General features: G+C 43.0%; 1 protein-coding gene across 1 annotated transcript; it reads left to right on the top strand.

Annotated features, from left to right (window-relative positions):
- Positions 1–37,822: 37,822 nt before the first annotated feature.
- BARX2 (BARX homeobox 2) lies at positions 37,823–71,139 on the top strand. Its single transcript, XM_041480578.1, has 4 exons — positions 37,823–38,262; positions 66,334–66,631; positions 69,015–69,099; positions 69,856–71,139. Exons 1-4 carry the CDS (start codon positions 38,052–38,054, stop codon positions 70,108–70,110), a joined length of 849 nt encoding a protein of 282 aa, XP_041336512.1. The 5' UTR covers positions 37,823–38,051; the 3' UTR covers positions 70,111–71,139.
- Positions 71,140–71,698: the final 559 nt, after the last annotated feature.

The raw sequence follows: 71,698 nt of genomic DNA, 5'->3' as shown, positions 1-71,698 counted from the left end.
TGTATTCTGGTTTTCATTCCATCTGTGCAACACTGTAAAGGAAGTATATAATCTACATTAGGGCTGTGGTGATACCAGCTACCCAGAGTGTTTGGATAAATGATACCACTGTTTGCTAATGTACTGGGTGACCAAGAAAGGCAAGCCTAGGCATGCAGAAATTCCAAATTGTGAGTTTTAATTTAAAGGATTTGAAGAATTTCTAGTTGTTGTGATGAAACTTTTCAGAGCCTATTGTGAATAACTCATGGTAACTGTAAATGTGCAGAGTCTGGAACAATAGCTGTGAGACGTCAGCATATGCTGTGCCAGATGCCTACAAACAAAACTGGAGTTAAGAACATTGGTGGGGCTGGGGCTCCACGGATAAGGAGACAGCAAATGATGAAGATGTTGCACATTAGTCCCTAAAACAGCAAAGAGCATAATTATGTGGGCTAATAAACAAAAAAGGTGGCAGAAAATGTACAAATTACAGTGATGACAAGGCAAAATGATGTGATGTATTGTGCTGTCTGCAACTCCAGTCCTGTCAAACCTGACAAGTGAATTAGGATGAGGCAGGATAGTCCCTGCATGGCCCACTGCTGATAAACCCCAGGGTGCCAGAAGCGATTTGTTGGCTCTGTATTTAGGAGAGTGAAGATTCAGTAACATGCAAGGAGGTGATCCCTATCTCTCCATCCCTGATATGGGTGACTTTGAAATTCCTGGAGGAAAGATACCCGGAGCATCCCCAAGAAACTGTGCCTTTCTCACTGTAATAGATGCCATCATATCTCACTTTTGTGTTTTTGCCTCTTGATGATTTTGACTGGCTGTTGCTGCATGATGTTTGCAAGGCCTGTTTGTTGCTCTTCCCGAGCAGAGCATTTTTCATTATTCCTCCCTAACTGAAAACAAATGGTGGGCTGCATGTGGGAATGTGGCTTGGGAAAACTGGAGATCAAAGAAAGGTCTTGACTCAGTGCTGAGGATCGTGCATGAATTTCCCTTTAACTGCCTTCCATCAAGCTGTGCCTTGTGATTTGAATCTCACTGCCTTCAGATCTGTGTCTGAACATTTTGCTTAAAAAGATAAATAAATAAGGGGAGAATGTTTACCTCTCCCCTTCTCAAACTTTCTGTTTCTTGTCTCCGTGTTGCTAATTTTCTGGAAAACTGTAATGGCTCTTGGGGATGCCAGGAAATGCTTCACCAGCACAGAGCCCTGATATCCAGCTCTGCCAAACAGGAAAGGACTGTGCTGAACTGCTTCAGCCCTTGCCAGTTATAGGTTGCTGCTGTGCGTCCACAGGGCCTGTCTGCCCTTTCCATGGATCTGAAAGTCACTTGGTCCTCTTCACCTCATCTGCAAGTTAGCCAGGGCATCCAGGGAAAAAAACTTCCCCAGGAGATGAGAGGAAGGGTCAGCTGGCAGTTCCTCCAGGTCTGATTTCTTGGTTTCAGCTTTTAAAAACTAGTCCATATCTATTTGTTGGCAAGGGTACCAATTTTTTTTTTTTATCATGAGTGAGGATTTTTGATCCACATGGTTTTCTTTTTTGTGCTATAGTATTTTTTTTGTTTGTTTTTTGTTGGTGGTTTTTTGTTTGTTTGTTTGTTTTGGTTTGGTTTTTTTTTTTTTTTTTTTCCACTGAGTAAGAAGATGAGAGAAACTGAAAGGGATTTTGCCTACCTTGGAATTGTTGGGTTTTTGCAAGTGGCTTTTTCGCCTGGGAATGTCAATGGCAAGATGCCTTAGCTGAGAGAAGCCCTAGAGAGCAGCTCTGTGCTAGCTGGTACAGAATTTGGTTCTGTTTTCCATCAGCTGGCCTGGCTGTGCTTTGAGATGTTGATGTGAGATAACTGTAACTTTCCTTCCTTCACTTCATGTTTTTCTTCTTTTAAATATTTTTTTGAGTGAAATGATAAATATTTAAGAAATCAGTTGCATTTGGAGACTTCTTCTGAGCTTTGTATGTTTGTTCTGAGAAGATGCTGATGCCAAACAGTACTAGACTCTGTTTACAAAATAAACTGGGACCACAAGGAAGACATGTGAAAGATGTGTTTCTATTCCTGAAAGCTGCTTTGCATTTCTGTAGCACCTTTCCTCCCAGTGTTTCAGGGCACAGCACGAGCATTAGTCATGGCTCATGCCAGAATTGGGAGATGAGTGAGGCAATTCCTGTCACCCTTCAGAGGATGAGTCTTGGGGATATGAATAACCCAGGGAGAAAGGCAAGTCCTTTCTGGAGCAGAGTTGTGGCAGCTTGTGCTAGGGCTGGTGAATTTGGGCTGGGGCTCCAAGATGATCTCTGCAGAGACATGGGCTGGGGCTCCAAGATAATCTCTGCAGAGACATGGGCTGGGGCTCCAAGATGATCTCTGCAGAGACATGAGCTGGCTTATCAGAATCCTTACAGTGGTTTTGCCATCAAGAAAAAAGCATGAGCATAAAAATATGACTATTTTCATTAACTTCCGTTTTGAGCTAATCTTCATTCCTGCTGGAAAAGCAAGTAATTCAGTTAGGATTGGGATATTAAGTGTGAAACCTTGCCTCTCTTGAAGCCACCAGGCACATTGCTGTTGACAACTGAAGTCAGATTCTTTCCCAAAAGTTGATATTAATGATAAGACCAAGAGATTTCATCCAAGTAACTTCAGTAGCAAATTTGGCATGTTTGAGAGGACTCTGCGGGATGAGAGATAAAGGCTCTACTCATTTACCAATATTCCAACTCATGTTTTCAGATAATAAATATATCTTTTCCTGGCAATGGGTGTATTGACTCTGGCTCATTGCTCAGCTGGTCACTCTGTTGTGACAGGTTGTGCTCCATTCCCCAGTGCTTTGTTTTCAGACATCTCAACTCACAGTCATCAGATACAGTAGATTCTTTTTCCCTGCCGTATTTTATCGTTAGAATATTAGTTTTTAAAGATGAAAATCCCCCTGACTCCTGCAGCATATCTATATAGTTAAAGCTGCTCATCCTTTGGAAAGGAAAGGGTGTGGTGTTCACAAAATGAGAGCTATCAGTCTGTGACTGGTTTTTGTACCTTCTACACCCAGGGACTGAGCCATGAGTACTTGTCACTGGTAATGCCACAGCTTGTTGCTGTTGCATGACGTTTTCTAAAAGCAGTGATAAACAGGAAGATAGCTAAACAATGGGCATGTCAGCTGTGATGGTGTGTGCCTTGTGCATGGTTAGAAACAGAGTTCAGTAACTCCAACATGATGTTCAGGATTAAAAACTCCTGGTGGGGAAGACTACCCAAGGTAAAAGACCTGCCAAATTTGAAAGCATCAAGACCCATTAGCTGGGAACATTTCTGTACACACAGAGTGCTCTGTGAATTCAAGTGACTTCTGTACTCACAAAGATAAGCATTCAGAATAACTGAGATCAGATTTTTAATGAACCATTCATTTAGACTATTTAGCAAAAAAAATTACCCTCCTCTGAGTTGGTTTGGCTGAAATAGTCACTGAATACTCAAAATGCTTGCAAACAACAGTCTAAATTTGCAATATTCTGTAGCCTTTACGCCAAGAATTTTTTCACCCTTTAAAAATTATTACTATTCTGTCAGCCCTGTGGAGAACATTGTGTTTGGTCATATGAAGCAATGAGAAAGATTAGAAATGTAACTGAATAAATTGATTTTTAAAGCCTTGAACCTCAATGTTTACAAAATACTCTTAGTATACACTCAGTCTCTGTGCATATGTAAAGTTCAGCTGTGTATAAATACAAGCAGAGCAGAATATTACTTTCTTTTCCAGCCTGTCTCTTTGATGGTCAAATCCACCCAGACGAGTGCCCAGGCTGCCGAATGGAATTCTTCCAGTTATTGGGCTTCTCCTTGCATGCAAATATGATGCTGTGTTTGGGACAGAGTAAAACTGTTCTTTTGACTGCTTGCTTTTTAATCCTTCCTTCATAGTCTCAGAAATGCTCCTGGAGCTACTCTGCCATGCACCATCCGTGAAATGAAGTGACTCGCTGGGTCAGTCACAGGCTGTTTCTCCCAGAGCAAACTTCAGGCAAGCACATTCCAGCTGGTGACCTTGGTGCACAGGGAAGTGGGGATGTGTTACAACTTGTTCACACAATCTCTCTCTTTAAGCCACTTGTGCCAAATTCGCTTGGAGGTTGGAGACTTGCAGTTCCATTGGTATAACCTGGGACAGACCCCCTCCGCCCCACTGCGGGATGGGTTTGCAGCACCAGTTTTCCAGGCAGTTGCAGGCGCTGGCGTGGGTGGAGAACTGGCACAGCTTGCTCTGGTAATGAGAACAGAAATTGAGAGGAGTTAGGGAAGCAGGGTCCTGCAAGGCTTAGCATTTATGTACCTCTGTGACTTGCTAAACAAGTGCTCAAAACCTCTGTTTAGTAACTTGAGGCTTGCTAAACAAGTGCCCAAAACCTCTGTTTAGTAACTTGAGGCTTGCTAAACAAGTGCCCAAAACCTCTGTTTAGTAACTTGACGCTTGGGTATTTTTTCTGCTGAGAGCTGACACAGGGTTTGGGAAGTAGGTGTGAATTAGGACACACTGGTGCTACACCCGGTGAAGAAAGCACTGAGAAAGAACATGAATGTAAAGCATCGTGTGATGAGTAAAGATACTGGCTGGAGGGAAATCCAGCAGAGCCCTGGAATGCATTTGGAAAAGGATATCCAAGGTACTGTGGGATGGAGATCAGATGTGCAGTGTAGACCAGCCCCTGCCTTGTTTTTACAGAGACTGATTCAGTACTGCTGCTCCCCACCATATTTTATGCAAATTCTGTTGTGTAATAATTTGTACATTTATGACTGTGTGTGGCCAGAGCTGTCTATTCCTATTCTTGTCTCTCCTGGAATTGCCTGGAGTGAGTGAATGTGGCAGATGAGCAGGCCTGAGGTTTAGCTACACAAGCTGGACAAGTATCCTGTAAGAAGTGCACTGAATCTTGCATTTTTAACCTTAGATTTTCTTCATCTCTAATAGAGAGTGGTTTAACCCCGGATGCAGGAGCTGTAACATCCAGTTGTTGAAATGATGATAATTGTGGCATTCCCTTATAACTGAATGTTGGACATGGCTTGGCTTTGAGTTGGACTGCTGTAACTCTGAGCAAGTGGGATGAAGTCTAGAGGCTCTTTAGTCTGGAAAAATTATAAGAAGTTGCAGGATGATTTAGATGGGAGCCTGAAAACATCATGGGAAGGAATCTGAGAGTGAACTGCTGAGATGGGGAGAGCTTAAAACAAAGTGATGGCTGTCAGGGTTGGAACTGGGATGAGATCTGAACTCTGCCTTCCCAGTCACACACACTAAGTTACATTCCTGCAAGAAGGGCAAGTGAAAGGAGGGGAAGTGAGGGGCTGCACAAAGCAGGTGCCAGAAATGGCCTCTGGTTCCTGCTGGCAGAAGCAGAGCTGCTCTCTGGAGCTGGGACAGACGTATGGCATTTGAGGAGCCTCCAGGAGAGCCTGACAGAGCTGTCAAGTGGGAACATGTCCCACACAGTGCAGATGCTTGGCAGGCTCTGGCTTATGGAAATTTGTGGATGGTTTTCCCCACACATGCACTTTAGACGTAGCCAGATCCAAGAGAGCTTTTTGGGGGGAGGAACTAGTGAAATGCATAACAAAGGAAAAAGCTGTTCTGTCAAGAGGGCTCACATGCAAGCAGAACAGAGCCAGACCTCATTATTTTGCTGTGTCCCAAATTTGTCTTCCATTTATTCCTTTCCTGAACTGCAACACTTCATCTGGTCATCGTGTAAGCCTGATGTGACGAGCTCACCCCTGCACTGTGGAGTTTGGGTTGGTTAATCAGCATGGGGAAATCAGTGAAACTTTTGGTGAAATCTTCAGTGAAATCTTCATCTACCTTAGAACTCAAGTGCTGAGGCAGCTCTTCTGCTGTTCTGTTGTTGTTTCAGGGAACTGATCCCACTTGTAAAGAAAGAGGGGTGATTATTTCTCAAGCTTTTGTTAATTTTTTCTTTCTTGTTAATAAATGTACTGTGAAGTTCAGGGATGGGTAGAACTTCCCAGCAGTCACAGTGAGAAAAGCCACAACTGAACCAAGTTCTTTTATTTGGCTGTGAACTTTCCAAAAGCTCAGAGTGGTTTCTTACATCAAATGCACAAACTGAGAACTCCTGTTTTTATAGACTTACAACTAAGAGCAGGATTTTTATTTTCCTACACTCAGCTCGGAGCTGGGGGAAGCCCAAGTTGATCCTGACTTCTAACAGCTGTATAATTACAATCAGCAGCAGTTGCTGCCATAAGATACTGGTGCTAAACAGGAATTAGTGTTGCATATTTATCCAGAGGATGAAAATATCTACAAATACCTATAAATATACTCAGTTATTATTAGAAGAAGTATTTAAATCTTCTAGTGCTTGGGTGTCCCAGATATCAACTGATGGAAGGGAAACCTCCTCTTGCAAATGAGTTGCTGGGTAATTTTTCACCACAAGTTTTGCTGCTTCAGGGCAGTTTTCATGGGCAGGGCACTCATTTCAGCTAAACTATTCATCTCATCTTTCACAAAACTTATTTCACAAGTGTAAATATTTGTGGCAACTTGCCCGTGTTATGTGACCTTTGCACAATGACAGGAATGCTCTGGAAGGCTGCTGATGTTTTAGGGCACATTCTTTAACAAAACTAATTAATCTAGCACTCTATCAATGGTTATTTACATATTTTATTATTTTTTTAGGAAAACTACATTTGTTAACCCAAAATACTGGGTGGTGATTTGTTTAAGCAAATAAATGGTACTGTAGGAATTTAATAATCCTTCAATAAAATGTAAGAGTCTTTTGAAGTGAGTATCACCTACTCTCAGCCCTCATAGGCTCCCTGGACCTGGCTTTGGGTCTCACAAAAGTTAACACAGAGCTATAAGCTGAAGCCTTTAGAACAGCTCAAAACTCAGTGCTTACCTTCACAACATTTATAGCAAAAACCTACTGAATTACTTAGTAATGATCTAAAACTTCACCCTGCCTTTTGCTGAGAGTCAATTTGTAATATTGCTGCCATAAAAACCAGAAATCACACTTATTTTTAAGGGCAGGCTGGACCTCAACACATAATTCTTTTAGACTTGTATAGACATTATTTCACTTACAGTACTGCATAAAAACCTTAATCTGTAGATTAAAAAAAGGTTAAGGCTGCAAAGTTTAACCTGAATGAATGGACTAGAAGAGAGTAGATAGAAAGCTCAGGATATGAACGCTGAATTTAACAGCTCTGCAGTTTCAGGTTGATACTGAGCTGGAGAGCTTGGCTGGTACCAGGACTACAATGCTGGGAAAATTTCTGGTGTTCTGGATATTGGTATTAGCCACCCTGAAAGTCTGGAATGGGAGAGGGAAAAGTCCTGAGCACCAATCTGGACTAAATTGTGAGTTAGTAGAAAAGGTGATAAGAGGTGAGCACAAGAGATGTGGCAAAAGCAACAGAAGAGATGACACATTCCAGTTTTCTGTCCCTACAGGGCACCACAATTCCAGGGTGAGTAAAGTTCCCCTGGAGAAGACTTCTGCAGGAATTGAGCTGGAACCAGCAGATTGAGTGTTCCAGACTTGTGTGAGCCAACAGGGGCTCCTTTGTCCCTTGGGCACTGGTCGAGAATCCCAGATGAGGGGAGGAAACATCACAGAGAGCCAGAGAACTTCAGGGGCCAGAAGGGACAAGCTGAGGGAAAAAACACTGGAAGGAAGGGATAATCTGAGAGTGGCTTTGGGCAATGGGTAGGACAGAGGAAGTATGAGAAATAAGCAGGGAATTTTGCTAAAAGGTTCCTTGGCTGATTGGTTGAACTTATGCTGGAGAGAAACTGGCCTTAGGTCAAGTCTGCAGTGCTTTTATGTGATTGCTCTCCCTCTGAGCATCCCAGAATGACTGCTGGGCCAGGCATTTCGGCCTGTGGGCAGCAAACAAGAAAGGCATAAGAAATGTCCCTTCCAAGGACAGTTTCCCAATATGTCCTTTACATGCCTGTTCAGGAGTTGTGAGTCTTTTTTCCCCCTTGGCTCCTCTCTTAGGAGGTGAATAGGAAGTGCACCCACCTCCCTGTATCTGCAATTTTGTTAAAAAATGCTGCATCATCCGTTGTGGAACTTTTTTGGAACTCATTTATGATACGGAAACTCTCTGGCTGTCCTTGGAGCAGAGCCATGTGCTACCAGCCCCTTGAAAATACATGTTGAATAAATATGTAGGTCAGAAAACAGAAAGCACGTCCCAATTTATTTAGTAGATGGGAGTTTTGTTGCCTAGTGCTCTATCACTGGAGCTGCTGATCAGTTTTTGAAAGTAATACGGTAATAGCTTTGTTCTTAGCTCAGAGATTAAGGAATGTCGCCCTTTGCTTCCCAAAGGGCAGGTGCAGGTTGTATAGGGATAGAACTCAGGGGAGTGGCCTTAAGGTGGAGGAAGGCAGGCTTAGATAAGGAATTAAGAAGAAATTCTTCCCTATGAGGGTACTGAGGCCCTGGCATAGGGTGCCCAGAGAAGCTGTGGCTGCCCTATCCCTGAAAGAGACCAAGGCCAGGTTGGGCAGGGCTTGGAGCACCCTGGTATAGTGGGAGGTATCCCTGTCTGTGGCAGGGGGGGGAATGAAATAGATTTTAAGGTCCTTTCCCATCCAAACCATTCTGGGATTCTACAATTTACTGGCATTAATAAATAAAAATATCTACCAGGAGATAAGGATGAGGAGTGCCCTGAGAGAAGATTTGCTAACAAGCAGCAAAACTCTCCCTATTGTATAAATTGGCCAAACATAGACCAAAGAGCTTCTCCACAGTTAAATCAAAAAATAAGCCTGAAATCCTACTAGCAATTGTTGCCCCCAAGCCTTCATTATGGCCCTATTTTCTTCTTCATCTTCCAGCCCTGAAGGAATTGGCCAGGGAGCTCCTCCTGGCTGGCTGGTTTGTGCTGACTGTCTTCCCCAGTTGTGCTCTCTGTAGCAGCCTCACACAACACTGAGTGAAATTAAAAACATGTCTGGGGCTGACTGAATCATTCCTCATTAGCTCAGTGGGCAGCAGATTTAGGAGCTAGATTTGCAATGAACACTTATTAGATTGTGTGTCTTCTGGGGATAGCTAATTTTTTTTTAATAATCAGATTCCATGACTTAGCAGCATAATTAGCTATTAGACATATATACTCCATTCAAGAGCTGCTTTTTAATTTTTTTTAATCCTGCTTAATCTAGGAGACTTTTTTTTCTCATTTATAGGGGAGTTTTGCACAGTTCTTCTGACAAGTGGAAGATAGCCAGTGGGAATGAGACCTGTAATTAATGCATTGAATGCTCAGTGCGAGCAGAAGGCTCTCGATGAAGAAGCTCTTCTGGCTCTGTCAGGTGTCTGACAAGAGGACAAACACTGTTAGTCAGAATGGTGGTGTCTGTGATATGGTGGGGTTTACACCCTGCAAATTCATTTAATGTAAAGTATTGAGGACAGGAGGGAAAATTATGTCTTTCTCTATTCCCCTGAATTTTAAGCAGTCACATGTGCTTGATTCTGCACTTTCTCAAGGAGAGCTGATTCACTGGCTTTCTAGTAACAAAAATAAATTGAGCCCAGTGTCCTACCCCTTTTTGTAGGTGTGCATGTGTTGAGGGGGTGATGTGTTAAAATGGAGTCCAGCTGTGAGAGCCTGAACTGTGGGAGGTCCAGATTCAGCTGGGGGGTGCCAGAGACAAATTGTATGAGTGTGGTCATGTATCCTCACTGTGCTTTGGCTTGGCATCCATGAAAAGAACTTCACAGATTCTGTGGCAAAATGAGAGCCCCCTGGATGCTGTAGTATTAGGGTGTCTTGTTGGTTTGTCACAAAATGTTAAGGGTGGCGGAAGCCTGGAGTGGGGATGGGTGTCCCTTTCAATTAAGTCCTTTTATGTAATGCAACTTGGTTTATTGCTCAGGAAATATCCTTGTTTCTCAGCTCTCTGGCTACAATAGTACCTGCCATTTCTTGCCATTTACTTCAGAGGCGGTCTTCCAACTGCCTCGTGTTCTTGGATCAGATACAATCCCCTTTTATTCCTGTTGTCCTTTTGTCTTTGCTCACTTGGCTCTAAGCAATTTGTTCCCTGAACACAGGCCCAGGTTCTCCACTCTCCCATGCTGCAGCAAACCAAACACTGCTTCTGAAGCAATTAGTTAGGAAGCATTGACACAAACAAGGGGAATTAGGACTCTTGACTATTAATTTTTTCCCAAGTTTTGTCAAGGATTCTGTACTGCTTTTCCCAAATCTTCCAGTGTTAGTTCCAGGACTGAGTGTCTGCACTTTGAGTGGCGATAGCACACATTATATTTCCAGTTACCTGACCATCCTTCACTGCCTTGTAGTAACAGCACAAGCCACAACACCAGTGGAGCTGTCTGGGTCCTGCTGAACTCAGCTGGATGGCTGTCCCAAAAGACAGGTATGTCCAGATAGCCATGTTCTCAGGGCAGATAGAAACCTCACTTACTTGGTCACAAGACACTCAAAACATGGAGTGAAGACTGGGGCATTACTGATACAGAAGGGTGCAGAGTCTGCAGCAGGGCCGGCTCTTGAATCTGGAGGTGAGACCTCTGCACATGGTTTCCTAGTGGAGTTTGCCAGAAAGAAGGAAAGAAGTTACTTTTTTGATATAAAAGCTGCTTTTCTATTACCTCTTCTGATCTACAGGGAAGAGGCAAGAAATGGAAATTAATTAAGGCCTGAACAAAAATAATAACTGTCCTGAAGTCTTTGGTGTTATTTTGTTTTTATTCAGACTGAGTCCCACTCCTATTTTGTTGCTATATTCTGTGTCAAAAAGGGAAAACCTCACAAATATATTTGGGCTAAAATGCTGTTTTCACCTGCACTGTGGGACTTTAATCCTCATTAGCACTTACTTGTCCTGCAAGAGGTTTGCATTCACCCAGCAGCTCTTTCCTTGGCTTTATGGAAGATGTTGCACCACTACCTGAGTCTCAGACAAAAAAAAACAAACAAACAAAAAAAAACAACAAAAAACACCCACCAAAAAACACCACCACCAACAAAAGACCCCACAACCAACCACAAACAAAAACACACACACAAAGAGAAGTAACTCTCAAGGCCAGGTTGGATGGGGCTTGGAACAACCTAGCCTAGTGGAAGGTGTCCCTGCCCATGGCGGGGGGGGGGAACTGAGTGAGCTTTAATGTCCTTTCCAACCCAAACCATTCTGGTATCCAGTAGAAACTAATCTGATTGCTGAGATGGAGCTGTGCACAGGCTTTGCTCTTCTCTCTTGGATTATGCCAGAATTTTCACATGAGTAGAAGTGCTTCCTTGCTCAGGTCAGGGTCTCTTTATGTCTGTGCAAAACTACAGCAGATCCCATCCAATAATTATTTACTCTAAGTTGTATTTAGCCTTAACAGCCTGAAAATATTTGGCATTTCTGGTCTCTTAATATTGCTGAGAGAGGAGGAAAATTGCTAACTCTGTTTTGCAAATGGCCAAAGCTGCAGAGGTTGGCTGGAGTGGAGCAGGGACTGTAATCCCTAATTCTAAATTCTCTATTAAAACCCTAATCCCTGGGCTATCCTTCTGCTTCAGGCATTTGGGATGGATGGTGTATAATTTATCTGAAGTGATGCACCTGCCACTGTTTAAAGCCAGTTATTTTCCTTCTGTCCCTGTGTCAAAGTTGCTTCTTTAATTGCCAAATTCATCTTTTGCTGAAGTGATTAAGAATTGCATCTGCTTGCATTTTGTAGGTCTCTGTCAGAGTCCTGCTCAAACAGTTCAACAAATTCCATGTAGACTCACAGTATCTTGGGACTGAAAAAGGTTGATGTCTGGACTGGTTAAAGGGGAAAAATCTGAGCATGTGATTTCCAGCATTCACTGGCTGGTGAGAATCAAAACCTCTCCTCATTTGCCCAAGGATCCTAATTTTTTTTAATAATTTTTTTTTTTTTTTTTTAAGAAAAGGCAGAAAAACACGGATACTTCACAGCGAATATAGATAGAAAGGAACAGCAGGATGGGGGGGATGTGGAAGTAGGTCAGATACATTGCAGACAAAAAAAATCATTATGATTAGGAGAGATTAGGGAAGGCAAGAGCAAACAGCATCAAAGGAATCCAATTTATCAAGCCATTTAAACAAGACCATTCCTTGCAAAGCAAGTTCTCTATACTGTGCACAGACTTGGAGCAAAATGAGAGGAGGGTGTCCCACATTGTGTGTTTAATTTAATATCTGGTCTTCTCTACAGCCAGCCATGGAGGACTGAAGAAACATTTTGTCATGAGAACAAACACTGCAGAACAGTTACCCACATTCATTGCTTGAGTTCTTCTAGATTTTTTCATTTTTTAAGCTGTAATTCCTGGTTAGGTGTGTAGGTGAAGGATGCAGCCAAGGTAATGGCAGTGCTTGCTGACAGCTCTCAGTCACTGCTGCAGCATCAGGTACTTTACATGAAATAAGGAGATTCTCACCTCAACGTTTTCATATAAAAGGCAATTTGTAAGGGTGAAGTTATTCCATCTGAGGATATTAGAAACTTGGCAATAACAAGTAGATTCTGTTGCTTAATTCTTTGGCAACTAGGAGCCTGGGAGATGTGACCAACATGCTGTGACTCCGTCTCCTTTTCTCCCTTTTTTTCCCTAGTTTTGATGAGCTTATCTGTCCTATGTATCATAACAGCAAGGAAATGGATTTTGATTTGTATGGGATTTGCTTGCCTTATTTGTATGAAGGCAGAAATGAATACTGAAAGCTTTAGCTCTGTAAAACAGAGCATTCTGCTCCTCCAGTATGATGGGGTTTTTATGTATCAAACAGGTCTTAATGTCAAACATGGGCAGTGCCTCTTAATTTGCAAGAGACCCACAACCTTTTGTAAGACAGGCTCTTTGTGATAGGAATTCTGTTGGAACCTGGGAATCTGGGGCCTGTTTCTGCACAGCACTACTTTTGTTGATGTAGAATAACTACCTTTTCTTTGATTTCACCAAGCTGGAGTGCTGCTTGCATGTTTTTAACACTGGCTTGGTCCTCTAGACAAAAGCAACAACCTCAGAGCTCTGTCATGTCAAATGTTTCTTAGCAGGAGCGAGCAGTCTGAGATATTTAAACAAGATGTGGACTTCTCTTAACAGCGGGTTAAATACTGGCTGAACATTTTCCCAAATATCTGACTGCTGCTGCCAGGGGCCGTGGGCTGGTGTGCAGCCTGAACCAAATCCTCCAGAACTGCTGACTTGAGCCTGAGCATGGAGAAGGTCTGGCATCTTAGAAGCTCTTAATTAACAGCACCTTTTATGCCACTCGTTAGTTTCTTATTCAGGAGGAATTGGGGTATGAAACAAGCTGAAAGTTCCAAGGGGTGGTTGCCTCTACAGCTGAAGTTACAGCTGGGGCATCCCTAGCCTCCTGAGCTGACAAGGAAATTCTTTCCTGGGGCTTTTGCAGCAATTTGGGGCAATACAAGCCCAGACTTTGGTTAACACTTTTATTGCTGACTGGCTGCCACATTGTCACTCTGACAGTGTTGTCTTTCAGGTCAAAGCACTGGCAGAACTCTGCTCTTTGTATAGCAGAAGACTGACCTTTGATGGAAATAACCTGATTCTCCTTTGTTTAAGAAATAAAGTGACTGTGTGGGGAAAAAATCTCACCCCAGTTCTGTTTTGGGTCTCTTCCAAAATTTGGCATAAATGTTGAAGCAAGATATTTCTCATTTCATCATGATGAAACTCCAGATCTTGATGGTTTTCTACATGCTGAAGGTTTCCTTCCAGTCTTGCTACCATAGCTTTGACTGGTTTAAGTTGGTCTGGAGTTTCTGCCTTCAATAAAATGCTGGTAAATTACACCTGGTGAGATTTTAGTCCCTTATTGCTGTGTGATTTTTGCCTGACAATAGCAGGTAACTCAATCTCAGCAGTCTGTGGTCTAGCAACCTGTGAAACCTTGGATATGACATTGCAAGGTGTAGCATTTAAAGCACTGCTTTGGAGTGCAGTGTGGGGGATTGATCCAGTCTGATGGTCTGTGGGCTTGGAAGGAAAAGGAGAGCAGCAAGGCATGAAGTACACCTGCTTCTTATAAATCAGCACACTAGAAACACAGTTTAATGGTATAGTCGAGAGGAATAAAGAGAAATTAGGCCTTGCCACCATTGTCTGGATATTTGGACTCTGTTCCTAAATGTGTTACTAACTCCTGTGAAACCCAAAAGTGCTTTCAAACACTGTGTGCTTGAGATTTCCCATTTACAGAAAGACTGGCAAGGGTGTAAGACTTAATTAATGATGAAGAACACTGCATTGCTTTGAGAGCTGCTGCAAAAAAAGGGCAGGTCTTGCCATTATAATTATTAGTATTGTTCCATCTTTAATCTGTAAGATTATATAAATCTAGGCAGATGCCTTAAAGCATTGTGTGCAGAGGAAAGCCCTCTAAAGGAACAAATTCCATTTTTCTTTGTCTTGGACTAAAATATCATAATTTTGCATGAAGATAGGACAGCTATTTCTGAAAAGGAGGTACAAAAGGGTAGGAAAGAAGCTAGTGCAGCACTAGAAAGAGATGGGTGACAGCTTCATCCAAACTGATAGTGAAACAGAAATTATTCCCAAACTGGCCTTTTGAAAGTATGCCATAAACATTTAGACATTAAGGGGCTGTGACAATGGCTGTTGTTCCCTGAATGCAAATGTAATACCCTGAAGTCTGAGATATTAGCACTTACTGCTCTTCCTTTTTTAGCCTGTAAGTCTCAAAGGTGTTTTAAGCATCAGCTGGACACACAAACTCATTTGCCTTTTTCAGGCAATATTAACCAACTGATCCGTAAACTATGTTGCAGAGGCTGGAAGTCTTGACTTGACTGTTTCTGTGGGAATTGGAGATTAGGGCTCCTGTGGGGATTCTACAGGATACTTTTAACCTAATGTGGACATGATGAACAGAATTATACCAGTGATTAATGGAACTATAAAAGAGAAGTATTAAACCGTGTTGCCCCATAATATTATGAGTTACCTATATACATTCTCCTTTCCTTAATCACTCTCCAGGGCCTCGTACAGAACTTTTTAGGCTCTTTCTTGGGCTGCCACCATTTGTTGCATTGCACTACAACAGCTGTGACATATCTGCTGCATTTTGATGAAATTACTGGAACCGGAATCACCAGTGGTGCAATTATTCCTTATACAGATGATTTAATTACAGTAGTGTGATGTTACAGGGTTAATTAATTGTTGCTTATTAAGTGCTTTGAGACCTTTGAATGAGAGATGCTACGTTTGTGCAAAGGATGATTATTAGTTATTAACAGCAATGCTCCCAGCTATTTGGAGGGTAAAAATAATTTAGTTTCATTGTTAAATATTAAATTTGCAGTCTAGTCAGATGCATGGCACATTTCAGGTTGCAAGTGAAAAGCCAAGTATATACTTAGGTAGTGATGCACTGTGCCAAATTTGGCTTGTGGGAGTGGTTCCCATCAGTTCCTGTTGGAACAGAAAAGAGGTGGAAATGCAGCAGGTTGCAGAAACTGGAGGAGGGGATGGTGTGGGAGAGGTTTCTAAGACTTCAGTAAAATCAGTAGGTAATGGAAGAATTTGCATGAGTATTGAGGTACAGGCTCTAATTTAATGATTTAGCCACAGTTATTGAACATCGTACATTGCCTTCAGAGCCACCTTCTCCTTTTGAGGCTTTTTCCTAAAAATTTTCTCCACCAGCAGCAGCTGTAGGCTTGTCTGAGCCCATGGACAGTGTATCTGTGTGGAAAATCAGGCTGCCTAAGCTCTGGTATTTATCCTGGCAGTTAGGCTGCAGTGCTATGTCTAGAGAGATATTTCATCGGTTCTCAAAATTTAATAACTCAGCATGTCAAAATATGAGCTGTTCAATTACTGGAATTATTTTACTCATTTCAGAGAGATCTCTCTTCCCTTTGCTCCTTCTTGTTACACTTATTTTTTCTTATATTGGGGAACAAATTTATTTACTGATGAGAGAGGTATTGGGGAACAAATTTATTTACTGATGAGAGAGGAGGAAGAGACAAACTTTTGTCCTCATGTTGCTCCCCATGAAGGAGCACAAAGTGCCTTTTAAGGCTTGTTTCCATACCTGGAAGTTCAGTACTTGTCTCCAGCCCAGAGATGAGCCCACTGACCGGAGGCGTTTGTGTGAAGGTTCTGCAGTGCCTCAGAGAGGAAGGAGGAAAACACAAAATAAGTTCTGTGAATCCTGTGCCAAGCAAAAACGACTGACACCATTAAAATTGAAGTCTGTCTCTAGGAAATTATCATGGACATGGATAAGTAGCAGCTCTTCAGGGTGCTGACCCATCACACAGGGGAGAATTGGGGAAGGTGTGAATACGGGTGCCTTAAAACATCCCCTGAGCTGGGGAATGTGGGCAGTGGGGCTGGCAAGGGTGTGAAATACGTACGCCCACAGCTCCTGCTGGATTGCACTGGAGGGGCTGCTCAAACATGGATCTAGGTAGGAGAGAACCAAAGGAATTGCCAGAGGGTAGAATGCAGGGAATCCCTGCAGCATGTTTCTAAACTCTTGAACTGTCTGAACCAACCTCTAGATAGAGCTGGAGCCCTACAATAGAGTGTCTCCAACTCCTGCACACCTTAGGTCTTTGATTTGTGATTTTCAGTCTTTTTCCAAGTCCCTGTGACAAGAACAGTGTTTGTCTTGCCAACAAGATGCAGAGCTGCCACTTTTCTGCTCAGGTATTCTGTGCAGCACATTCTGAGCACCATGAGTCACTCTGCATGGATGGGCTGTGAGCTGCATGCTTAATGCCTCCCGAGTTCCTGCAAGCCTTAGTCTTGCTCTGCTGGTGCTGTAGGAATGAGCTTCACATACCCAATGGATATGTTCAGGAGTTCTGGATGCAGAACTGCCTGATCAGAGCTGCTGCAGAATACCCAGAAACCCAGAAAAGTGTGTGTGGTCTTTAGTTCTGCTTGGATAAAATCTCCTGAAAGGAAAAACAACAGCAACAACAACAAAATATTCCCAGGTATCTGAGAGCCCTAGATGAAAGCACAACTTTGGGGGATTTATTTGGGGTTTTTTGAGTTTTTTGGTTGGTTGTTTGTTTTTTTTTTTGTTTTTCATCACTGTGCTGTGCAGTGTCCAGTTTAGGTCTGAATTGTGTCATCTAAGTGAGACAATTTTTAAGAAGTGTGCAAGACTGTCTAAAAGGTTCCTCCCAATTAACTGGCATTATCCTCTAGGAGGTTTTCAGCAGTTTTAATGGACCTAGACCTCTTCCCGTTCTCAATGAGCAAATACCTGGGTCTGTTTTCCAGCTTGATGGCTTCGGGGAGCTTAATTTTTAAGCTTTATTATATTGGTTTTATTTATTATTTTATTATTTATTTTTATGCAATGGCTTTACTTCCAGAGAGTGGAGATGTCTGTGAGTGTAAATCCCTTTCCACTTGTAGGAGCTAGCTGTGTATATGTGTATGGGACACAAGGAGGATTCAGCAAGTCTGATCACAGAAACTTCCTGGTGTGAAGCCTTTTGCTGTTTTTCTGTACAACAGCTGGTTCTGCTGGGTATGACTAGGATTTGAGATACTCCTGCAATGCTCATGATGATAATAAAAATAACCCACACATCATTAAGTGAATCGAGGAAAAATCCACCAAAGTTACAGTTAAATCTTTATCTATTCTAATGGTGCAGGTAGGGATTTCTAGCTTCAAAAGCAGGAGTAGGGAGGAAAGGCAATTAGGGCAAATTCCATTGAATTCCTGCTTATCTTGGGCTGTTCTGTAGTATGAGATATTGCAAATGCTGTAGCAAGGAGAGATGTGCCTTTGTCTCAGTTACTGCAACAGCTCAGAAATGCAAATGCTTTCTATGCTGCAATTGCATTGACTCTGGAGATTTGTTCTCTTCCCTGTGTTCTGCCTCTTTTGGACTCTGATTGCCTGTCAGCCAAGGAATACTTCTAGGCAGAGACAAAGGGGAATGGCTTGGTGCCCATCTTTGTGGCTGAAAGATATTTTATTAAATCTTTCTGGACAGTGCATTTCAATTTCTGTTGCTCCAGGGCTCTGGAATCTGAGCCACTCAGAGAAAAAGGCCTCCTGCTCCTCGAGGTGCCAGGACTGATCTGAGGGGAAATGAGAGTGGTGGCCAAGGCTTGTGTCCCAGGATTCAGCCATTGATTTTCCCACTGTGGGGGTGATCAGAGACACAGAAATCCCTGTGGGGAGATGCTGAGTGGGTCACATGAGTCACCAGAGACACACAGCCTCAAAAAACGAGGAAAAGCAAATTTGTTTTCTACGGATGAGTTACCACAGTGACTTACTAAAGATAATCTATAAAATTTGCAGGATCTGGTTTACTATTTTATTCATGAAACCATTATTTTAATATTCAGCTCTTGCTCATGGGGTGGAAGGGATGGGGAAAAGCATCTGCAGCATTATTAGCAGTCTTAGTGTGAAAGGGATCCTTTAGCAAGGTGTTGTGGAAGTCTGTTGTCTCCCTCCTGCTTGAGCCAGACCCTCCACCCCAATGTCTTTATACCCCTGCTTAGTCAGCAGGTTCTAAAACAGATGAAAGCACGTAGCCCTAAAAATGCTGACTTCTCAAAGTGCTGCACCTTGTCAGTCAGACACCCAGGAACAGAAGTACTAGCAACACATTCCTCATAGCAGACTTTAATCTCCTTCTGAAGCCAGACATGTAAAAGGGAAAATAATTTACAAACAGTGATGCTAAAATTAAAAACTTAGAAGAAGTAATTCCTTATTCAACCTGAAGTGGTTGGCATACAGAAGAAAGAGGAAAAAAGCAAAACCAGTCTAGTTTTCCCTTTTCTGAATATATTACTTTTTTTAAAGCTTGGATAAATCAGCCTGGTTTATTAACCTTCCAGAGTGGTGGATGGAGTGCACCCTGCAATGTGGTTTTTATGTCTCACTCCACTTGAGAGCCTTTGCTCACAGGTCACATCTCTCACAGTTTAGTATTCCTGGGCGGAACAAACTGTCAGCCCTTTACAGCTGGAATGGGAATAGGTCTTGAGGAATGGTTTCTGGTACTGTTTTCTCCAGGAGTCCCACTGGCATTCCCAGTGATAATACCATACTGCTTCTTCTATTTTCCATTCCATAAGCTGCTCACATCCCCTTGGCCTGGGTTTAGGGCAGTCTGGCAGCTCAGTGGTGGAACAGAGGGGAGACCTAAGGCTGCACATCCTGAACTGGCTTCCCAGGAGTGCTTGGAATCTGTGTTTGTATGTGGGACACTCAGCTTTCTGGATTTATTCCACGTGAATTAGAGTTTGGCACTTCCAGCTGAAGAGAGAAGTAAAAGAGCCGGGTTATCGTTGATTTAATGTTCAAACATTTTCTGCCTTTTAGAAAGGCTCTTTCTGTGTAACTGAGCTCCCTCGTTTCCCAGAGTAATTTAATTTTAATTGAAGACTCAATTGTACAGTTGTACAGGTACAATTGAGTACAGGTAATACAGTAATATTCAATGAAAAAGAGCTTTATCAAAGCAGAACAGAACAATATTGTGGGGTTTTTCTATTTTATTTGCTTTTGTTTGCCAGTTGTCTGAGGCACCAGGTTTTGCCTTTCCTGCTGCTGCCCTTCACCCAGTGGGCCAGGGCTATCTATGAACCACTAAAGGATGAGTCAAGAACACTCTCTTATCTCTCTGCCTTCAGTGCGAGCTTGTCTTTGATGCATCCTAGCTGAATAGGAAAAAATAATGCATATTCACTGTGGAGCATTGCAGCCCAAGCCAGAAAAGGAGCCCAGTAAAAACCCAAACAAACCCCCTCTTTGAAATTCACTGACGTTTCCTACCTTCACAACTGCTTGAAGGACCAAATGTTTTAAAATCTTGTTTAGAGAAGGCAGTAATAGCACCTGATTCTTCCAATAATGCTTCTTTAAACTGTTTTCCTGTTTTCAATACAAAATCTTGGGGTCCCGTACAAAGCAAGGTCAGCATTCTTCCCTGTTTCAGAACTGAGGAAACTGAGACACAGGCTGACTAATGCAAGATCACACAGTGTTGCCACAGACAACTACAAGATGTCCTGCTTTTGAGCTACTTGATGTAATCTGAAATTCACATTATTTTCCAGAACTGTCCTGGTGTGGGAACTCCAGCCTGCATTGCTGTATTAATGGAGGAGCTGATTTTTGCTGTTTTTATGGCAAAAATGTGTCTGGGAGATCCTGTTGATCTTTGGGGATGGCAGAGAGCACTTTTTGTAAGAATAAAGCCTTGTCTCACTGCTTTCCCTGGGTGACCTGAGACAGATTCTGCTCAAGAGCTCCAAAAGAAGGCAGGGCATGAGCCCCTGACACAGAGCTTAGGGAAACCAGCCCTTGCTCTGGGCCTCTGAAAAATTGCAGAGGGACTGTCAGGAATGGAGGAATGGCTGGTGTGCAGGGAAGAGGGAGCTGGAATGGTGGGGGAGAATGAGAAGGAAGAGGGCAAGAAACACATGTGAGCACAAGACGTTCAAAGGCATTCTTTGGCTTCTTCTGCCTCCTGTGCTGGCTCAGCCAGTGCTGGGGCCTTGAAGACACCTCTTAATCTACATTTCCTTTTCCTCTTTCACTGGGAATGGAAGAGTCATGTGCAGCTGACCCTGCTCGCCCCCTCCTTCCCTCTCCATTTCCTTTCCCAGCAGCGTCTCTCTGGGATACGCAGCCATCTGGCTGTTTATTGCAGCATGAGCTGAACTCTTAGATGTATCCTTTGGAATTTGGTTCTGGTTTAGTGATTTCTCTGTCATTCCTTTGCATTTTCCATATGTCTCGTTCATGCCCCCGGAGCCACTGCTGTGTGAGTGCACTCTATCCTTTTGTATCCCACGTACTTTAATGTTTCCTCTTTGCCCCAGAACTTTTCAACATTCTTGTTTGGTTTCTATTATTTTTATTTTATTTTTTCTCACGTTTCTCTGTTTCCTGTTAGCACAGGGAGCACCATTCCACTCTGAAACACTGAACTGAGGGTAGGCATCAGCCTCCCTCCAGCTCTAATCCCATCCACCCTGGGTCAAGACAGTGACCTCAAAGACATTGCTGGAGGCAAAAAGGGAAGGTGCAAACGATTACAGAGGAAGTTCAGCTTTAAAAGCTTTTAAAGTTCAGCACTGGGATAATCAGCAAGACTTCTTAGCCCTCTCCCTTTGTGCTATGAATAAAATGCACAGTACAGTCTGCTTAACTCCTTCACTGCCAGCGACAAAGGTGTTGGTAAAGAAATAGGGAAACAAAAAGGAGCATCTTCCATGAAAAATCCATCTGTTCTATATTGGTAAGAGAGCACGAGATACTAGGAGTATAATGATGAAATAGAAGTCTGTCCTGGGTACTTTCATACTCCTTTCCTCTTCCAGCATTTCTCACAAGAGAATGTTAGCCATACAACTGCTGCAAATTGATTTCTTGATGGATTTCTCATGAAAGAAAGGATTGATGCTGAGAATGAAACCTTCATTTGTGTCTGGTGGTGAGATAAATTATGACTTTCTCTCGTCTCACAGATTAATTCTCTGATTCTTAGGGATGAACTGTGCAGGGCTAAGAGTTGGGTTGTATTATCCTTGTGGGTTCTTTCCAGCTCATATTCTATGATTCTGTTAGAGTGTTGTTCTAGGCTCTTTCAGGGTGTAAGAGTTTTTCCTTTTCATTTCTTTGCTCTTGCTGTAAGAGTGAACTTGGCATAGTTGCTTCCTTGTGCTGGACACCATCAGGGCAGGGCTGAAGGTGAAGCTGATGCTCCTGTGCCATCACAAGCGTTCCATGTGACAAGAGACCCTGAGGGCTGGTATGCTGGGATCCATGCCGAGGAGGCTGAATAGCCACTGACAACTTAACGGTGGCAAAGGATATGGAATAATTAAACAACTGTGTCTCATTGCAGCTCATGACAGCTTCCAGATGCTGTTGAAAGTGATTCCAGATGTGTTCTTTGGAACTTCTGGCTGTTGAGAGTACCCATGTCTTGGGAGGGTGAGAGCGCATCCTCTTCCCAAGATGTACATGGCATCCCTGCCTTTCTCCCTTAGACATGAGAGGTCAGCAGCACTTACAAATACACCCACAGGGCAGAACATTTCCCTGTCCCTCCAGTGCCTCTGTCGTTCCAAGAGCTCACAGATGTGCACAGCTGTGCAGTTGAGCAGGGCACAAAGGCTGTCTCTGCCTGTCACTGTTAAACCCTCTTCCTTAGGCCCACTGTGTCCCACAGTGGAGACATGCAGACCAAAGCGACCTTAGTGATTCTCTTGTATAGAAGCACAAGGCAGGAGTTTCTCCTGGTTAGCCGCATATCCTTGGTTTTCCTGGCCTGATACCTCCCCCTGCTGTTCCCTGTCTCTTTGACACTCGGCATCCAGCCCCATCCCAGCTCTCCTACACTCCTGCTGGTAACTCCGGTAACTCCAGAGCTGAGGTCGGACGCTGTGGTGGCAGGAGAGCAGAGGCGGGACAGTGGGCGAGGCTCACGGCGCAGGAGAGTGTCTTTACAGGGGGATGGTGGGCTTGGCTTTCTGAACGAGCTCCGCGTGGGGAAGGACTCAGAAGTCAGAGGGGCTCAGCTCTGGGAACTCCAAACTCAGGAGCTGAAGGCCACTCTGGTACTGGCTGCAAGCACTTCTCTGTTTCCCCACCTTTAGGACAACACCATCTCCCTATCTCCTCCTAGTGCTGCGTCTAAGTGATTTCCTAAGCTTTGTATAGTCTATTTGTTTTCTTTTTTTTCTAATGATAGTTTAGGCACTCAGTCCCGGTATCATTAAAATTCTTTTGTCCTTCCCAGCATGAAAGCTTCTAGGCTGAGACTGCTTTATATTTTAGTGGTTTTAAAGTAACAAATATAATGAGTTCTATAATTATAGGAGAATATGAGGAGGAAGAGGAGTGTTATTGGTGCTCATTCAGCCCCTTCACTACACCATGCAAACCACCCAGTATGAAGCAGGCAGGCAGCTTTCCCAAGGTATGTGCAGGGTAACAGTATTCTGTCTGACTTCTGCCCAGGACGTGACAGGGGAGGAAATGGTCTTCATAATCTCTGAGGGTGACCCAGAGAAAAGGAATAACATTAGATCTTGGTGAAAGGGACCATTTTTATAGCACAGCGATTCAACATCCTGCACAAAGGATGTTCATCCCAACTGGGTACCAGCCTAGTAAAAGCACTTTAAAAAACCCCAACTAAATACACTACAAAACAAAATAATAAGTAGAAAATACTTCTATATATAAAATAAAATGCCAAACAATCTTATTAAATCAGCACTTAGATGCTAGAGCTGAATGCATTCAGATTAGATATAAAACTTTGATGTTGCAGTGACATACCTCAGCAGACTTGTGAATTCTGTGTTACAGGTGCCATCACATGAAGGCTTTGTGGATGGTTTTCTAAAGATGCTGTTTCACCCCAGAATCCCCAACCAGAGCAGTGCATTGAGCCAGTGGATTACTTTATGGTACGTGCCTCGACTCCATGAATGTGCTGCCATTGACTGGTAGGAGGGTGACTGGAAAAAAGGAATGAGAAGGCTGGGCTGAGAAGGTTCAGAACACATGCTGTATGCTTCTGTCCATGGAGGGATGCAGCTGATGGTTGTTCCATGAGCCTGGGTAGCCCTGTCTGTGGACATTTGTTTAGAAACACAGTTACACCAGTAACACTACAGTGCCGGGTCAGTTACAATGGAATTGGCTCTTATGGTTTCCTTTTCAGCTCAAATGTATGGCTATAAACTGACCTGTCCTCCCAAACCCTAAATCAGCCTGTGCCCAGTCAATGTTTTCCAGTGCTTTTAGGAATATCATACTTTGACTGATGGAAATCAAACAGAGCTGAGTCCTGTGTGGACTAAATTGGAGGGAAGACCATTAGTGTCTTCCCTTCTTCCTGGAACGCAAGAATGTGACTCATGAGGCTGTTCCTGTCTGTGATGAAGAACTATCCAGAAACATGGATATTCAGGATAGTCCTGATATTCCTGATAGGCAGGAACTGAGGATAAGGCTGGCAGTGACTTAGGAACAGAAGGAAGGAATGACCTAGATTTAGGCAAGATGGTTTCTATAACAAGTAAAAAATACTCATCCCAGGCTCATTCCCTAGTCTTCTATTCCCCAATTTTTCATGGTGTTTTCTATCCAACACTGTTACTGTGAGCCTATTGCTCCCTAAGTGTTTTCATAACTCCTTTGAGCAGAAGGATGCAGACTTCGGCTGTGATTTTATTTGGTTCAGCTGGTGAGCCTGTCCTTGGCTTGTCAGGAGACAAGGGGAAATGCTGTATTTAGATGAGCAGAGCTCCTGCAGGGAAGGACTATGACACAAGACATCTGGTTACACTTGGAATGCTGCCATGAAAATCACTCTTATTTCCCTAGACAAATCTCATCCTTCATCTTTGCCTCCAATTCCCCACATGTAAAAAAAAAAAATAATAAAAAAGGATAATGCTGCCTGATCTGTGAGTGCTAGAGAATGAATCCACAACTACTTGCAGGGCGCTCAAAGGCTGTGGAAACAAGCTCGAAGAAAAGCCAGCCAATAAAGAGAGTGATGAAGAGCACAGGCCAATATAGACCATTCTTTGGACATGGTACAGCTCAGTATTAATGACTCATGGCCTCGTGCAGTGTGAAACAACACCTTGGTTTCTGATAGAACAATGGTTTTATGTTGCATCCTGCATCCAGTGTTCCCAGACATGTACAAGGATAGGCAGTTTTATGTTTTATACATGTTTGCTTTTCAACCTTCAGAAAGATTTAAGGGGGGGTCTATTCCAAATCTGCAGCAAAGCCAGTGTTTTTTCCTGAAGATTAGTAATTAGATCCTGTGGCAGCACTTAAATATTTTGGTGATGGGTCCTTTAAAAACATCTTAGATTAGATAGTCAGATAGGAATGCACGATAAAAAACTGAGCAGACAGGGCCATGTGCTGAGTTACTCGTTATCACTTCAATCCAGGCTGAATTACGTGAACACACCAACACTAAAAAGACAGAAAAGTGGGCTTTTTAAAAATAATGCTACTTTTTGCTCTCCATAATTGATTATACACACTTGTTACACTAGAACAATTCAGAAGACAGGACAAGGAATATGTAATTTTATCCTTTCCTGTCTTTTGCTGAATGCCTAAAAAATTGCAGCTTTGAATAGATACTCTGAAAGTCTAAATTATGTTCTATTAAAAACTTTATAAATGGGCCCTCCGTGAAATATGCCATCAGTTCTGATGGCAGTGAGGCAGGCTATGTTTCAATGGATGTTAGTGGGAGCTCTGCTGCCTTCAAACACAGGATTTGACACTTGTAGAGGGGAACCTGATCCCAGAAAGGCCCTGCGGGATGCCATTCACAGTTATGATTAGAAATGTCCCAGGAATGTGTGGGGAAGGATGAGTGCACAGCCTGCCTGAGGTAGTGCCAGCATGGTCTCCAGCTCTCTCCGGAGGAGCCAGATGGCATTGTCTCTTTTTCCCAGTGATTTTGATTCGATAAGGTTGCCTTTTCCATGTGCTCCACAGTAACAGCTCCCTCAGTCTGGCTGCAAAGGACCTGGGAGAAGGGGAACATCTGACTCAAATCTTTGCTGTGGGATTCTCTCCGGATTTGCTGCCGACCCCACTCCCCAGTGCTGGCATCCAACACCATGCTGCAGCACTCCAACAGCACAGGGACACCACACTGGACCTTCTCAGCCTGACAGCCAAATTTCCACTCCCATCTTTTTCCAGGCTCTCTGGCAGCTAATGAATCTTTACAAGAGATTTTCTTCCCTTTTGCCAGTGTAATAAATTTAAAGCCTTGAGATCACTGTACAAAGACCTAACAACACTGCAGCAATAAAAATGTAGTTCTGAGGACTAAATCAGCCAACAAGTTACTGGCTGAGTATAATTTCTTTGACTATTTGTCATTACTTCCCTATATGCTTTAATTGCTTTTTTCCTTGACATGCAGACTTTGTGATTTGCCTGACATATTTACCTTTGAGCTTTATTCAGAATGAGCCCTAACCCAGTCATGGATTAATTGAAAATATATATTTTTAATTTAAATCCTGTTTTTAAAAGAAACTTGCAACTGCAAATTTTGCCAGAAGGTGGAACTGAAGCTCCATCTCCCAGCAGCTGCTCCAGCACAACTGACAGGAATGCACTTAAAAGCCTTGGATTCAGTTAGTCCTTTCCCTCTTTCTCTCGAGGCAGCTGCTGGAAAGAGCTCTGTCTCACATTCCGAGTGGATTAATTATTCTGTTAGATCTGTTTCACCGAAATCCAATGATCTAGACATCATATCAGGTCTGAAGGGACTTTTAGTACTCATTTAAAATCATGAAGATTTTATTATTACAGTTACTGCCTGAAAGCTTTTTTTGTTCAGTCTTTTGGTACTTTAGTTTCTCAGCAGTCAGAGTTTATCAGGCAGAGATGTGACTATTTCTAGTAACAGAACTCAGGGAGCTGGTACTTTTAGCAGAGTGTCAGCACATTTTGCAATGAATTATTGGGTCATATTATTCAGTGAGAGCTCATTCCAGAGGTATTGATCAAGATGCAGACCCTGCATATGAGGTTGTTCCTTTTCATCTGTATACAGAATTCTCCAGAGAGCTGTCAAAGCAGAGAACAGCAACAAAAAAGGTGTGCCACAACTTTCCTGGGGTCACAGTGCAAGTGGCAAGTGGCACAGCAAGAATTGCATCCATCTCCTGAAACAGAGTTCTTTGCAGACAGCACTGTGCCTTCACAGGGCACAGCAATTAAATTAATTAATTGTTCAGTTTAGCAGCAGATCCATTATCTGCCCCTCCTGTTTTTTACTTCTCTCTCCCCTCCCTTCACCCAGAATCTCAAACCACAGCCAATTCAGTACCTCTTTTTGGGGAAGAGGAGTGCTCGGAGAGACTCACAGCCTTAAATGTAATGGAAACATTTACTAATGAATGAGCCCTCGTTATGCACATTACAAGGAAACACTTAATTGACAGTGGCCACCAGATAACAGGGTTTAATTAATAAATCTATGTGGCGTCACATACACCACAGGAAGGGATTACAGGGGTTAAAGTGTCTGTCTGGTGGACTTTTATGGAGGAGTTGTGTTGCCTGTCTTTTAACATGAATAACCCACGTGTCTGTGACCTAACACTTGCAAAGGGAGGGTCAGTTTGTTCTGAGAACACAGCAGCCCTGTCTGAGTGTTTGAACATGGCATCTGAAGCACACCAAAGGCACATTTGTTTTCTTGCCTCTCCAGCCAGCATCTGGATTCCTATGCAGTAGAATCTGTCTATTCTACTGCACACACGGCACTGAGTTGGGCAAACAGGCTTCTCAAACTCAGCAGTTAATGACCGGGTCATTAGTGCCTCAGACAGGCTGTCAGCAGCCACTCCCTTATGGGCTCCCAAAATGGGGACTTGATAACTGTATTGATAAGCTAAGGAAGCTCTGCTGACCTTCCCCTACTAATACAGTGACTCCATACCCAGTGGGGAAAGCACGCTCCCAAAATGGGGACTTGATATCTGTATTGATAAGCTGACCTTCCCCTACTAATACAGTGACTCCATACCCAGTGGGGAACAAGGCACTGGAGATCCCACTGCAGTCTGTTAGGGACTATGGATTACTGTCACTCTGACCTGCAAGCTGCTCTCCACGTTTGCTGTGTGATGTGAAGAGGTCACAGGGAGTCCAGGACTCCTGATCAGTCTGGTTTTTGGTAACACTGGTAGGTTCCATGCCAATGGCAGGGGCTGGAACAAGGTGAGCTTTAAGGTCCCTTCCAACCCAAACTATTCTGTGAGTCTGTGATTGTCATCCTCTTCTATTTGCATGCTCATTTTAGAGCTGAAAGTGTTTGTTTATGACACACAAAAGGGTAACATTCACAATGACCACCAGCCCAGGAACACTCACCTTTACCACTACGCTCCTGCTCGGATGCACATCACCCTCAGCAATCCCTGCAGAGGGGTCAGAAAGCAGCAGCTGCCCACGTGAACCTTTGCCCAGGAGAGCTGTACCTCCCGATATCGGCTGGCCAAGCCCGGTGGAACCAAACAGAACCAGCCCCATTTAGCCGAGCCCATGGGCCAGGCAGCACATCTCCTGTCACTCGTGTGTGCAGAGTGACAACTGGGCAAGAGGGGAACAAAGGCTCTCTGCCTGAAGTGGTGTCTCAGACCCAGAGAGCCCTTTGGGACATGGCAGAGTTGTTTGTTCTCCTACACGCAGGAGCATCTTGGAGAAATGTGGCCATACCAGTTCTGCTGAGAACAATTAGGGACAGAAAACTATTTAACCTGCTCTTTGCCTTCCCAGCAATCAGTTGTGGCTTACCAGTACCACCCCAGTCACCACCCTTTGCCTGAATGAAGATGTCATTGTCATGCCTTTAGTATAGATATTTTAAAAATAAATTAAAATTCACACTAAGTTGAAAGAAGCAACTTTTCTTAAGGATGCAGGTCTTTATTGTTAACCAGTTACTTATTCAACCAAGAAAACAGTTGGCCCATGGAGACCTAATTAGCTGGTAAATATTCTCAAGCTTTGCCTTATCTGGATCACAAGACAGATCTTTATCCTCTATCAGTAAAATCCCATTGCAGGCGATGGAACAGGAATCATCTGTAAAACTGGATCCTGTTCACAATCCCAATATTCTGGAACAATGGGGTTTTCACACTCAGGTCTGCAGAAACATCTCACTGCAATTACTTTATTACTATTAATCGCTATCAAGCTATGAAGGAGTAGTAATAAGTTGAAAAGAAACAAGGTTTACTATGAAGAATTGTGTATTTTGATTTATTCTCTAGCTGCAGCTGAATAATTTCTTTCTGCTCTCTTAATAGGAGACTTTCCATAAGCCTTGACCTTTGTTCCATGTGTTAATACACATACCTACTTTAATGCTTCTATATTAATATTCTTCTAGACTTAGAGCTACAGCTGTGGTAAACCATGATTTTCTTTAATACACAAAGCACAGAATAGGACACAGAGACGGATTAAGACTAAGAGTCTCCAAGTGCTCCCCGACCCCTGTAGCTTATAAGCAGATTTCCTGCCTATACCAGGGATCATAGCTGATGAAAATAAAATTTTGTGTGAGCTAGAAAGACTTCAGAAACTAAGTGTTAGAACATTCTTTTTTCAGTGCTAAAAAATACATTAATGGAAAATTTAGAATTGAGAAAAAAAAGAGCTCTGTATAATAAAGAATGATCTATAATAATATGCCCTCACTATAAGAGTTCAGACCTTTTTTTCTTCATGGCATCCTTCTAGGCCAACATTGTGCAACTATAACCTATATAAACTTGTTTTACATTAGCCTTGCCTATTTTAACAGTTGAAGCACTTTGTTTTCAAGTGCTGAGATTAACATTGAGCTATTAACACAATAAAACCAGCAACCATAACTATTACAGCTCTTTTAGACTGTCCTGTCCCCTTCTTACAGTGCAGAAGGCACTTAGCACAATGACCCTTGTTATTGCTTGCAGGTGGAAGTGCAAGGACTTGGACATCTTATGAAAAGGGGGAGATGAACTTTCCTTCTGTTTATTTATATTTTTTTCTTCTCTTCCTTATAGCCGGAAGACTTTCACAGCAGAACATGAAGTCCTGACTGGGGAAGGAAGGTGTTACCCCAAAATGAAAGCATAAAATGGAGCTAAGCCATGAAGAATGTAAATGTAAAATATTAGTGCAGTTAAATAGTAGCATCTCTGGAATATGAAGAAATGTTAATGGCGGATTGGTGGTAGAGAGGGAGCAGGGACAAGCTTTCAGGCTGAGTCTGGAGACCTTTCTTTTCTCTGTTAAGGATACTCTGCAATTGCTGCTGTTTTTTCCTCCAACAGGAAAGTGGAACTTTATCTACCCTGGGAAATCTTTGAAATGGGTAGAAGGCAAATGAGAACAATTCTGCCTTGCAAGCAGACACGATGAGGATCTGTGCAGTCTGTGTTAAGCCCTGAGTGAAAGACACTGCTCAGTTATCAGCTGAGACAGCCCCGAGGCTCCCAGCAGCTGTAAGATCCATGGCAGTAAGGATTAAAGTCTTTCAGAATGCCATTGGAAAAGGACTGGTGAGAGCAGGCAAGGAAACAGGTAATGGTGAGAAGAAAAACAGCTCAGGATCAAACATAAAGCTGAGACTATGGGCAGAAAGATGCGACAACTGTGTTAAGGGACTAGGGGATGCTCCTTAAATAAGGGGATTGGACACACTGGGCACATATACCAGTTGTTTGATGTCCTGCTCCCCCCTTGCACTGATAACACATTGAAAGCTCTGGGGCTTAACTATTGGCACCAGGGTCTTAACAGCTACGTGTATTTGAACATCCCAATTACAGGGAATGGCAATGGAATTAGAGCTGATTCCTCCCTGTTCTTCACTGGCTGGTTCGTCTGATCCAGAGGCTGGGGTCAGGGCCTGTCTCTGCATGGAGCTGGGATTACTCAAAAATCTCTGTCTGCATTGCAGGGAAAGGAAGTGAGGCAGAGCCTGGAGCTGAGCAGTGGCAAAACCTGATGGATTGCAGATTCCTGCAGGTGCCTCAGTGCTGTTAAGCAATCTAGAGTGTGACAGATTTGCTTCCAGAGTAGCACTGGTACAGCCAGGTCGTTCTTCAGGGTCAAACCTTTTAGTCCAGGGTTGCTCTGAAGGTTTCAGTGTTCTGAGCAGTTACGACTGAGCTGGGGCTGAAGAAGCTGAGTGCTCTGCAGGCAGCCCCACTGTCAATGCAGAATGTCCTCTGCAGCATTCCCTAACCCCTGGAGCTGGGTGCTGCCTCCCAGCTGATGTTGAAATACCCAACTGCAGCAACACAGGCAACAAATCCTTCTGGGAAAGGCACAGTTCTCCAGCTCTGGTGATGAAATTATTCCTGAGCTCTTACACAGGTAAGGATTCTATGACTTTGTGGAAGGTTGAGGAATGACACAGAGCATCACAGGGAGCCAAACTAGGCACTTTAAATAGGAGAGAGACTCCTCTGTGTTTCAAGCCCCAAACCCTGCCTTGGCTGGCTTCCACACACACAGTCAGTCCTCTGCCTGCTCCTCAGGAGGGTAAATTTGGCTGGGACCTCTGGAAAGGACTTCTCACTGTAGCTGAGGTTTTGCTCTTTCCTTGTTTAGAAGGAATTAATCTATTTATAGGCATGATCAGGCTCTTCATCTCTGTCCTTCCCTTAGCATTAGGCAATGAAAATCCTGGCCTTACCTGTGGATGCAGGAATGCTACAGTTAATTTTGGTATGCTCTGTTATTTATTGAGTCCCAGAGCCCCTGTGTCTCCTTGTTGTCCTTGTATTAATTAAGTACAAGTTTATCTACAGCAGCACAGCACCTGGTAAGTGAAGAGCAAGTCCTGGACTGTTCCAGCATACTGGGATAACTGGGCTTCTGGCTGGCAGCTCCTGGCTCTCTGCAGCCTGTCAGGAGAGGAAACTTGAGCAATTCCTGTAGGACACTCAGCCGCGGGGCTCTCTGGAAATGGGGGTCCTGATTTCTTTTGGATGACTGTACAAAGATCTATCTGCACGTTTGGACTGGGGTCCTGCAGAGCCCAAAATGATGAAGGCTGTCTAGAAACCATTAATAAAGATCAGAACGTGACGGCATCAATAGCTCCCTCTGGGCTTCCTGCAGGCTGAGATAGTGGCAGATTGTCAAAATTACTTAACGTCCTGGAACACCACCCATTCTAGTATGAATAGATTTCTTGTGTACAACTCACATGATCCTGGTGTTTTCCTGGTGCCTCTATGGAGACTGGAGACATTCTTCTGATCTATTGGTTGGGGATCTTTGCTGCTTTCAGGTAAATTGTTTTTAGAAAAAAAGAAAGCAGAGATAATCCTGAATAATGAATAACGCATCAGTCACAGAACACCAAAACATCCTGGCTGTTTTGTAGAAGGAGTTGCAAATATTTTGATTTTTTTCTTTTTAACACACTACCAGCTTGGCAGAAATTTAGCAAGACTTGTGCAAAAGTAATTGGCCTTAGGCAAAGCTGGATGAAGCATTCACATGTGGATCCTCATCCAAATGAGGCTGGAGCATGGATTAAAGAGTGAAGTAGTGTTAGATTTGGGAAGCCTTCCCTGCCAAAAATTGGGGGTGTTTTTTGAAAGATGTTCCAATTCCAAACACTCTCATTCTCATGAGATTAGATACTTCCCTTCACAATTGGCTCCAGTCCCTCTAGGAAAATGAGTTAAATGAGATTGTTATTACCTTGGCCATATTAAAATAGCTGTCTCTGTTTTCACTGGCATTTCGGAGAGGACAGCAATGTGGGTAGGAGGAGGATGATGGTTGGGCACTTCCTTGCCTTTGAGGGTGGATTGTCACAGCAGTGTGGAATTCATTGGAGAAAGGGGAAGAACACAGTTTCTTGTCCCAGGAATATTTGGGATGACAAGTAGGTGACCAGGTGCTTCTGTCTTGCCCAAACTGGACCCTCAGGTGGCACAGAATGTTCCTTTGCATTCCTGGTTGCCACTCCCAAGCTTCTTAGCCCTAGTTTTTAAGTCCAGAATGTAGCCTCTTAGCTATAGCCTGGAAAAACAAATCCCACTTGCTGAAAGATGGGCTCTGTTCCTTGGCATAGCTTGTGGTGTACGTGGTGTCTGTGCAACTCCCAGAAAATCAGAGCCACCCCATAAATATCTCTCTAGATGCCTTCAGTTCTGCCAGTGAGTCTGTCTCAGGATTCATAGTGACTTATTCCTTCTGGTTTAGTTCCTTGGTGCCTTGTGTAGTGGCACAGCAATGCCCTGGGAGCTCATGGAAATACTTCAACTCCAGTGCCAGAGTCTGGTTGCAGGGTTTTGGTAGCAACAGGTAGGAAGGGGACGCGGCTCAGGTGTTGTGTGTCCTGTAAAGAGGTAACTTGGAAAAAAATTAACACACTGTCTCACAGTCCCCGGTGTGCTATGGGGGAAAAAATGAGGTCACAGAGGAAAATTCTGGGATTTAGATTCTGCTCTGCCTGGAGAGGATGTGATGGTGAGTGAGATCTGGCTTCTGTCCCAAGCATTAACAGAGGGAAACTTTGCCTCAGTTTCTCTGCATGTAAATCTGAGGCCATATATAGGTCTCCTTTTTAAGAGGTTTTGCAAATGTGTAATGAACTTTATGGCTTGTGAGTTCTGAGCCTGCTATCAGCACTGATAAAAATGGTTATTAGCTGTACTATTACTTTAAATCAGAGCATCTTAACTAATTTGGGGCCTGGCCAGTGGCTCCAGTCACATGATGAATACCCTTATACTCTATTTCTAGATGATTCAAAGTTGGCTCTAGGCAAGGGAGATTAGGTTTAGGGCTTGAGGCAGAGCAGGAAATAAAACAAAGGTGTCCCAATTGATAGTTCAGCTTTCAGTATAATTTTACTGAAGAAAGTAACTCAAGCTTTGGTTTATTCTGAGCATGTCAAGGACACCTTTGCAGTGCTGCTGCCCTAAGCCCAGGGCTGTCCATTAAGGGACAAAACTGGAGCCAGGAATGGTTTGTAACCACACAAATTCTGCAGCATCACAGTGGGGGGATAGGGGGTAGGAGGGGAATCAGCTGGACTCAGAGTGAGGTCTGGTGGCACTCAAAGAGGTTGCAGACAGATTTAAGGTGACAGGGGAAATAATGTAATTCAGCAGTTGAGACAAGCTCCATAGCTTTGGGGACTGAAAAAAGAATTCTAATGAAACTGCTGGACTTGGAGCAGTCATATTCCATAGTCACTTAGGCCAGGAGTGAAATTTGGTTGTAAAGATAAGCTGGGAGCAAAGAGCCCCCCTAAATGTGATGGGGGTGTGTGAGCTTGTGCAGTTGCTGCTCTTCAGTTTCTGTTTCCTTGGCTGCTCAGACATATCATCTTATCATCTGCAAAAGGGCCACAGTAAAGTTCAGGGTCAACAAAGACTTTAGTTTCTTTTCCATCCTCTGCCTTTACAAGGCTTTCCAGGAGGTGGGGAAGAGACCCTGCTCAGAGGTGTCTTTCTCTCAATGAGCATTTCTGTCAGGGGAATGCACAGGACTGAGTGGCTCACTTAGCCACCCATCAGGTGGATTTTCCTTCTATGTGCATGTGTTGGATGTTTTACACTCTCTCTGGCTTAAAAAAAAATCTTCCTGGGCAATGCCCTTTACTCTGGCATGGGGCAGATACTAGAAACTCACTTTATTTATGTGAGGCAGATGCTGAGATCTTTTACTCAAAGGGATTTTTAAGCACTGAGACCTTTCATGCTGAGAGGACAAAGTGTCTGGATTCCCTGGAGCAAAGCATTGGCCCAAATTGTGCCTTCCTCTTTCTAGCCAGACATTTGATTTTTCTATACTGGATCAAGTATCAAGCCCAATATGCTGAAAAAGGCATACAGTTGAGATCAGTGTTGGTGTTTAGCAGGATTGATTATGTCTGTACAGATCTGTTTTCAAAGGTGGTTGCATTTCACTGGAAAAGGGACTTTTCTAGTGATTAAAAATGGTAATGTCAGGGACTTGTGAAAGGTATCTTTGCCCTTTCGATATAGAAACAGGAATTCAGACTAAGAGCCAAGGCACTTTCAGTCTTTGGCACTTTAGTTCATCCTGCCCATTCTGTCAAAATAGGTTTGCATTTTAAATTCTTGTGGAAACTAGAAGCTGAAAATCCAACAGACAGAATTCTTCTTTTCAGGCAAACAATTCCAGTGTGCTCGGCAACGTACAAATGCAGCAGCAAAGTGATCACAACCAGCTGACTCTGTCCTAAGCAGAGCCACTTGGGTACTACCTAAATCACAAATTTAGTAATACAGCAGCAACTTAATTCCTCTTCCCTTAATCACTGTCTCTCATGGTAATGTTTGTGCTGGGACTGAACAAGTCAGCTGGAAGGTTTTTCATTTTCCCAAGGTGCACCGCACATGTGGGGCTCTGGTACTGCACACAAAAGGCCTGGTAGCACAAATTGACTCCAAATTAAAACTAGTTGTCTCCAGACACCCAACTTTAGAGAGTGTGCTGCCATATCTCTTCTGATTGAACACAACTGCCCGCCTGGACAGTCTATTTCCAGCTCTCTGGTGCTGGGCTGACCTCTTTGCTTTTCCTTCGAAATTACTTGTTACTGACTGACAGACTCACAGCAGTTCTGTTTTCCTCAATTCTGATTGCAAAAATGCTTTAGTCAGTAAAATGGAGGATCGTGTCCCTTGGATTAATTCCCTCTTGGAAAAGGGCAGAAATCCTGGTCCCTGGCCGCCTGGCTGCCATTTGTGGCGTGCAGGTGCCAGCCTGGGGCACACAGACTGTGTCAAATCTCCTGCCCTCCAAACCTTCCCGAATGCTCCTTTCACTTCCCAGCCTCCCGTCCGGTCCCAGCTTTCAACCACAAGAGAAACCTCAGGGAGAAGCACTTATCAGCAAGGCTGTCCTATATGGGAAGAGTCCTGGGGCTCCAACAGCTGCTCGGGATTTGAGTCCCCTTGGCAGATGTTCGCTATTCCAGCCACTTCATTAATTTTGGAAACAAAACCCCTGATTATTCCTGACCAAAGCACCCCCTTTTTGATTGACAGCCAGTGTGTGTTTCATCCGACATAACCCACCATATTGCTCTGGCCACTTACTTTTAAAAAACCATTAATGAAAAGAAATAAAGTTTCTAGAGCTGTGTTAGTGTGGGCTAATCCCACCTGCCAGTTCATCTGCTTGGGCTCAGGTGAGGGCATCACATTTCTAGAGTATGGACAGAGGTGCCAGCCCCACACCTCTGGATATTCAGCCCTTCAGATGTGAGAAAGAAACATTTAAAGACAAGCAGAGTCTCTTGTTCTGTGAGTTTGAAAAGCCCACAGTTTGCTTCCCCTCTTGATTTCTGGGCTGGATCTAGTCAAGCTCCTGGAATACTCTTCAGGAAACATTCCTCTGCTGTGTTGTGTCAGGTTTTTCAGAGGTAAGAAAAGCAGGATAAATTTGAAGTGGGGGTAGGGTGGGCTGCGGCTCCTGGCCGGACCCCGAGGAAACATAAGCAGTAAAATGCCATTTGCTGCTGCTTTGGGGCTTAAATCAGTGCCTTGCTCACTGTTGCTTCCACAATATTCTTTGCAATAATTATCAGCAAGTACTAATTGCTGAAGTTAATATTGCTGGTAATTACTTTGTTTCCTAAAAAAAAGAAAAAGAAGTGTCTGAAAAAGACGAAGAAAATGTGCTCCTGAAATGGTTTATGTCTGAATGAAGAGGTGAGTACTCATAAAACTACAGTCATAACAAAATCAGTCCGTCTGCTTAAATAGCCGTAGTTTGTTTAGGAATTGAAGCAGCAGTTTAAGTAATTTAGAAAGAGTTATAATGTCATGGAGGTGAGGAGTTCTTGAACTCCTTAGTTGTTATCATTCTAAATTCCTCATAGTAAGATCACTTTAGTTTCTCAAAATAAGAAGAAATAAAACAATTTCCAAACTATTTATTTTAAATGAGAATGTAATCGCAATGGTTTAAAATTAGCAAAACACTTTGCTTTACATTTGTTTCATTATAATTTGCTGTGCTAGATTTAAAAAAAAAATGTAACGAGGTTTTAAGAAAAAAATTTCAATGGATATATCGAAAGTCTGATATATTCTTGCATCTGCCTTCCAGTTTTGACAGTGTGTGAACAATGCAAGCGTCTTATTTTGATTTTGAGTCTCTGTAAATGAACAACTGTCTTGCTGAAGTTAAATGAAACTTTGAATTGAAAAAAGAACTAGTGCTTTTAACAAAAGAGGTTAAAAGAGGTTCAAGTGTTTTGAAGGATTTAAAAAAAATACAGTAGAAAAAATAAAAGTGGTTCAAATCGTTGATGAGTTTGAAATGGTTGTTGCCTTTTGCAAAAACAAATTGAATTTTCTGTTAATAAAATAAGTGTTTGCTGTCATTTGGATTGCCAAAACATGAGAAACTAAGGATGTCTGATAACTTTTTGCAGATTATATTTAAATCTTTGTGTGAAACCTGCAAGTAATATTTTTTGGAGGGTGGTAAATCTCCATAATGAGCCTCTCTTTACCCATTTAAAGTTAGTGAGCTGGCTTTGGGTTCTGGAAAACCTGCAGCAACCAGTTAATCCAGAGGATTCCTCCTGATACACCTTTCCTTGAGTAGGGTGTCCTGATGATTCCTGTCAGAGGCCACGGAGATGAGAAATAAAATTCAGCCCACATCCTGGTAGGAAAACTTCCAGTGAGGAAGCCTCAGCACCCCTCAGCAGAAGGGGCTGAAAGCTCAGCTTTGCAAAAATCCAGCTGAACTAAGCAGGGATCCGCCAGAAAATAATCTCAGATGTGGGGTGCAGGTAACGTCGCTCCACAGAAAAATAACTGCTGCACAGTGCTCCTAGGCAAGGCACCTACAAACAGATTTTTTTTTTCCCGTCTGCCACTCTCCAGCACTTTGCGGCTCGGGAATAGGTTTGACGCCGGTCGGGGAAAGCTGTCGGGGCCGGGGAGGGGCACTCTCCTCCGGCAGCCCGCATTTTAACTTTTTTAGATAATTACAATCTAGAGAAGAGGAGGAGGGGGACAAGAAGAAGAAGAAGAAAAAAAAAAAAAAAAAAAAAAAAAAAAAGCCACACACCCCAGTATCTTAAAATAGCGAGCAGGGAGGGGAGAGGAGCGGCGGATCCTCCCAGCGCGGCGCAGGGTAACAATGGTGCTGGCGGGGAGCAGCGGGCGCCCTGATTGACAGCCCGAGCCTCCTAAAAAGGCCGCGGAGCGATGGGAGAGATGCTTATCGGCGGCTTTATATAGCGGGGAGCCGGCGCCGCGCAGCGCGGCCGAGGCGGCGGGGACAGCGCGGACGCAGCGCGGACAGGCTCGGGGACAGGCTCGGCGAGCCGGGCGCCCATGCGAGCCGGGCGCGGCTCTGGCCGCCCCGCAGGGGTTCCGCCATGCACGGCCAGCCCCAGCCCCAGCCCGGCCCGCAGCCCCCGGCGCGGCTGCCCGCGCCCGGCCGGCCCAAGGCAGGCAGGAGGCGCTACAAGACCTTCATGATCGACGAGATCCTCTCCAAGGAGACCTGCGACTACTTCGAGAAACTTTCCTTGTACTCCGTGTGCCCGTCGCTCCTGGTCCGGCCCAAGCCGCTGCACTCCTGCGCCGGTAAGCCTGACCCCAGCGGTGCCCGCAGCGGGGGCGCGGCGGGCGCGGAGCCGGGGTCTCGGGCCAGCGCCTCTGCATCTCCCACTGCGTTCCCCCCAAACCCGCCGGAACGAAGCCCGGCTTTCACACTCCATCCCCACTCCCTGGGTTTGCCAGCGCTGGGATCGTTGTTAGTTACTATCAGTACCCAGCAGCTATCAGTTAGTTACTATCACTTTTTAGTTACTATCAGTGTGTAGTGGTGGGGTTCAGTCCAATCCGGGGTGTGCCTTGGAGCCAATATATCAGTGCTAATGAAAACGAGTTAAGGAGATCTACAAGAGTGCAGCTCCTGTAGAAATTGTCCTTCATCTTATGCTCTTTGAAACCTCCAGTGTTTTTTTCATATGTCTGTGTGACATATGAAAGTGAGTACAAAGAAATTAATAGAAATATTGTGAAAAGGAAAAAAAAATCTATAGAGGCACAGTTTTTCTATCCTAAATTATCGTTTTCTTTGAAAGAATGTAGGTTATTTCTAACAGCAAAGATGGGGAAATACTTGTAAAGATTTTGCAGACACCACAAATAAATACGCACAAATGGCTCTGCCCTGCACAGGCAACACAATGAGCAATCGGGTCTTGACCATGGGCATTATAAAATTTCACAAGCAGATTGGTCTAATGTGGGCGTTTAAAAATCCACATTAAAAGTAAAAATGGTATTCTTAGAATACATTCCAGATTTTAAAAAAAATTTTTAAAAATCCCCTTTTCTGGTGAAGCAGGCAGTTTTCCAGATTTCTGTTCTTCCCATAAGGCCATACTTCCAATGGTGACACATAATGTGTCAAGAGAAATTAGGTGATGAAACTGCAACTTAAAAATGGATTCTTCAGAAAATCTTATCTATTGAAAAATATTTGTAAAGGACTAATTACCAATAAAAATAATACCTATTTCAAGGTAATAGAATTATATTTTTCCTCTTTCTCTTTGCTGGAAATGTTCATTTTGCCCTTGTATTAGGTTGTGTTTAAAACCTCAATGCCTGTCCTTTGGCTTAGGTTTGCTGGTTTAGTTTGAGGTTTTTTATTGCTGAATATAAATAAGAAAGATCTTTTCAGCTCTTAGCAGAGCTGTGCTGATAGAAAACTTGCTGTTAGCGTACCCTTAGAGTTTGACAAGTAGAGTAAATCCTTGCTCCAAGCATAAATCTTCCTTCAGCCTCAATATTTATTTTGTAAATACTAGTTATTAAAGATCCAGGAGGGATTAGGAGGCTGGATCAGAATTAAGACCCATGATGACCAGCTTTTGGGAAGAAGTTGCATGGACAATTTGATCCTCCATCAACATTTATTTCTTCCAACTGATTTGTGCGTGTCGTCCCTTGCCTTCCCTAACTAATTGCTGACATATTTTATATAAGAACTGGTTGTTAATCAAGATACTGCTGACAAGGGAATTTTTGAGAGCTGATCTCTCACTACTGCGTAGTGAAATTCAGTGCTTGGCCAAAACGTCCTGAAGGGGTTTGGTGTGTGGCAGTGACGCACGGAGTGCCTGATTCTGCCTGCAGACCTCAATCCACCAGGGTAAGGATACCAAGCCTCTTGGCTTTTCTCTCTTTCTGTACAGAAAGAGGAAGAATTAGAAAAGAAAGTCCCTTCAGCCCGCAGAAGGAATATTAACCTCGATATCATGTCCAGAAGCATGTTCAACTACCTCAGCATAAAAATTACGGTCTGATAGATCCTCAGGATTTTGGATGGATGAGGTGCTTCCTAGGAGCTGGTTTGACTCCCACCACCCTCCATGGAAAGAAAAAAGAGGGAAAATTTTTAAATACACAGTTCTGGGTCAAGTATAGCAAGCATGGTCTTTGCAAGAGTGATGTGTATTCAGTAAATAATCATTAATAATCCTCATATGATTCAGCAGTGGATTGAGAGTGATGCTAGTGAGTCTCTTGTGGTTGCTCTTCAATTAAAGCCTTATTTCTCTTTGTGCCTGCGATCTTTAATGAATTTGCCCTCAAGGTTGTGTTTCTAGCCAAGCTCTGGCCTGTCCCTGTGTGAGTCCGTGTTGTGAATATCTGCTTCTAATGGACTAAGCTGTGTGGAATTGCAGCATTTGTGAAGTGAAGTAAAGAGATTTGCTTGTGGAATTAAAATCACAAGGGAAATCACTATCAATTCCACACTTCCAAACTGTCAGATTCTAAGGTGTATAGGCATAATTCAAGTCTTATGTGTATTAGGCAATGGGAGTTTTTTTTATGAAAGGAAACTATTGGCTAAGAAATGGACAATACCGCAAAAGGTATCTAAATGTGAAAGAATTTGGAAAATACCCAATATAAGTCTGTAACTAAACTAAAATGAAGTAAAAAACCAAACCCACAAAGACACACACACACAGTGAAAATAATCTAAACTAAACTCCTTCCAAACTTCTTGGGGGCGAAAGGCTGCAGAAATATAGCATTATAGAAATACTATATGGCATTTAACTTACTGCCTGAGTTTCATTTGCCTCCAGAGTTAATCAGGAAGGGAGTGAGCACTTAGTCTCTCCATGATCTAAGAAAATGCATCTTAACCTAAACCACAGAGATTTGTTACTGTACTATCATCTTGGACTTGGGAACGTTTGAAACAGTGATGAGTAATGAGTTACTCCAGCTGAACATCTCCTCAGTGGCTTTTTCTCAAGGCAGGAGTCAGGGTTTGAGACGTTTTCATGGGCTAAAGAGTTAATATTTCTTTCATCTTGGGTGAAGTCAGAGAAGGCTGATATGCCTTTATAATTTATTTGGAGCTGAAAGACATAAGATGTTGTGCTTGTGCAGCGTGTGTGTTCAACAACATCCCTGGTTAAGTGAAGAGAGATCAGAAAACTTTGCTAGCCCAATAGAACGAGAAGAGTTTTTCTTTTGGCTCTGATGAATTGCTGAATATTTAACTGAGTGCATCTGAATTGGAACAAAACAGATTTGTCAAGTAGAAGCAGAAGAAGGTGGAAGAAGCATTTGCGACTTTTCTGGTGAATCTTGAGGTCGAAGACTGACATTTTAATTGTGAGGAGTGTTTGTGAGGTCTAACGCAGAGCTCACCAATGTCGCCAGGGAGATTCCCATTGAAGAGAGCTTGGAATAAGCCCCAACCCAATTTTTTAAAAATTTTTTTATTTTTAAGAAAACTGCAGTTTCCTGTGAAGCTGTTCCATCATTAGTTTAAAGTTCGGTATATGAACATGTATTTATGTTTATTGACCCAAAAAAACACGGCTAAACCAGTACCAAATCTATAACAAAATGCTAGTCTGGGTTCAGAGCCATTATGATTAAAATTTTAAAGACTAGAAATATTTTCCGACGGTGATTAATGCCACTTTGATTTATGAATTTTTTGGCTGTGACGGCTGAGTGAAAATAATATTTATCTTGTTTCATTGTACTTATATTTTTATTGGCTTTTCATACTATGTCACCATTAATTAATTTGTATAAGTAACGATACACTGTTCATATGCTTGGATTGTTACGGTGATTGCTGACGGTTGCTTTTTCACTGAGCAGAGTCCTGTAGGAATCAATTTTCAAATTGCAATTTAAATTTTAATTTTTCAATTAAAAATATTTGTAGGCAAGCCTACTCAAATTCTACTTTGTTTCCTCTATTATTATTATGTTTGTTTAGTGATAGATTTAGAATCCAGTTGCCTTATTGGTAGTAAGGGCATGGTAAAAAATCAAAGGACACTGTCAGTGTGCAGTGTTAAGAGGTCAAATTAGAAAAGTTCCTTATTTATCAAAGGAACTAAAATAGTTTGAAAATTAAAACTAGGCTGGGGTGTGGAGGGGAGTAGTGTACGATCCTTGGTCTTAGTGGAATTTGTGACATTGTGTGTTGTAATCAGTAATATTGGTCTTGGACGGCCTTTTTAAACTCTCCAAATGAATTGAGATGGCTGGATTAGAAAGAATCGTGTTGCCTTCAATGGCAGAGTTCAGTTATTTCAGCAAAGTTGGTAATACAAATTGTTAATTGTCTGTGATGTGTATTCATTTGTACCAGGCCCTATTCCAGCTCATTAAAAAACCCTCAAATTTGAATGTATCTTAGTGGTTTATAATTTAAATCCTAATGAGCAGCAGAGTAATTTATGTCTATGCCAAGGTTTTTTACTAGTCCATGTCTCAGGTAGGGCTGTGCCGATTTCTCTTTAATTGCTGTACCAGAACAACACCTCACGAGGCAAAAATACACCTCGGATCAGTGCGGCCTTGTTTGTTTTGTGAGAAAATTGTCTGCTAAGATATGAAATATGTATCCATGTTTTAGGGGAGTTGTGCTGAAGAGGATTCTACTGCTATATGTACATTTAAAAGCGCCGTAACTTCAGGAAGTGAATGCAATCTTAAGTTTCTCCGCTTCTTTTTTTGCTTTTTTGAAAATTTACTACTCTTCTTGCTGGTCTGTGCAAAAAGTTTCCTTTAAAGAACATTAATTATTATTATTATTATTATTATTATTATTATTATTTGCTCTCTTGAAATAATTTTTGGGATTTTTAGTTTAGTGATTGGATTTTTGGTTTGCTTGGGTTTGTTGGTTTTGTTTTTTTTTTTTTTTTTAATTTAAAGTGCTCAGGATTTGCGTGGTTGGGGTTTTAATGTAGGCAGGTGTCTAATATCGTTCAAATCTTGAATTCTTTTCTTCCAGTTCCATGTCTGTCTTCTGTTGTTTTATCTTAGGATGAACTTGGGAGTTGGTTTTTCCAAGGGGGTCTTTTGAACCGTCATTTTCCTCATATAAATGATATTTTCTGGATTAAACTCAGTGGTACTTCCAGCCGCTGGGGCCTTTGGGGAATCATTGCTTGGGAGAAAAACAAGGTTTGGTTCCTGGTCCTCACCCAGTCTCCTCAGCCTTTTTAGGAAACCATGGTGAGAAAGTAGATTTATTGTGAATTAAAATAGCTCAATTTTTATGTGCAACGTCACGACAAAAGATTCCTTCTGATTGTTTTCTAAAAGGCCTTGATATGGGCAAGGCTTGATTTTGCTGTGGGACTTTACTTAAAATTGGGGTGGAAGCCATTTCTGTGGCTCAAATACCTGCTGAATCTTTTCCTTTACACTGAACAGATTTTGTAGTGGAATTCCTGAGGGAAGGCAAAACGCTCAGGAAAGGAAAAGGGAATCCATGTAGTGTGTGTGTACCAGCACGGGGAAAAATGCCATGCCATCCGTTCATCATGCTTCCAGTCTGGAACATGACAGCTGGCTAAATCCCGCTGAATAAAGCTGATGTGGAGTGGTGGGGGCACCTTCTGCCAGGCTCGCTTGGACTCGAGCGTGTCCCGCATTCCCCGAGCCTGGCATCTGCAGCTGGGGTTGGATTGTCATCCCCAGGACGCTGCCGGGAGTGCAATGGCAACCCAGGCAATAGTGCAAGGTCTCAGAAAGAATTTTGCTTCTGTACTGTGTGAAGTGAATGCTCAGGAGATCTCATGGCTCCTGAGTCCATGAAAAACCTGTGTCCCAAAATGTTGAGGGAAGCAGGCCAAAATGAATCTGTGTGTTTATACAAGAGGTGCCAACCTAAATTGAAAGATGAAAATGTCTCCTTGTGGAAATCTGCATTGCTGCCAAGGCTGTTTGGGATTTTTGCTGATTATTTGTAAAAACATATGAAGAAAAAAAAAAGATACTTTGATAACTGCCTGTATTTATTTGGTTTAGCTTACAAAGATCAGTAGAATTCTATAGCTGAGTAGGAAAAAGTAAAGGCAAAATTAGAAAGGAATTCTATTAATCCTGAGAAATACAAAGTGCTTCCTCTGGAGACGTCTTTGATCCAGTATTTGTGAAGCTATTGAGTATTTTTAATGATACAAGATAGTTCAGAGATGACATTTCTGCCTAGAAATGGAAGAAGGTGCAGTCACAGTTACGCTGCTGTCTCTGAGCATTCCTCTGAAAACCCAGAAAAGTCAGGATTTCCTGTCAGAACTGTGTCCCTGATCCTGCAGTAGGATTTATTCAGCTGCAACATTGGGGAAATCTGAGTTTTCTCAAACTCTCCAAAATTCCCTGTCTATTTTAGCCCTACAAGGAAAAGCCTGTCTGTGGATGAGGAGGACTTCATCAACTGAGGTAAACAAAACAAACCTATGAACTGAAAGTGGATTCCTCTCTAAGTGCTGTAGACTGGGCACAACAGTTAATTTTAAGGAGCCTAGTGCTTTTCAGGGTGGCCATCTTGAGTTTTAAGTGTTTTGATGTCTTTAGTTCCGAATTTAGTTTAGAAATGCCCAAAAGTGGCATATGGGGCATAATAATAATGGGCTGGGTGATGATAAATGGATACTTGGAGAAATGCCTGTTAATTTTTTTCTATTGGATTATATGCAGTACTAGATGTGGCATTTCAGAAGGAAACCCAGAATCAAATCTGGATTTGAAAGCAGATCTCAGGACTAGCAGAGAAATCTGTCTCTAAAGAAATTCCAGGGCTAGATATTAAAATATCTGTAACAAAGACTGACTTTGCTGTCTTATCTCGGTACTGTTAATAGCGAATGAAAGGATTTAATGAATGGCAAAACTACAGTGAACAAACCAGAAGATCACACCCCAGTGATTGCAATAAAACCTATTGTGGCAAGTAATCAGCGCTGTGGTTGTGGTTGGGCATGAATAAGCATTGTGGAGGAATGCTATAATAGGAGGCATTAATGAATCTGGGATTCCACTGGGAAAATTACACCTACGCCTCATTTTCTAAAGCCTCATAGCTGGCACTGAAGCACAGTTTAAATCCATCTGCACAGTGAGTTTAAATGTAGCACTTGTGTTAAAAGTGTCCTCAATTTGGCCACTGCTCATGGAGACTGTGCAGTGCAGACCAAAGGCCATCATTATTTTGAGGACTTTTGTTTAACTTTCTTCTGTAGAATGCAGGAAAAGGCCATCTCATCCTGTAGAATCAATGACGCTCAGCATTGCTGCCTTCAGGACAAACTGGGCACGAATGGGGCAAAAATCCTTGCTGAGGAAGGTGAGGAAAAGGAATCGAGACTGTTTTGTGTGGAGTTCCCATCACTCCATCAGGCTTGGGGAGCAGAGCAGGGCAGTAACTAAGGAGACTTTGCATTTTTTCTTCTCTTGTGTTGAGCAGTACATTTCTTTGCCATCTGGGTGCGGTGGTGGATAGCTCCCTGGATCACAGCTCTGGCAATGTATGGATCAGGGCGTTGATCCACCTCCAGGATGGATTTTCTGCTGAAAGGAGCGTTGTGAGCAGGTTTGAGTGATGGAACAAAATCAGTGCCTTTCCAGCTCAAAGTTACTTCCATGCCCTCGGTGCAGGCCTGGGGGGAAGGCACATTTGCATGGAATGCACACAATGCATGGCAGAGCCAGAACTGATCTCAGGTCGGGAACTGAGCTCTGTAGGCACTTGCTCAATACAGTGGCTTCAATTTAAAAAAAATAAAAATGCTGGGCTGGGGAAAGGTTCTGCTTTGGTTCCTCCGAGGATTTAATTGCTTTTTTCTGTTGATCTGTTTCTTCTGCTCAGCCCTTGGTAAGTTGTCCAGTATCAGAAGTGACTGCAGCCCTGCTTGGAGCCACGGGAAACCTGGGTTTGCATTTGCAGGCCATGTACAAAATCTCGTCATATCCAAGTGAAAATAGAAGTCAGAAAAATTGATCTTTTGGATTGTTGGTAGATTGAAGAAATAATCATTATGTATCCTTTTCAATTCAGTACAAAGAAAATGTTATAAATTTAGCTTGACAACGGAGAGGTTTAAAAAGTGTGTGTATGTGTAAAATCAGAGGAAATACTCGATCAAGAATAAAATACTGAAAACTTGTCTTCTAAAGGCTGAAGCAAAACTTCATAGCACTTTCGTTTTTACAAGACATTCAGCAAAGCAATGGAGTTGCTTTCAGTATTGCAAAATTTTATTTATTTTTCTTTTTCAAGGAGAGAGAGTTACAACCGAACATTTTTAGTCATTCCTATGTAAGAATTGCTTGAGCTACATTGCAGAATCCAGAACATGTTCAAGAGCTTCACTTGCTAAGAAGCAACAGTCCCTTGGAAAATTTGAGACCTATTTTGTGATCTCACTTGTATTTGTGTAAAGTCTGTAATAGAATAGGATCACAAGGACAAGCTAATGGGAGCTGAGCAGTAAAGTCTGGTATTATCCATTATTTCTTGGATTCCCAGGATTGTGGGAGAATTTACCTGAGAGATTTCTAGCCCAGAATTCCCAAAGCTACATTTTAATGACATCTTTAAAAATACAGAGATTTGGTATTAGGACCTGGACAAGACAATAATATATAATATTTTCCATTTTCCAGTATTTTCCCTTTTCCTCTCATGCACCTTTACGTTTTCACCCATTTTTGGCCAGAACACAGCTCAGAACAACACCAGATAACAGCTGCAGGTATTTCAGGTGTTTGGGAACACCTGAGATCCATTTAAGTAACTAAAGAGAAGGGTGAAGAACAGTCTTTCAAAAAAAACCCCATCTTCCTGAATATGGACCTCTGTACTCATATCCTAAATCTTTGGACTGTGGGTAGCACATCCAGAATATTTAAGCTCTGTCTAAAACACAGAACCTGAAAGAACTTTAAGAGACAAATGCTTTGTTTTTCATTTTTCCCTTTTTAAAAAAATCACAGGTTTTTGTGGGTTTGTTTTTTTTTTTTTTTTTTTTTTAAAAAAAGGAAAAAAACATTTTTCCAATTCTTCCCATGCAACAAAATTGCAATTCCCTTTGGAGATGTGATAACAGAAAATTTGCAGATATATGGTCTTTTTCTCCTAGCAGCAACCTTTCAGTGACCTTAATGTATTTGGATGTGTATGTTCAGGTCCAAGGTTTTTTGGGGTTTGTTTTTTTTTTTTTTTTTTTTTTTAATAAAAGGAAAAAAACAGTTTTCCAGATCTTCCCATGCAACAAAATTGCAATTCCCTTTGGAGATGTGATAACAGAAAATTTGCAGATATATGGTCTTTTTCTCCTAGCAGCAACCTTTCAGTGACCTTAATGTATTTGGATGTGTATGTTCAGGTCTTAGTAAATTTTTCGACACGCCAGTGGTTTCTCTTCATGTAGTTCATTGTCTGACTCCAACAGGACTACTTGCAGAGAAGGGGTTGAATTGGAAGTATTTATATTTGCCTTGTTTTTTTTGATTTTCATCAGAATAAGAGAATTTTCCATGTAATCACTAAGTCATCTTTAAATACTTGGCCACCATTTGCCTTTGGATATTTCTTTTAATGATTATTTTGCAAGTCACAGAACAGTTAATGGCTATTTTTCCTGCCAGTGAGTTGTTTGGTTTTTTTTTTTTCCAAATTGGGATTTATTTCACCGTACAGGGATTGAATTTCATCTGAATTTAATTTTAATAGACATCTTGAGAATTAATGTTGAAGCAACAAGTTCCTGTACCTTTGAGTGTGCAGGTGACTATTGCCACATCCAACGTAGAGCTGCCTACGTTGATCCCTTAAAAAACAGAGCTCTGTTGTGTAAGCATAGAAGGGTTGAAGCCTTAATAAAAACGCGTCCTTTTCTTTTAAAAGTTAGAGAAATGTGCATGATATGTTTCTGGTTACTTAAACAGGGTATTCTATGACAGATTAACCTGTCATCTTTGAAATGAAATTAGCAGTAGTGGTACTTTATTATGTATGTTGCACATAACATGATATGCCTTACGGAAGGCCTAGTGCTCTGGATGGTGTTTCATCCTGTGGCTCAAAGAGGAAAAATATGAAAAGAAATAGAAAACAGTAATGTAATCATGGATAGAATAAAATGGTGCGAAGACTGAAGCAAATGGGATTTTTCTGGCCAAAAAAAATTCGTGCTTGTGAACGCATTTCACTTCACCCTTCTGCCTGTTTTGTTGCAAGCCTCCTCTTGACAGCTTTGCTAACAGTTCATTTTGTTCCTGTGGTGACTAAGTGATGGAGGAGCTGATATTTGGAGATTTCTGTGGATAGTACCAGGAGGTTTGGGGCTCAGCTGTATTGTGCTCTTTTGGCTTTCCTCAAACAAGTCTGGTTTAGGTGGCTGCATATGGTGAAATTCTCCACCAAGGGTCAGGAAGGCGTGCCAGAAGTTAAAAGGGTTGGTTTCACCTTGTTGCAATAAATTACAGAGCAATCATAAATGATAGGAAGGAGTTTGATGGAGTGGGTGAGGAACAATTGATGGATTACTTTAGTTAAAATTACTTAGAGCCCAGTCCAACTCCCACTGAAGTCAATTAAATCGTAGCTGGATCAGGGCCAGAATGAGTCAAATTCAATTATGCCTTAACTGTAAACATTTTAAAGCACATTACTGTAAGGTAGTTCAGCACTTAAATTACATTAAAACAAAAGCATTTATGAAATCCCGACTGATTTTATTTTATTTGTACAGCCCTATTAAAAGCCTTTTTCTTGTGGCTGTGACAGAGACCTCTTTGGCTGGTGCCTAATCCCCAGAGCACCTGTCTGTTGTGAAGAGATGTCACAGCCATTGGTACTGTAGATGAATTTGTCCATCACGGACTTGCTGCTGAAGTGATTGCATCAGAAGAGGCAGCAAAGATGACTGAAAGGAGATTGAAGAAATCCCGCTGCTGCTTCATCTAATTGTCAAGATTTAGAGAGCTTACTTGTTTAAGTATCAGCTCGTAAATTAATGAGAAAACTTTTACATGAGCTAAGCCCAAATTCCAAAGCTGGAATGGTTATGGGTGTTCATCTGTTTCTCAACTGAACAAAGTACAGAATCCAAAATATTATTTAAAAATAAATAATCTACATGGCAAAATGGTGGATTTAGAAATGAGTTCAATTATGGCAGTGTTTTCACAAAATTGGGCAGATTATATTTTAAATCATGATTATCTTTTAAATTGTAATTCACATGGCTCCTTTAAGATGATTTATGTATTTTTAATACATTCAGGATTGATTCTTTTCATTTATCATCAGAAATTTTCCTCCCTGTCCATTTTCCAGCAGAGGCAGGGAGCAGCTCTGAGCTGCAGATGTAGGGTTTCTTGGCTTGCATTTGTCTGACTGTCTTGGGAGGCCAGGGCTCCACATCCCAAGTGCCATCCCATCAAAACCTTGGGTTATGGCAAGCTGTGCAGACAGCAGGGAATGTCTGTGCACTGGGATCATTCCCATCGCTGGGTGAGCTAAATTCATCTCTGCACAGACAATCTCCCAGCCCATGCCAAGTCTGCAGGTGTGGGATAGATCTGGCTTGGTCTCTATCTTTGTAGCAGTTGTACTAAAATGAAAGATAGGGCCTGATCCTGGTTTTCATGGCATGACATCACTTTGGCTCTGTGAGAGGTTCTTTGTGGAGGATGGAGGTGCTGGACATGTGTGGAAATGGAAAAGATGGATTTGACTGCATGCCCAACTGGCATGGGAGTGCTGGAGTGTCTTATTGCTGTGTACTTGGCTCCATGGATTGGGCTTTGGTCTGGAAAACTCAGTTTGACAAATCATTTGTGCTGTCACAAATTTTGTAATTGTTTTGTCCTTTCTGTTTTCCTTGTTTTCTATTAATAGCAGGATCAATTAATAGCTTCCACTGTCGCATTCTACTGAGTTGGCAACTCTGAAATAGAAATTTGGCCTTCAGAGAAGGGGAAAAATGGTACTCATCCAGCAGCTTTAATCAGGAAAAAGGGACAGAACTGTGATAAACCTTAGTACAGGACTTCTGTGGCACATACTCAACCATGGAAAAATATTGTCCTTTTTCTTCCCTGTCACGGAGCAAAACCACTGCCAGGAGAGCAGCAAGGCACTTTGATGGCAACTGGTGACTCTGTGGCTTTAATATGTTTGAAAAAGCTGATTTCTGTGATCCCGGCCTTATTTCTCCCTTTTCAGTATTAGCACAATTAATCATGATACAACCTGTAAAAATGCATTAAAATCAGTTGGCAGCTTTTTAAAAGGTGAGCATTGCTGTTCCCTCCTCACAGACTGTGCTCACCACCAAGCTCAGCTTTGGGGGTTCCCTTGGAAAAGCAAACCCCTCAATAAAGCTCTCACCTGCTCGTGGTTTTTATCTCTGACCTTCCACCCACAAAACAAAAGTGGTGCTTTCCTGTAGTAGATTACCGGATAGAAAATTCTTTTGGCAGTGAAGGATACTGAGAAGCTTTTCATTCATCACAGTGTCTTGATGGTGACTTCAGTTGAAGAAAACAAAAGCTTTCCTTTAGAAAAAGGAAAACTTGGGAAAACTCCTGATAGTGCTTCTACTTCTAGGAAGTAGAGCCAATGCTGAATTTGAGTACTTCAGGTGTGATTTTGCCCTGTGCAGGGCTGGGAGTTGAACTTGATCCTTGTGAGTCTCTAACTCAATATATTTTTTTGGTTTTAACTCCTTGCTGATGATTTGCTGGGACATATCCCACTCTGCTCTGAACCAGTCATGCCTATGGAGCATTCACTTAGTATTTCTTACAGATGGAGTAAATCATAATGGAATTACTGCCACCACCCATTGCTGCAATGTTAATTAATTGAAAAATCCACCGAGAAGAAAGTTAAATGTTCATTTCCAGTACCTGGTGTGTAGCTTTAGTGTAATTTAAAATATGGGACTATTAATTTGTCTTCTCAAAGACAAATCCCCAAAGCCAATCATGGGTCATTTGCCTCCAGTAATTGATACCAACACTGGAAATATTTGTCCAGTTGATGGCAAACTTAAGTGTTTGACAAATTATCAACTCTGGTTAATCTGGGGCCAGTTAACACTTCAGGAGAAAATTCAAATACATACCTAATCTAGTTTTTCTCCACAAGAATTTTCTTCATTGGGGTGTTTCACTTGTAACAACTATCAGTAAATAGTGGGGCTTAGGTACTTTTGCCTGCTGCATGAATGTCCAAATACTGCTTTTCTCAGGACCTCTGGATTTTCCTTGTGTCCCCACTTATTTTCTCCTTGAAGTCAATAGAAGTTTTGGGTGTGTAGAAAAAGAAAAGGAATTGCATCAGACTGCAAATAAATGTGCGTTTTCTGAGCATTCATTTATCTGGCAGCTTGGGACATGCTGTGTTGGGAGCAGGGATCACTGAGTGGAGCTGGGTTTTGCAGAGCCAGGGAAGAGCTGAGAGCTTTGCAGGCAGCGCTCTGTGCTTGGGCCATCCGTGCTTGGCTTTGTCCTTGAATTCATATGTGACGTGGAGCCAGCTGAATTCTTCATCCTTTCCATTTTTTAAAGAAAAATGGTGGTTCTTTACACATTAGCATTTTAAATTCCTTTGCTAGGAAATGTAAGAGAAGCCTAAAGTCATATGATCAGTGGGGACTCTGTATGTTTAAGTGTGTTCTTCGTGAGTATTAATTAAGTACCAGTAAAATTCTGTTGGTTTTTCCCAGCAGAGGGAATTCTGTAGGAAGGAAGAGACTTCCCCACAAATCACTTTAAGATAGGTGTTAAGACAGAACCGTGTTTATTACTTTGCAAGAGTTTCAACTCTTTCATCACCATTTTTTATCCATCCTTTGTCTCATACTGGATTTTTACATTCAGTCCATGCCCTGTAGGGTTCTTCAATTTGCTCTTTTGCTATCTTCCTTCCCTTATCTCCCCTTGAGCTCTTTGTTCCCTCAGCACAAACTGCACCTGAGAATGTTCGAGTTCAAGTCGAACTTTTGAACCCATGATGTCAGGTTGGTTTGGAATTAGGCAAAACCAGTTTGCCTATCCCTCACTGCAAAAGGGTTAATCCTCTAAACTATTGAGAGACAAGGGCAGGGAATTGTGAAAGGAGTCCCTGTTTTATAAGCATTTGTATTGCCAGTGCTTGAATGCCCGTAATAAGCAGGTTGTGCTGTGATTAATGACTGTGTTTTACATGCTGACGATGGATGATGTGTCTCATTGGAGAAGCCATTTATTTTTATTCAGGCTCCTCACCCCAGCAGCACTGAAAATGAGATGTTAACGTCCTGGTGGGAGTGTGTTTCATTCTCCGCAATTTAATGAAAGGTGACCCACCGAGAGGAGAAAATAATTTAAATTTGCCTTTCCCTTGCCTCCTTTTAATGTGTGAGAAGACAACTCATAAAATTATTTTTTCATACGGGATTTTTCTTTTTCTTTCAAGATTCTTACTTTGTTCCCTCCAAATTGGAAACAAGTAGGAATGTGTTGTCGTTCTGATACTTTATGTATTTGGAAGGGGCAAGCTATTCCAATGGCTTGAACTTTGTTTTCTTAAATTTATTTTTAATAAAGGAGTAATCCAATTTGAAATCTTTAGGTATTTGAGCCAATTTTTGTATCAGATTATAAGTTTCTGATTTTGCTGCAGTTTCAATTGCACTTTTCCCTGTACTTTGTCATTTTGTGTGTGTAAAGGATGTGGTGGTAGAGTGTTTGTGGTGGTTGGAATACACCTTTTAATTAGAACTCACCTTTTAATTAACCAACTGTATATTTATATCCATATGGGTTCAGCATTGCATCCATCTAATAGCAAGTCTTTAACTTCTGTAGAATGGCTTTAAGTAAGGAGGAAAAAGACTTTTAAAAGTACTTTTTAATTAATTGGAGAAAATCTGTTTCAAGGCAGTGAAATGGGATGCAGTGTCCAAGCAAATCTTTTGAAAGCTCTACATAAAATGAAAGCCCTTGGATCTCCTTCCCATCAGATCTCCTGGGATGAAAATGGGGACAGCTGTGGGCAACGCATCAATACTTCAATAGAGAGGAAAAATTAGTAGAATTAAAAAAAAAAAAATTAAAATTGAAACAGTTTTTCATATGAGGTTCAGCAAATGTGAATTAAAGGCTCTTTTGTGTCTCAGAATTTAAAAGCTCCCTCAGAACTATCATGCCATTGCTGAGCAGAGCATACCAATTCCCATGATGGGTCAGCAGTGTTGGGTGTCTTCATCAGAGAGCAGTAAATGCCAATAATTGCCTAAATTCTCTGGACAGCTTATAACATTCCAGGTGGGATACAGCCTCTATTTCAGAGCTTTATGAAAACACTGTCAATGTAAAGATTGTGTCTGTTTGCATGTGGAAATGCCAAATCTAACATGTATTTCATCCCAGCAGAGCCAAATCAGAGTCTGGTAGTGGTGAGATTTGGGAGATACATAAAATATTCCCTCTAGAATTATTTAGATCAGCATCATGTTAAAATTGGCAGGGATGGCTGATCCTGGGCAGAATGTCTTTCTTAGGTGAAGAGAACTTTTAAAAAATTGAGCTTAAAAAAGCTATTTTTGTTGGAAGAGCCACAGGCTGTATCTGTGCCTGTTATTGGAGGAGTTCCCCTGGAAACATTACTGCTTGCACAAGAACAAGCATTGCTTCAAAATTAACATACATATTAATGGCACATTAAGGAATTTCATAATCGTGTGACACAAAAGAGAGTTCTCAACACAGCACTCATGCAATGTATTAATGGGTAATGTCTGCAGTGAGCTGGGAGATAGCAACACCTCTGCCTCCTCTCATGGCTGCTGTTGAGTCCTTTCCAGACCACATCACTGGTGTGGTTGGTGTTATTGCCCTTGTTTTGCATGTGGGGAAAACTGATGTCCAGTGGGATTCAGGGAACTGGCTGAGACTGACTGTTAAGGCAGTGCCAGGGATGGAAATGTTGTGCCTGAGGTCCTCTTCCCCAAAATCTACATCCAAGTGAACAGAACTTTGTTCATTTGGTTCTTTTATGGGACAGAGTAAAGTCAGTGGGAATGTGACAATATTGCCATTAGCCTGGAGCTGTTTCTTATGCTAGTGGGAATTATACACCCACCTACACATGAAGGGAAGAAAGAGCTGTGTTGTTTTTTGCCTATTTTATAACTGCCATTGGAATGAGATTATGAAGCCCCAACATCCCTGTGGAATACAGCAACGCCGCGTGTGATGACAGGGGCTGTAGGAAAATCAGAGGAGAATCCACGAGTGATGAAACCAGATGTGAGTGATAATCAAAGGTTTAACTTCAAATCTTAGATTGAAGGAGCGTTTCCCATTTGGATCCCTAAATTTCCCACCTCAATTCTGAAATCAGAGCATTTCCAGGGGCATGTTTGTAGTCCTGGGTTGAAGCTGTTTGCAACAGTTGTCCTTCTAACATTTCTGCCCATAAGGGCATTAGTTCACAATTAAGGCTGAATTTGAGCACTGTAGAAACCTAATTCCATCCGTTATGATTAATTAGGGCCTTAGCTCCACCTGAAGTCTAATCTAAATTTGTCTGGAGATGTGAAAACAGTATTTCTGTCCATCAGAACAGAAAAAATCACACAGACAAATGTTGGACATGAGTGAGGGCTTGCATTTGGAGATCATCAGATCATGGAATTCCAGAATGGTTTGCGTTGGAATCTCATCCGGTTCCAGCCAGGGGCAGGGACACCTTCCACTATCCCAGGTTGCTCCAAACCCCATCCAGCTTGGCTTGGGACACTTCCAGGGATGGGGCAGCCTCAGCTCCTCTGACCAGGCAGAGGTCAGGACAGTTGGAGCTCACCAGCTGGAATCTCTGGCTCATCCTCCTGTCACGGCTGTGGTATGGATGCCAGGGAAAACCTTGTCATCACTTTTTCTGGCACATACCTGCTTTCATCCCTCCAAAGCACTTTGCAACTCTGAGGCTGACATTTTTCTCATGGAACTGCTTATTTTGTATGTGTCCATTTGGGGACTGCCCATCCTTGAGACATTTTCAGCTTATTTTTTGAGATGAGATGAATTTCTGTAAGAGTGAAACTTGCTTTGTGTTTCAGCTGAAAAACCCACTGACCCTGGAATGAACATGATGGGTCTTGGCTCCCATCAATCAGTCTGCTGGGAGAATGAGGTATTACTGGTGGGAGCATCCACCTCCCTATGTCCATATGGGACACTCATGTCTGCAGGCAGAGGTGGAGATGGAACCATGACTGATGGTTCTTGCAACATCTTCAGCTCATGAGTGACTTCATGTAATACAGAGAGTCCTGAAGTCAAGGAAGCTGCTTCAGGAATGAAGTTGCCAGGACTGATTTTTATGCTGTAGAATCATTGGCAGTGAAAAGTTTCTGTAACCTGGAAATCCAGCTGTGTATTTTCCCCCATCCAGAACATGAAAGCTTAGTTGTCCTAAATTCATTCTCTTTTGGTTAAGATTGGATCTGTGAGGTGACATGGGTGTGCTGTTATTTGATGTGAAGAGGATAAAAATAGCCATGCCCTGTGCTTATGGAAGCTGTGACATAGTCAGCTTACTCAAACAAAAAGATCAGGTTTGGAGGAAATCCTCTTCCAGGGTGCTCTAGATTCTGTTAACAGGGTTTCAGCTTCCTTGAATGACGCTGGGATGTCCATTATGCTCAGATTTGTTCCCTGTGCATGTCTCTCCTCCTTACCCCAGCCACCAGAGCTGGGTTAAGACCACTGATCTAATTGTCAACCACAAAGGACATGCAGGCTGTGAACAAAACCTGCTTGTGTATCATTTGCATCCTTCTAAATTCCATTGTTTGTGCAGCTGTTCAGCCAAATCGTCTGCAGAGTTTATTTTTGTCCATAGAGGAAACAGAGATGGGTTTTCTCTGTGTTAGGGCAGATGCAAAATCAAAGAATCATATATGTAGCTCAGAGAGACCGAGCTCTCTGCTAAATGTGTCCTGATGGGGGCAAAATTATTAATAAAGCAACCCTTGAGATTATACGCCACAGCTATTAGAGGGAGAAGTTTTGCCAAGACGTGACAGGTCCATTTCAGGTTAACACTGGCACTTGCTGAAGTCCTCCTTTCATTTCAGTGGGAAGGAAAAGAGCGGGATGTCTTTGTATTTTAAACACTGATCCACTATTCTCCTGAGAAGGAAAAAGTGTTTTCCAAAAGATCCATCAGGCAAAATTTACAGAGTCTGGTGTTGAGAAACAATTGCACTCTCTTTCTTCCCATGTGTCACTCTCAGCAGTGTGTTTTAGAGCCTTGGGGCAGGAAGAGGTAGTGATATTTATGGCCAGCTTTCTGCTGGAGCTCACACAAGGGTGGGCTTGAGAAACCTGAAGAGTGCTTTTGTGTGCACAGCCAGTCAGCTGGCCAAGGCTAGTGTTTGCTTATGGATGCTGTGATAATAATTAACAGAGCAGGAAGTGAGGGACTGATTGATTTATGCGTCCATGGCATTGTATGTTTGAACTTGGCCAGAAACTGTGAAATCCTCAGAGAAGGCAGAATCGTTTGTTGGATGTGTGAGGGTTTAAGAATGGCCATAACGTGTTGGCCCAAGGGCCATATAGACTCAAAACTTGGGCAGTGGCCAGGGAGAGGTGCTTGGAGAGCAGAACAGAGCACAGGACAGGACTTACCCTTCCATCAAACTCCACCCTCTCAGCTAGGACAAGCTGTTTCTCCATCAAAGTACAGATCTGGCTCCTTGACCATTGACACCACCTGGGCAGAGGAATCAGTTTGGCCTTTCCCAGTGTCCCATGCCGTCTGGTCATGTCTGTCACTGGTAAATTGTTGCAAGTTAAGCTGAGACACCCTGAGAGTTCTGGTGCTGTGTTCCCCCTCCAACCCCAATAGCCAAGACCCCTTAGAGCTGTTCCATTCTCTCATCCTTTGGCTGCTCCACATGTGAAGTCTGGGCCAGTGGGTGATGAGTTCTGCTGCTGAGCCTTCTCCTCAGTGATGGAGGGAACTCTTGACTGAAGTATTTAACATGACTCAGTTCAAAAGAAAAGAGTTTCAAGCTGAAGTTGGCTTAGTGGACCCAAAGTGTGTCTCAGTGCAGATCTGGGCAGGAACTGGCAGACTGTGTCCCAGAACTTCCCTGCACTGCCTGAGTGTTGTTGTTTGTGGAGATGTGCTGGTGTTTATTTCTTTGGGATTGATGTAGCCTGGGTTTACAACTCCCTCCGAGTCCAAGCAATAAAGGTCTGGAATGGAGGTTCACTTCCAAGCCTGACTTCCCCTGGGAGCTGTTTGAAGTCACTATGGGCATGGGCCCATGTATCCAATAAATATTAAGGCATATCTGCTTGTGTTCAGAGCACCTCCTTTCCCACTGAGTAGGATTTAAAGGACTCATCAGCTAAAGATGAGGAATCCCAGACAGAGACCCTTTTGTGTAGCCTTAGACAATGAGCAGGACCTCTCTGAGCCATGCTCAGTTTGGCTGGAGGGGGCAGGTTTGAGTCAAGGGGGCCCCCATCCAAAAGGCAGGCTGTCATTTGAGCACGTGAAGCAGAATAATTCAAAGTACAGAAGTGGTGTCTGTTCTGATTCATTCTCCGCTGATGAAGCCACAGTGCCATTACATTTGCCACAAAGGGTTTCTTGAGTGCTGGCCAAATAGATTCTTTAAATGCTTCTTTAAAACAAAATAAATCTTCTTTATATATAAATTTTCCTCTTCACTGAGGATCTGACAAGGTGCTGGCACGCTCCTCTGCTTGACTGACAGCCTGGAAGAAGGGCTGCTCTGTGCAGGGGCAGCAGTCTTTAGCACCAGGTGCTGCTGGCTTGTGTCTTTCCAGCATTTGGGAATAAACTCGGCACTGAGCATTGTTATCCCAGGATATTCCAGTGATTGCCCCAGGACAGCACAGCCACTCCAGATTCAAAAGGTGCATTACCATCTCCTCCCTCCTGTATGGCCCTGAACAAAGCCAGTTTGTCAGAATGGTGATCCCAGCCCTGCCAGAAGATCCCTGGTGCCGTCCTTCAGGGATCCGGCATCCCTGGAGACACTGCTGCTCTAGGTGAGTTTTGGGTTGTGTTTTTAAGATGGATAATTGCCCCACATCCAGCCCTGTCCAAGGCAAGGTGCCTGGGCAGCAGGGAGTGAGACAAGTCTTGTTCAGGGAGGCTCTCAGGCTTCTCAGCTGTTCAAGGCCAATTACTTACTGTGTGCAGGGCCTTAAACACACCAAAAAAGTACAATATGAATATCAAATGTCATTAATAAGTAAGGATTAGTTATTTTCCTGTTGTTTTTTGTGGAGGCCTGCAGCATGCACACCTTGCATCATTCAAACTTATTCATTGCTGTTATTATTGAGAAGAAATACAGCAATGTGTTGATAAATTGCTAATGGGGACAGATTTATAATGGATCCTGCAGCTCCAAAAGCTGAGAAAATTTCTCCTGTGACTTTGAAATTGGGCTGAACTCAGCCACAGCTCCAAGTGTCCCAAACCACAGGGAACAGAAGCAGGAATTGTGTCCAGCTCCAGTCATCCCTGGGAAGTTGTACTGGGATTTGCAGAGTGGGAGATGCTTTGGGGAGGAGTATCTTTTAAGTCAACCTCCACCAACATCAGTGGTTTTGTTTGCAACAGATTTAGCTAAAAACCTGCTCCCCCAAGAATGATTGAAGAGAAAAGGGACTGTTTTCTTAGGGAAGGTTAAACACTACTCCTGGTTGAGCCCAGGTTTTCTCCCACCTGAAAATCTGAGGTCAAAAATTGCCATTTGATTAGATGCCCATTTTTTCTCCCATTTTCACTTGGCTCATACAGAGATGTAGGCTCCTGAAGAACTGGCTTTCAGTCAGAATGCCTAAAAAAAAGGATCATTTTACCTGTGCTAAAATTAGCTGCACTAATTTCCTTTGTTTTGTTTTGTCTTCTGTTTTCTTTCTGTGGGCACATGCGGGTGAAATCCTGGATCCACTGAAGCTGATGGTATTTTGCCATGGACATCAGTTAGGTCTGGATTTTTCCACAATGAAGAGAAGCCATTTGCTGCACTTTTTGCTGTGTTGCTGAGTGGTATTTAATGTTTGCAAGACTCGTGGTCCTTGTCAGATTAATAGGGTTCATTGAAGTGGCAAAAGAATCTAGTGTTAATGTATCTGCAGTCTTTGGTTGAGGAGCAGTTAAAACTTTACTCCAAGGAACCTCACTGGTGCTATTTTAGAGTATCAGCAGTGTCTGTTCACGTTCCAGCTCTCGCTTAAGATTTCAGGGTTGATTGCTCTGCCTTCCTGTAGCTTCCGTGACACAATTCCTATGGAAATTTTGTCTCTGTGCATTTTGGCTGAGTCTTGAGACTATTTTTGGAAGCTCTCAAAATGTCCCAGAAGTGCCCTTCACCTCTGCTCTTGTGCAGAGACTTTAGGTCTAGCTTAGCTACTACCATTTTCCACATGTATCCAAAGACAGAGAGCATGTAGAAAAAGAAACCAAACCACAGACGATTCTCCTCTCCCAAAACAGGGCTAAGTCTTCTCACTGGGCTTTGAGGTGCTGGAGAAGAAGAATGGCAGCAAAGAGCATTTTCAAACACTCCCAGTTCCAGGATCCCCATTTGATATGTAATAGTCACAGAAAAATCTGCTTATAGATCTGAGCTATGGCCCTTGTAAAGGCTCAGAGGATTAGCTGCAGCTTCCAATACTAAGAGAGGTATAGGAAATGTAAAAGAGTATCTGAGGGTTGTCTTTCAGAAAGACTGGGAAGGATGAGAAGAGAATCAGTGCCTGAACTGGTTGATAAAAGGGAGTCTGACAATTACTTGTCCCCACATTTCTGGCCAAGCTTTGTTTGAGAGGGGTGCTCAAAACATCTAATTCCATACCTAGGTACCACCTTAGGCTCAATTGCCTTGCTCAGGGGCAGCTTAGGGAGGCTTTGTTGCCGTGCCTGGACTTCCAGCTCTGAAGGACCATTTGTGCCAGTGTGTTCCAAGGGCTGCTCCATGCAAATACACGGACTCACAGCTGGGAAGTGCCAAGCTGTCAGCACTGTGATTGCAGCCTCTTTAGCCCACCTCTGCCCAGGCCATAATTGGCTCAGGAGCAGCCATGTCCTGGCACGGCTCTGCTGCTTCCCATTCTGGAGATAGCGGAGGGATCTGTTCCCACCATGCTGCATGGCAGAAACATCACCCAGGTCATTTTTTAAACTTGGGATTCAAGTGTTCATGACAGTGCTCAGTGGGCCAGGCACCTTGGAAATGGCTGGATCAAGGAAGTCTGAGAGACCTGGCAATTCCCCTCAACCCTCTCCTAAGCACTTGTTCCTGAAAGAGTGTGAATTTTTCTGGTATATGCACAGCCTTTCGCTGTTCTTTCCTTTCCTCTTGCCTTTATGTTTGTATCAGGGTGCTTGGTGGAGCACAGCATTGGTCTTGGGAAGAACCTGATGCCTTCTAATAGTTAATAAGAAAGAGTCTGGGAAACTTCTCAGTGCCTAAGCCTGGTATAGAGGGAGCAGAGAGGGTTTAAATTTGATGTTGTCAAAAACAGATGAAAAAAGGTCTAACCTGAGTGCAAGAATTGCTTTCCTGCCCTCAGTGGAGCTCCTAATGGACAAGAAGAGGTGCTGCAGGTCCATGTGCTGCCTGAGGGAGCTCAGCAAGGAACAGAGCCCTTGTTCAAGGGTCAGGTTTTCTCTCTGGTCAGCTTTTGGCAGGTCTGGCAACCATAAGGCAAAGTCCCACTCTGACTGAGGGGATGTCATGTGTCCTGCAGCACACACTGGGTACCTGGCTGTGTCTTTAAGCACTTGGCTCCTGGGCCTCATTGAGTTCCTGGATTGTACCAGGTCCCTGCTCAGCTCTGGATGAGGTGGTAAAGTCTAGCTGAGATCCATGGAATTGGTATTGTTGGAAAATCTTTGCTTTTTGGGATCTATGGTGGAAAAAGTCGATGTAATGCCCTCCCCACTAAAGAAACTGTGTGTGGTTCAACTAATTCTCAAGGTTTCCATGCTTTTGTTTTCCTTACTTCACTCAGTGATCGCTTATTCCTGTCGGGAGACTGCCTGCTCCTTCAGCAAAATCCAGTTCTTCCCTAAATGAACTCAACTCCTTCTTGGTTCCCTTTGTTTTGACACTCAGGAGATGAGAGATTTATAGACTTTCCTGAGTCGTAAATTCATTTTCTTTTATTATTTACCTTTTGCCGCAGCCCATTCTGAGTGAGATTCTTTCTGCCTCTGAGCAGGTCTGACATGCCAAGAAGAGCTGATCCATAAATCTTTCCTTCCTTTTTCTTTCTTGCTTTCCAAAACAACATTTGGAAACTGAGTTTGCCTGGAAGGAAAACTGTTCTTCCATTGCCGGCAGTCAAACCGTGCAACTAATTAGTGCTTTCCGTTTTCTCTTCCCTCTATTCTGTGTCTGCTGGGGTTGAAATTAAGCCGGGGAGGAGGGGTAAATAAGGGGAAAAGACTTGTTTCAAGTATTTATTTTTAATTACAACTTCTGCAAGGTGATCTGGTGCAGTGGTAGTGTATCCACTGTGTCTTAGGTAGTGGTCAGAAGAAGTTTAAATGAAGTTTATTAGAAACATCCCAGAAGGTGAGTGGAGATGGCTTCAGGTTGGTCTTCTTGATGTAACATCTTCTTGTTGCTGCTGAAAAGAAAAACAAATGACAAAGAAAAAATCTTTGGATACATCAAACCTTGATAGGTTTTTTGCAGAAATATCTGACATATAATTAGAGAACAGGAGTCCAGGGTTATCCTATGTGTGACTTGGGTATGCCAATTCATGCCAAGGTGATGTGGGCAGTGCTTACTACAGATCTGTTATTCATTGTACAGTGGCTGCCAACGCAGATTTAAATAGCGAAGCAAAATGTTTTCAGGTCATAGAAAATACTCTGCAGATCCAATGGCTTTTTTATTTTTAGCCCTTGGTTAGTTTTAGCAAGAGAGGCCAGATGTTTGCTTGTGGGGTGGACAGAAATAAGAGCGTTCTTGCTGCTTGAAACTGAGATTATTCAAATCCTTAAAAAAGAACTACAGGAAAAATCTGTTGTTTAGGCAGTGCTCCTTCAGTAGTGCACAGTATGAAGCATGGGATTATACTTATTTTTCCCAAGTATTTGAGAAGTATTCAGCAGCAGAGTGAGCCCAAGAATACCTTAGGCTTTGGGGTGATTAAGATTATTGTAGTAGATAAAATTGGGACTTTTCTGCAGAAAACTACATAGTAAGACACCATTGTCCCAGTGAAGAGCAGTGAGACCTCCTGAGTCCTAAACCACTGGTGGTTTCATCACTGGAGTGTGGGACCTCTTACAGTTTTAGATGGAAATAGTAAAATGCTTTAGGGGTGTTTCTAGGCTAGCAAATTCCTCATTTTCTGGTTTATGTGGGCATCTTTTGGGTTTTCCTGTACAAAAGAGCAGTGGGTCAGAAAAAGTGCTCACGCAACAGTGCAGGTGAGAACGTGTTCAGTGGAACCATTGTGAAAGGCAAGTATGGAAAGAAAGAGCTCTTCACTCCCATTCATCCCAGTTCGGGAGACAGAGCGTGTCACAACAGTGCCGAGCAGACAAGAGCTGCCTGCCAGCATTTAATTTGTTGAAGATTAGGAAATTATTCCATTCTTTCAATACCGTGTCAGTCTAGAAGTACCTTTGAACTCTGGGGGATGTGAAGTTTAGATTTTGCCTCAGATTTTGTGGCGTTTGGAAGGCAAGGCTTTATCAGGGTGAGAACTGTACAGATGGTGTAAGGGGAGTCATGTTAACAGTGTACCTAGAGACTGTGGGCTGGCTCACCTTCAGCTGCTTCGAACTTTGGGATAGCTAGATCCAGAGCAGGACACTGAACTTGGGCTTTTTTCTCTGGGAACCGAAAGCTGCCTCGTGCAGTGTAGAGGTCAGTTATTTCTGGTTTGCTCTACGTGCAAGAGGCTGCTAAAGCATTGCTCCTTTCTGACCTGTAGCTGTCTCCCAAAAAATCTGCAGCCTTGAGGCCCATGTCTTTTCTAGATGCCATCCTTCTTTCCTACTCTGTGCCACATCCATCCTGTGTCCTCACCAGGCTGAGGGCACAAAGCTGAGCAGTCTTGTAAAAGCTGGGCTGATAACGATGCTTTCATTATTTATGGTGGTTTCTAAAAGCACTGTCACAACTGTTGGTGTCAAACCATAAGCAAAGGTTACTCTTACAAGCACAAATGATAAACAAATACACGACATTTAGTGTCAGCAGCCTCACAAATCTGTTCAGCACCTGGAACTGAAATCAGCTTGGCAGTTGTAAACCACGACTTGCGCAGAAGCAGCACCGTGGTTTCAGAAGGGCTGTAAATAAATTTGTGTCCTGACGTGGGCTCCAAAAATAAGCATGTGCTGAGCTTTTCTAACTGTTTGACCAGGGCACAGCTGCTGGCTGCTAAGAATTTTGGAAAATGTATCCCCTCATTCAGGTGCTCAGCACTTGAAAACCCAGACCCAAACAACTCCAGTGTCATCTGCTTCTCTAATAACCACTGTTAGCCTGCAAAAATAGCCAAGGTGTTGCTGGTGATCTTGAAAAGCAGTTCTTGTAATCCTAATCTTACCTGACTATTGGAAAAATAACTCGAAGAGACTTTTCTCTGTTTGATGAAGGCAGATCTTATGCTCTGGGACGATTGTAACCATCCTCCCCTCCTTCAAGCACTCCCATGTGCTGCTGCCATGCCATACAGAAAAGAAAATATCCCTGGTTATCAATATAATAATAAGAATAATATTGATATCCCTGATATCAAATAACTTTGCTGACCAACCTTGAAGAGAGTTTCTTGTAAAAATCTTTTCATCCAGAGGTGTCAGTCACTTGGAGCCTTGCAGGGGTTTCTGAGCTCTGGTGATTTATTATTAATGAGTAATTTTGTACTTTATGGAGAGCCCTGCTGGAAATGTATGGAGGTACAAAAGTATTGATTCATCAGTGATCTGCTGCCAAAAGCTACCTATGAGCGAGACCAGGAATGGGCTGTGGGATAAGGTTTGGAGGAAGAACCTGTAGAGGAGCAGGAGCTCTGTGATCCACAGCAGTGGATAAAGGGATGTAATAAGACTGGACCCACTCCTTTCTGGAGTAAGCTTAACTTAAGTCTCCTTATTCAGAACAGGGTAGAACGGGGATCCAAGAAGTCTATTGGAACCTGAGTGACCAAGAGCAATTGTGTCCTGGGGCTGAGTGCCAGGACTGCTGCAAATGAAGACATCAACACAAAATGTCCTCATGAATCTCTGGCACACCCAGGAACACCTCTCATGGTGGAGGTGGCTCAGTGTTCCTTCATAGGACTCTAGAAATTGAGACACCCTGTGAGGGGACAAGAGGGGATGATTTTTGGGCAAATTTGGCTGAAAGAGAAGAAATCATCTGTTCTATGGGTGAGCCAGCAAGTTTTTTGTTATCCTACTGTCAGAAATGAACAGTGATGGGTTGACAAGGAGGACATAGGCTATGGGAGCAGCATCTGCTTTACCTTCTGTCTAGCTGGGTGGTGTCAGAGGGGGCATAAATACCAGCATAGATTTAGTGTGTAAAGCAAAGGACAGAGGTGTAAAGCAAAGGACAGTGGTGTAAAGAAAAGGACAGCACACTCTGTCCTGGTTTATGATCTTTGAACAGCCACTGAAGTTGTAAATCAAGGCAAAATTTCCACCAGTTACTCAGTGGTGCTGTAGATCAGCACAGCCTTCAGCTGGAAAAAATACCCAGAAAGAAAAGTTAGATAAGGCTTGACACAAGCTAAAGGTTGGCTTGGTAATTCTGATCTCATCTCTCAAATGCGTCCTTGGTGGTTTAAGTGGAAAGCTTTACATTTAATGGAAATACTTTGATTTTTAGTGTTGCAGAGGTGTGGAGGATAAAGCAAGACTGAAGCCTTAGTCTGCCTAAACCCCAGTCTGTAGTCACAGCTATTTAGGGTTTTGAAAATAGTTTCTCCAGCTTGCTTTGTAAGTGACTGGATTTTGCACAACTTGCTGTGGTTGAGGAGAGAAGCAACGGTCAACAAGCTATGAAGTTCTTTGATGTACCCAGCTCACCTAGGACCTGCTTCCTGTGATCACAACCCTACACTTGGGGAGAGGGCTGAGAAATACGGGTCATCAGCAGGCCAGGCTGGGAACTCCTTTCTTCCATGGTGTGGAGTTACTCACCCCAACACACTCATTGAGGTCTAGAGATTGTTATTTTCATTAGTGGTGATTCATGTGAAGGGTTTCACAATCAGGCCTGCTGGTGTAATATGTTCCTTTCCACAGTCCCATTTATCTAAAGATCTCCGAATACTTTGTGCACATTAAATTTTAATCCATACTTTATCACCAGTGATGTAGGTAAGGAGGATTGTTTCCATCTTGCAAATTAGGTAAAATGAGGTACAGAGCAAGAAAGTGAGTTGCCCAAGACTCTGCAGGTTGTATATTTTACAGTGAGTTTATGTTTCCCATATGTAGCTCAATTTCCCTGCCCAAACTTTAAAGGAACATTCAGTTTCTTGGGGCTAAGGCTGAGCAGGAATTTGCTATAGCTGTAAATCAGAAGGCCTGATGTGGACCAGAACTTCCTCTAGTGTTTTGGAATGTTTGGATTTCTCATCCCAGAACAGCCTTGATCTGAAAAGATTTGAGCAGAACTGGTTTGTTTTTAGGGCTGGTATCAGCTGGGTGGTATAAGATGCAGAGTTCAGTCAGTGAAGAACTCTTGGGATCTATTCATCCTCATCTTCCTGCACGGTCACCGGGATCACTGTGGGCAATGGAGGGTGACAGTAGTTCTGATGCAGTTGCCTATTAGGGGATGGAATGAGCTGTGAACCAGACTCTGTTACCTCTTTTACCTGCAAGGGGAGGGAGACTGTCTCAAGTGAACCCTGTCCTAGTTTCCCCAGGGAAACAAAGTTGGGAACAGACTGGGGATATATTTCATCCTTTGCTTGGAGTTTAATCTCTTGCAGTAATTAGGCAGATGATTTCAATGGTTATAATATCTCCTAAAAAAGGAGTGGAAAGGCAGTCCTTCCTTTCCCCAGTCCTAAGGTTAGGGTTAGAGTTAGAGTTAGGGTTAGAGTTAGGGTTAGGGTTCCCCAGCACAAGAAAAGATGTGCAGTTTGGGAGAAGGAACAGGTCCAAAGAGGGGAATATTCTTGCTTGTTTTGTAACAAGCAAATGGCAGAGCCAGGAGAGCCCTTCCTGTCTCTCTCCTCTGCCCTGCGCTCCCACTGCTCAGATACATCAGTCAGATACTCAGATCTGACTTTCATCTGCCTGTGCTTCCTCCCTGCCAGGCTCCCCTTCTCTCCGGGCGTACCCCCTCATCTCCGTCATCACCCGGCAGCCGCCCGTGCTGCCCCAGCTGCTCCCGGCCGCCGGCAGCTCCCGGGTGCTGCCAGCCCAGCCCTGCCTGGGGGCCGTGGGCACAGAGGTTCCCCCCGGTGAGGCCCAGGGCAGCAGCGAGTCAGAGGCAGAGCAGCCCCCGCCACGCTCGAAGAAGCCGCGCCGAAGTAGGACCATCTTCACCGAGATCCAGCTCATGGGCCTGGAGAAGAAATTCCAGAAGCAGAAGTACCTCTCCACCCCTGACAGGTAGGTTGGTTGCTCACACCAGGAACAGGGAGGAGCGAAAGGGATGCTCCAGCCCTGCTCAACTGTTCCACACTGAACATTCTCTGGCTGGGATGTTGCCTCTGCCATTGGCTGTGGCCATGGCAGGTAATCTGAGTCAAATTCAAGACTACTTTTCCTGGGATCAAAGGTGACGCAAATAGATCATATCAGTGGAAATGTCAGGTGATGATACACATGGCTGGGAGCAGTTCTCCAGGCTCAAAGATCTCCTCAGAGAAGAAGGATCTCTGCCTTTCTGACTCCTGCTGCACACTAGAAAAACGATGGAGCCTATCTCTCCCTGGGATTGCTGGTTTATGGCTGTGTGTTCATGCTATTTTCAGCTGCTCCTGAGCTGGACTGGATCCTGTACCTTGGGCAGCAATTCTGTGGGAAGGTGGTGGCCTGTTCATAAGCATGGAGTTGAAAAGTGCCTTCCAAAGGCACAGGCAAGTTCTTAGGCACTGCTTGGTGCGACATGGGCAAACCAAACTAAGAGAGATTTTAGCTCTTTTAAGGGCTTTGAATCCTTCTCTGGAAATTTAAATTATGGAAAAATGATCCATCAAATTCCTAGGAAGTTTGTAAACCTGGAGAAAGTTTGAAAGGTATCAGTCCCTTAACTCCACAGAGGGCAGTGTCCCAATATTTAAATTGATTCTGAAGATGGCATTTTCTGCTCCTACTCCCTGTCACCAAATTGCTGCAAGATGAAAATTCCTGGCCATAGCCAACCTGCCTCCTGGAGTTTCAGAATTCCTGCTATGCCTGCACTGACTCCTCACAGCTTCACATCACCAGATGGCTGACACTTTGCTGAAGCACTCAAGGCTGGTAATTAATAATCTCATGTGACTGTTGCTTGGCTTCACTGAGGCCGATGAGCAATTCCTGCCCATGTACCACTTCCCCTGTGTTTGTTTCCTTGGGTTTCCAGGCAGTGCTGGTTGCACTGAGGTATGTGGCAAGAGATGGCAGCTGGTTTCAGGTAATCCAGGTGTTACCAGACCTGAGCACTAAGGCATGAAGGGTTGGCTAAGCCGAGCTTCTCTCTGTCAACTCATGGCTGGAAATGTGGCAAAGCAGTGAATTGTGATCTGTGTTCACTTCTGCAGCTTTTGGCCTGGATAGGAGATTGTAGCCCTGGGAGGACACCTGAAACCCCTGGTTTATCGTAGTGAAGGAGGGCAGTACATCAGGGTAATGACTCTGACATGTGCTAATCTTAACAGTAATGGTGTCTTAGATCAATGGCTTCAGATGTGATGTAGTGGCAGAACAAGCCTGGTGATCCAGAGCGAATCTGGAGTAGGGGAGAAGCATGAATCCTTGAGTGTGAGGTGGAGCACAGAGAGCTGGTGTGAAGTATGTGGGTGTTTACAATTGTAAATCTGGTTGCCCAAGGAACCCAGCTGTAACAAAGGTTGTACTATGAAAAACTTGGCCTTGACAAGTGTGTTTGCCCATCCAAAGGCAAGGAGATATTTGCCAAAAAGTCACAGAATGCAGAATACTGTGGAATGTGGCTCTGAGTTGGACCTGTTCCACCTGCAGGACTTGCATGACTCCGAGGGGCACTTTCCTGGCGTGGCTGAGGATTTCCAACTCCATCCCTTGTGCAGCTCCATTACAAAACCACCAGCTGCATGGTGCTGTCACCTGTGGGGAAGGATCAGGAGCTACTCTGAGCCACATTTCCTTCATATCCTGGGCTTTAATATAGAAATAATTAGTGGGTTCACACAAACTTGCATGGGTTGGAGATTTGTGAAGGATGAATCAGGATTATGGGCTGTCTGCCACGTATACCCTGCAGCTAAACAAACAAAAACCAAATGCACTTAGAAGCTTAAATTGCCTAAATAGTAGAATGTATATGAAATTGATAGATTTAGATGTACTACTACTCCATGAGAAATTGGCAAGTACCATGATCCCCATTCTGAAGGCAGTGAAGAAGAAATATGATACAAAGAGTTGCTGCTGCTGTGTGTCTGTTCCTACCTGTTTGCTTCAGACACCTGTTTCTTGGGGATGCGATGTACCAGTAGCTCCTAATTCATGGACAGACATGGAGCGTCAGCAGCTGGGGTGCAGCAGGTTCATGTCTCAGAGAGGGCAGACAAACCCTGCCATGTCTAGAAAAGAGAGCTTGCAAACAACTGCATCTTCCATAGGAACATCTGTCTTTGCATCCCAAATCCGTGGGTTTTACCACTTTTGTGTGACTACTTTTGTGTCTTGAGACAACTGATCAGAGAGACACTGCTGAATGCTCTAACAGTGTTGTACTGCCTAGGCCTGGCACCTGAGCTCCTCTTGGCTTCAGTAAACTCATTTTGTTGTCTGGTTTGTCTCCCAGGCTCGACTTAGCCCAGTCCTTGGGGCTGACTCAGCTCCAGGTGAAGACGTGGTACCAGAACCGTAGGATGAAGTGGAAGAAAATGGTGAGTGGGTGCTTGTCATTTCTCCATGGCTCTTAAAAACTGATTGCAAAGAACAGATTTGGAAGCTGAACATAGTGGAGTGACTTGTGGCTATTTATACCCAATTTTGTTTTATTCCTGATCATTTTTCACAGAGATGGTCCCTTTTTTTAAAGTGTTCATACTGCGGTGTATGTGGTGGGCTAGAGGGGACTAAAGGCAGTAGGAGGAGGACAAAGCAAAGAGGTGAAAGAAATCAGAATAGAAGTGAGGGAAGAACCAAAATATCTCCTTCTGCATTTTTGGCATTCCTGTGATCTCAGTGCTTCTGGGATTGGTTTTGTGCATAGAAAAAAAAAGACTGTTTCTCTATGGAAACAGAGCAGTTTTGAGAGCTGATATTAATTTTTGCTTCTCATATCTTCATTTCACCTTTCACTTTTTCTCATCTTCATGGTCCTTTTCCAGTTAAAATGCTTTTTTATGAAGGACAGCCACTCAATAAATACTGGTGGGAATATGATGCTGTGACATTCTCTAGTCTATGTTTTCTGATTTGGGAGACAAGGTGCAGTTCTAGGCTGTTCCTTTGGATGCATGTGGCACCTGCAGAAGTTACTGTCACTTCTAACAAATTTGGCATTACCTTGGATATAGATCCTTGGCTGGAGTGTCTTGTTGCTGCAGGAATGGTGTGAAGAGAGAGGGAGTTAGACAGAACAGGATGTCTGAGACCAGCAAAGTTCAGAATCCTGACAGTTCATCTCTTTGCTCCAGGTGTTGAAGGGTGGACAGGAAGCTCCAACGAAGCCCAAAGGCCGTCCAAAGAAAAACTCCATTCCCACCTCAGAGGAGATTGAAGCAGAGGAGAAAATGAACAGTCAGGCTCAGAGTCAGCTGCAGGAGGGATGTCAAGCCTCTGAGGAGCCAAAATTAACAGAGGAGAACGCAGAAGAAGTCCTGTTGGAGTCAGAGAAGTCTCCAGAACATATACCAGAGCCTTCCTCAGAGGAGACTACACCATTAAGTTAAAAGGGAATGAAAGGAGGGGAAAAGAAGAGGAAAAAAAAAAAGATCACAGAGAAAAATCAACCCCAAATATATATATGTATATATATATTTAAATATGTATGTAGTGGTGTGTGTGTACATATATATATAAATATATATATATGTATGTAGACCTTGTGTATAACTCGAGAGATTGGTCACGTTGTGCCTTTGCAAATCAGCCATCACGGGCCAGGTGGAACACAGACATCCCGTGGGAGTGATGCCAGCCTGTTCCTCTGGCAGGGGCCTGAGCTTTCCTGCAGAGAAGGCTGGGGCCAGGACATTTCCAGGGAAAACCACACCAAGACAGCTCCTTGAGAAGCCTGGGGCTCTCCCAGGCAGTGGGAGGCAGGTGTGTGGCTGTGTTGGAGGGTCAGTGTGTTCCCTTGGCTTTATCCTTGCCTTGTGTGGTGCCAATGGACAAAGAGCTTGGCCTGGGCTCAGATCAGGGATAGGCAAGGAATGGGACCTCTGACAGCACCATTTCCTCGTATAACCAGCACTTAATTCTGTTAGGGATGGGCCTGACTTAAACAATTTTAGGAAATGGTTCAGACTCCCAGGTTTGCTTTGGCCCAGGTAAGATCAAAGCTTCCGAAGGGAGATCTGTACCTGGGTCAGCTCCATTTGCCTCTCCTTGAGTGGTTTGGGTGCTGTGTCTGTGAATTTGCAGTGATGTGGGATAAAACTTGGAATGAAATGAGCATTTGGATGTAAGTCTGCTCCAAAAGCTTTTGGGTGCTTGGATTGGGGACTTTTGCTTTGGGCCCACTTCTAATTTTTGTAGGGATTTTTTAAATGAACTGTTAAATGTTTTCAGGGTTTGGGGAAAATGGTGGATTTCCAAAGTTGCTGCAGGAAGCTGGCATTTGTTTAAGATGTGTGCCAAGAAAAGATGTGCACCATGTTTCATAGAGTCTTGTTAAGAGTGCATTTTGCCCAAAGGCTGCAAGAGATGTATTAAGATAACCTTTATTTTTTAATTAAAAATAAGATATATAAATCAAACAGTTGTTGCTGTTGTTTCTCTTCCAGAGGTTCTCATTTCAGAATATCAGGCTTTTCTGGAACAAGTTTTTCTATTCCAGCAAAATCTGGAGGAAATGGAAATCACCAGATTTTCCTTAACATCACTGCACAACAAGCTCTGTGTATACTATTTGTAGCACTTGCTAAAGGAGGTGAGGGTGTTGTAAATGCCACCTTGCCACGGGGTGAATGTGTCAGAACAAGGGCACTATTTTCTGTCACCTCCTCCAGTTCTGGACACATATTTCGTGGCTCTTTGTGGCCCTGTGAAGATGATTTCTGAATATCCCTTTTTTGGCATGGCAAGGATTCACACACAGATCTCAAACGGTTTATCCAAGCAGTGTTGAGTGAGGAGAAAGGGATTTTTTTCCCCCAGTTTCTTGTTTGGAAGTGTCTGATTCCAGCTCTGATTAGCTCTGAGTTCCATCGGGTAACATAAAACAGGTATTTGGTAAAGGATTTGTGCAGTATTCATGGTTGACTCCCAGCTTGGCAAGGCTTTTCCACAGCTGCCATGCATCCCACCCTTCCCATT

The sequence above is a fragment of the Pyrgilauda ruficollis genome, unplaced genomic scaffold (assembly GCF_017590135.1).
Source record: "Pyrgilauda ruficollis isolate IOZ18807 unplaced genomic scaffold, ASM1759013v1 scaffold52, whole genome shotgun sequence".
Classification (NCBI taxonomy): Eukaryota; Metazoa; Chordata; class Aves; order Passeriformes; family Passeridae; genus Pyrgilauda; species Pyrgilauda ruficollis.
The sequence above is the reverse complement of the archived record's forward strand: the minus strand, read 5'-3'. Positions and strand labels throughout refer to the sequence as shown.

Bases quoted from the DNA above. Each gene is read 5' to 3' on its own strand.
- BARX2 (XM_041480578.1), top strand. From the start codon at position 38,052: ATGCACGGCCAGCCCCAGCCCCAGCCCGGCCCGCAGCCCCCGGCGCGG. The intron at 38,263-66,333 runs GTAAGCCTGACC...CCTCCCTGCCAG, and splicing joins GCCGCTGCACTCCTGCGCCG to GCTCCCCTTCTCTCCGGGCG. The intron at 69,100-69,855 runs GTGAGTGGGTGC...TCTTTGCTCCAG, and splicing joins GGATGAAGTGGAAGAAAATG to GTGTTGAAGGGTGGACAGGA.